We start from the raw sequence: 72,089 nt of genomic DNA on the forward strand, positions 1-72,089 counted from the left end.
GCAATACCCTGCCAATACTCTTCAATACTCTGCCAATACTCTGCCAATACTCTTCAAAACTCTGCCAATACTCTTCAATACTCTGCCAATACTCTGCCAATACTCTTCAATACCCTGCCAATACTCTGCAATACCCTGCCAATACTCTGCAATACCCCATCAATACTCTGCAATACTGTGCCAATACTCTGCAATACCCTGCCAATACTCTGCCAATACTCTTCAATACCCTGCCAATACTCTTCAATACTCTGCCAATACTCTTCAATACCCTGCCAATACTCTTCAATACCCTGCCAATACTCTGCAATACCCTGCCAATACTCTGCAATACCCCATCAATACTCTGCAATACTGTGCCAATACTCTGCAATACCCTGCCAATACTCTGCCAATACACACCCTGCAATACCCTATCAATACTCTTCAATATCCTGCCAATACTCTTCAATATCCTGCCAATACTCTGCAATACATACCCTGCCAATACTCTGCAACACCCTGCCAATACTCTGCAATACCCTATCAATACTCTGCAATACTGTGCCAATACTCTGCAATACTCTGCCAATACTCTGCAATACCCCGCCAATACTCTGCAATACCCCGCCAATACTCTGCAATACCCGTCAATACTCTGCAATACCCGTCAATACTCTGCAATACATACCCTGCCAATACTCTGCAGTACCCTATCAATACTCTGCAATACCCTGCCAATACTCTGCAATACCCTATCAATACTCTGCAATACCCTGCCAATACTCTGCAATACCCTATCAATACTCTGCAATACCCTATCAGTATCAATACTCTGCAATACCCTGCCAATACTCTGCAATACCCTATCAGTATCAATACTCTGCAATACCCTGCCAATACTCTGCAATACCCTGCCAATACTCTGCAGTACCCTATCAATACTCTGCAATACTCTGTCAATACTCTGCAATACCCTGCCAATACTCTGCAATACTCTGTCAATACATACCCTGCCAATACTCTGCAATACCCTGCCAATACTCTTCAATACTCTGCCAATACTCTTCAATATCCTGCCAATACTCTGCAATACATACCCTGCCAATACTCTGCAACACCCTGCCAATACTCTGCAATACCCTATCAATACTCTGCAATACTGTGCCAATACTCTGCAATACTCTGCAATACCCTGCCAATACTCTGCCAATAAATACCCTGCCAATACTCTGCAATACCCTGTCAATACTCTTCAATACTCTGCCAATACTCTGCCAATACTCTCCAATACCCTGCCAATACTCTGCAATACCCTGCCAATACTCTGCAATACCCCATCAATACTCTGCAATACTGTGCCAATACTCTGCAATATCCTGCCAATACTCTGCCAATACACACCCTGCAATACCCTATCAATACTCTGCAATACCCTGCCAATACTCTGCCAATAAATACCCTGCCAATACTCTGCAATACCCTGTCAATACTCCGCAATACTCTGCCAATACTCTGCCAATGCATACCCTGCCAATACTCTGCAATACCCTGCCAATACTCTTCAATACTCTGCCAATACTCTGCCAATACTCTGCCAATACTCTTCAAAACTCTGCCAATACTCTTCAATACTCTGCCAATACTCTGCCAATACTCTTCAATACCCTGCCAATACTCTGCAATACCCTGCCAATACTCTGCAATACCCCATCAATACTCTGCAATACTGTGCCAATACTCTGCAATACCCTGCCAATACTCTGCCAATACTCTTCAATACCCTGCCAATACTCTTCAATACTCTGCCAATACTCTTCAATACCCTGCCAATACTCTTCAATACCCTGCCAATACTCTGCAATACCCTGCCAATACTCTGCAATACCCCATCAATACTCTGCAATACTGTGCCAATACTCTGCAATACCCTGCCAATACTCTGCCAATACACACCCTGCAATACCCTATCAATACTCTTCAATATCCTGCCAATACTCTTCAATATCCTGCCAATACTCTGCAATACATACCCTGCCAATACTCTGCAACACCCTGCCAATACTCTGCAATACCCTATCAATACTCTGCAATACTGTGCCAATACTCTGCAATACTCTGCCAATACTCTGCAATACCCTGCCAATACTCTGCCAATAAATACCCTGCCAATACTGTGCAATACCCTGCCAATACTCTGCCAATAAATACCCTGCCAATACTCTGCAATACTCTGCCAATACTCTGCAATACATACCCTGCCAATACTCTGCAATACCCTGCCAATACTCTGCCAATACACACCCTGCAATACCCTATCAATGCTCTTCAATATTCTTCCAATACTCTTCAATATCCTGCCAATACTCTGCAATACATACCCCGCCAATACTCTGCAATACCCTGCCAATACTCTGCGATACCCTGCCAATACTCTGCAATACCCTATCAATACTCTACAATACATACCCTATCAATACTCTGCAATACCCTGCCAATACTCTGCAATAGTGATGGACGAACTTCCGACGGGACGTTTCGCGAACGCGAAACGCGAACGGGCACAAACGTTCGCGAAAACGACCGTTCGCCGCGGGCTCCATTGACTTCAATGGGAGGCGAATTTCGCAAACCTTTAGGTCGAATTTGCGGCCACGGGGTAATTATTAGGGGGTAGCACGTAGTCCCACCACCTGGACAATAGCATAATACATGTATGAGGTGAATTTGGGATCGATAACTACAAGCATTTTTTTTTTATTTGGGAAATTGTTCTGACAATTCAGGACTATGGAGCTAATGAAGGCAATGGAGGAGAGGGAAGGTCAGGGACCAGGGTAGGCAAACAAGAGGGTGCAGGAGATACAGAGCACTGACAGCAGCACCGTAATACAGAGCACTGACATCAGCACCGTGACATACAGCGCTGACAGCAGCTCCGTGACATACAGCGCTGACAGCAGCTCCGTGACATACAGCGCTGACAGCAGCTCCGTGACATACAGCGCTGACAGCAGCTCCGTGACATACAGCGCTGACAGCAGCTCCGTGACATACAGCGCTGACAGCAGCACCGTGACATACAGCGCTGACAGCAGCTCCGTGACATACAGCGCTGACAGCAGCTCCGTGACATACAGCGCTGACAGCAGCTCCGTGACATACAGCACTGACAGCAGCTCCGTGACATACAGCGCTGACAGCAGCTCCGTGACATACAGCGCTGACAGCAGCACCGTGACATACAGCGCTGACAGCAGCTCCGTGACATACAGCGCTGACAGCAGCTCCGTGACATACAGCGCTGACAGCAGCTCCGTGACATACAGCACTGACAGCAGCTCCGTGACATACAGCGCTGACAGCAGCTCCGTGACATACAGCGCTGACAGCAGCACCGTGACATACAGCGCTGACAGCAGCTCCGTGACATACAGCGCTGACAGCAGCTCCGTGACATACAGCGCTGACAGCAGCTCCGTGACATACAGCGCTGACAGCAGCTCCGTGACATACAGCGCTGACAGCAGCTCCGTGACATACAGCGCTGACAGCAGCACCGTGACATACAGCGCTGACAGCAGCTCCGTGACATACAGCGCTGACAGCAGCTCCGTGACATACAGCGCTGACAGCAGCTCCGTGACATACAGCACTGACAGCAGCTCCGTGACATACAGCGCTGACAGCAGCTCCGTGACATACAGCGCTGACAGCAGCACCGTGACATACAGCGCTGACAGCAGCTCCGTGACATACAGCGCTGACAGCAGCTCCGTGACATACAGCACTGACAGCAGCTCCGTGACATACAGCGCTGACAGCAGCTCCGTGACATACAGCGCTGACAGCAGCACCGTGACATACAGCGCTGACAGCAGCTCCGTGACATACAGCGCTGACAGCAGCTCCGTGACATACAGCGCTGACAGCAGCTCCGTGACATACAGCGCTGACAGCAGCACCGTAAGCAGCCCCAGGAGGAAGTCAGCACAGCACAGGGATGGTGTGATCCCCTCATAATAAGAACCCCCAGGAGGAAGTCAGCACAGCACAGGGATGGTGGGAGCCCCTCATAATAAGAACCCCCAGGAGGAAGTCAGCACAGCACAGGGATGGTGGGAGCCCCTCATAATAAGAACACCCAGGAGGAAGTCAGCACAGCACAGGGATGGTGGGAACCCCTCATAATAAGCAGCCCCAGTAGAAATATGACACCGCTCAACCTCTTCAAAGAGGAGGGTAGGGGCATATAGTACGGTGTGCTTTTTTGGGTCAGGGAAGTGAGCCAAATGAATTAAGAAGGTCTGTGTGCTTGATTCCAAAAATTGTTTATAGACATATACATGGTCTACTGATCACATGTGTTGAATTCCTCCGAGATCCATGCCTCATTCATTTTTAGAAATGTGAGGTAGTTAACACTGTCGTGAGCTAGGCGAGTACGCTTATCGGTCACAATCCCCCCTGCTGCGCTGAACGTCCTTTCGGACAGGACACTGGATGAGGGGCAAGCCAACAGTTCGATTGCAAATTGGGCAAGCTCTGGCCAGAGGTCAAGCCTGCCCACCCAGTAGTCTAGGGGTTCATCACTCCTCAGAGCGTCCACATCGGCCGTTAACCCAATGTAGTCGGACACCTGACGGTCTAGGCGTTCCCTGATGCTGGATCCGGATGACACCTGTCGATGGGTCGGCTGAAAGAATGACCTCATATCCGAAGTCACCAACACATCTTCAAACCGGCCTCTTCTTGCAGGCGCTGTTGGATTGGTACCCGCAAATCCTTCTCTGGGAGTGGGAATTGCTCCTCTGCCAGCGCACGCAAAAGCAGAATGCAGCATTTCTCGAAGCAAGGCCTGGAAGTGCTGCATTCTGACAGCCCTCTGCGACGGCGGTAACATTTCCGCCATTTTGTGTTTGTACCGGGGATCTAAGTACGTTGCCACCCAGTACTGGTCCTTGACCCTCATGCTTTTTATACGGGGGTCCCTATTAAAACACTGGAGCATGAAGGCCCCCATTTGCACTCAAGCGGAAGGTATGTGGTGGTGGTGGTGTTGTTGGTGGTAGTGTCTTTGGGGGTGCACATAGCAGAGAGTGAAGAAGAGGGTGCAGATCGAGAGGATGAGGAGGGTGCAGAAGAATAAGGCTGAGTGAGCCACTCAACCAAGTCTGGTGCGTCCTTTAAAGTAATTGAACGCACCTTCTGCAACTTCCCACTTTGGCTCAAGGCTGTTGCTCCTGCCCTACCCCTACCACCCCTGCGGAAGGGCCTGCCTCTTCCTCTGCCTGTCATTTTTTAAATCACCCTGTGACAAAACTCTTAGTCCCTATACCGCTGAAGGACTGCTGCAGTATAGGGCAGCGGTCAGCAGTAGTGCACGTCAACCCTATGTATTGTGGACCGATAGCGGTCCTTACAGAACAGCAGACTGTACTGCACTCAGGCCTATGTACCGTAGCACCCTATACCAAGTTACCAGTCCTTATAAGAACTTTTGTGGACCAAGCAGGTTGTGTGTTAGTGATTAGCAGACTGTACGTCAGTCCCTATACCAATGAAGGACTGCTGCAGTATAGGGCAGCGGTCAGCAGTAGTGCACGTCAACCCTATGTATTGTGGACCGATAGCGGTCCTTACAGAACAGCAGACTGTAACGCACTCAGGCCTATGTACCGTAGCACCCTATACCAAGTTACCAGTCCTTATAAGAACTTTTGTGGACCAAGCAGGTTGTGTGTTAGTGATTAGCAGACTGTACGTCAGTCCCTATACCAATGAAGGACTGCTGCAGTATAGGGCAGCGGTCAGCAGTAGTGCACGGCAACCCTATGTATTGTGGACCGATAGCGGTCCTTACAGAACAGCAGACTGTAACGCACTCAGGCCTATGTACCGTAGCACCCTATACCAAGTTACCAGTCCTTATAAGAACTTTTGTGGACCAAGCAGGTTGTGTATTAGTGTTTAGCAGACTGTGCGTCAGTCCCTATACCGCTGAAGGACTGCTGCAGTATAGGGCAGCGGTCAGCAGTAGTGCACGGCAACCCTATGTATTGTGGACCGATAGCAGTCCTTACAGAACAGCAGACTGTACTGCACTCAGGCCTATGTACCGTAGCACCCTATACCAAGTTACCAGTCCTTATAAGAACTTTTGTGGACCAAGCAGGTTGTGTGTTAGTGTTTAGCAGACTGTGCGTCAGTCCCTATACCGCTGAAGGACTGCTGCAGTATAGGGCAGCGGTCAGCAGTAGTGCACGTCAACCCTATGTATTGTGGACCGATAGCGGTCCTTACAGAACAGCAGACTGTAACGCACTCAGGCCTATGTACCGTAGCACCCTATACCAAGTTACCAGTCCTTATAAGAACTTTTGTGGACCAAGCAGGTTGTGTATTAGTGTTTAGCAGACTGTGCGTCAGTCCCTATACCGCTGAAGGACTGCTGCAGTATAGGGCAGCGGTCAGCAGTAGTGCACGGCAACCCTATCTATTGTGGACCGATAGCGGTCCTTACAGAACAGCAGACTGTACCGCACCCAAGCCTATGTACCGTAGCACCCTAGACAGACCAAGTTACCAGTCCTTATAAGAACTTTTGTGGAACAAGTGAGTTGTGAATGATTAGCAGACTGCAGCAGAAGGGCAGCAGTCAAGTATAATATTCTTTCTATATTTGGAAGAAAGAATATTATACGTGTACAAGCCTATTACCGTACCACTGATACCAGTCCTGAAAAGAACCTTTGTGGAACTAATAGTAACAGCAAGTCTTTAAAATTATCCTCACTGCCTGACACACTGCTTCCTGCCTGTCCCTATACAAATTGGCAAAAAAGAGTAGGCTGGAACGATTAGCTGGAACAGCTCTTTTGTGGACCTGATAGTAACAGCTAATGATGATGATGATGATGATGATGAAGAAAGACTAATCTGGCTGAGCTGTCCCTAAAATAGCAGCATACAGCGCTCTGTCCCTTTATCTAAACTGACAAAAGAAACTCAGGCTGCTGACCTAACACCTATACCAGTCCTGAAAAGAACTTTTGTGTACCAAATAGCTAGCGTTTTCTCTGTCCCTACTCCACACAGGATCCTTTCCCTACAGTGACAGAAGAAAGAATGTAAAATGGCCACCGGATCGGGTGTATTTATAGGTTAGGGGGAATGTCCAAGTGTCCATGAGCTGTCATGTCTCAATTGGTTGTCCTGTAACACATGATAAACGTGTCACGAAAGGTTAAAGTTCTTGTATACATTAAACACGTAAGTCCGCCGGGGCGAACGACGGAAAAAGGCGTTCGAACCCGCGGACGGCGAAAGTCGGAAATTCGCCGCGAAACGACCGCCGGGCGAACCGTTCGGCCATCACTACTCTGCAATACCCTATCAATACTCTGCAATACCCTGCCAATACATACCCTGCCGATGCTCTGCAATACCCTGCCAATACTCTTCAATACATACCCTGCCAATACTCTGCAATACCCTATCAATACTCTGCAATACCCTGCCAATACTCTTCAATACTCTGCCAATACTTATTCCTGTTTGTGGGATATTTTCTAATGGGCTGTGTAACAGAATTTGGAACAGGGTGCATTTGTGGTAGAAATTCCCTGCGAGGGAAAGATCATCACCCATTGTGTTGATTGTTTTGTTTGACACGTTATTTTGTTTTTGTAAACTGGCACTTTACAATAAATGTTGTACTGTATTTTCTGTGAAGTATATATGCATATGAGCGTACCTTTTTTTTTTTTTTTTTTTTGGTGGGGGAATGGATCTTGGGTGGGAGTTCCCACACTTTTTTTCCCAGGACTTGACCCCTGCCCATAACCAAACAGAAGGTGGGAAGAAATCCCTGCAAATTAAGGGAATTCATTAGGGACCCCCATCTCACCAGAACTAGTGTTACCATTAAAAGATTTCCCCTCTATTACTTTTCTGGGGACAACCCAAAATATGTGTTTTTCTTTTACTTTCACTTTCAATGATAATGGTAAACAGGACAAATTAGAAAGGGTGAATCTCCCTAATGGAGACACAGACAGGAATAAAAATGTACACATTTTTGTAATCCCTCTCCACTCTATCCAAAACTAAAAAAAAAAGTTTTGCCTTAAAGTGGAGTTCCACCTCTCCATCCCTCGTTTTTGGATATTTAAACATTTTTTTTTTACTTTCTAACTTACCTTTTTTGGAAGTACTAAGAGTACTTCCCATACAGCCGGGCCGCAGCCGAGGAAGTCACATCCTCTTCTGCGGTGAGACCCCCGGTTTCTTCTGGGACTGGTGCGTGTCCCAGAAGACAAGACTCGCGCATGCATCCTCTAGTTGGAATGGGGCACCTGCACCCGATCCGATGGACAGATCGGCCGGGGGGGGGGGGGGGGGGGGCGACATTGCGGTCTCCCTGGACAGGTAAGTTAACCACTTCAGCCCCGGAGGAAGTCCTGCCGAAAAAGCTAATGCTAACGCTTTTCATGCGAGAATGGGAAACTGACCTACAACAACAATGGACCTTAGTAGAATGACATAAGGCATTGGTTACTGCCTAAAAAGGCTTACTTAATGCAACGTTAGTTGAGGCTAACTTAAAAATTCTAATGCAGTGGTATATGGTGCCATTGCGACTAGCAAAAATCTATCCGAATGCTTCTCCCCTATGTTTCCGCAACTGTGGTCATATTGGTTCTATGTTACATATTTGGTGGGACTGCCCAAAAATTAGGAACTTGTGGAATAAGGTGTTCCAAATCATTAGGAAGATTACCACCTTACCCATCCACAAAACGCCTCAAATCGCTTTACTCAATTTCTCCCAACCAGGAGTTCCAAAATTAACACAAAACCTCATCAGTTTTATCCTTGTTGGAACCAAACTAACAATTGCTCGAGCCTGAAAGCAGCCCACGGTGTCACTGAGACTAGTTAAAAGAAAGATATCTTGGATTATGGCTCAGGAAAAAATGGCGAGCATCTTCTTGGACACGGTAGAAAGGCACACAGCGATGTGGGACCCCTGGATCAAATACACCTCTGGGTGTTTACGTACACCAGGGACACTGAACTGATTTTGGGTGTGAGAGTACCACTTCATAGGTAGCTACTTCCTAACTCGTCTTCGCTCCTTTCTCTTTCTCTATTACTTTCTTTCCTCCTACTCTGCTCTCTGTTCACTCCTGAACTCCTTCATTTCTCTCAAAATTGCTCCGTTTAGGTACAGCATTGTGCTTCACCAAACTATAGGGATAAAAGACCGCAAGCCTCTATACCAAGTGCTGCATTGTCATTGAATCTCCTCTCCTCCTGAGTGTCTTACTTCCTTAATTTTTCTTACGTTGTGGTTATCGGATGCAAGTTCGCACGGGAGCACTGCTCACTGTAGTTTGTATCGGAAGGTAGCTTAATAGTTGTATTAAGAGCTTCGGGAGAGCGGAGCCTTCTAGGGACCGGCACAGTTAGTTCCCATTAGGGGTGCCGGGGCTGGGAGGCTTACCCCTTGAACAAAGCAATGTTAATGGGGAAGGGGATCTTATCAGACTCATTTCACTAATGTTTTTAATATGGTATACCCTTTCGATAACTCTCATTCCAGATTTCACCCATCAGCACTGCTATGTTTGCATTAGTGACAAGGTCTCCTTGTCTGTCAACTGTTCATGTTGAGCACTATGTTGCAATATGTACCATTGAGCATTGTTCATGTTTTGTATTACTACTTTGAATACCCAATAAAAATGTATTGAAAGAGAAAAAACAGAGTTAGTGGAACTGGTCTAAGTGGTGAGTTAAAAACAGGAGGTTATAACAGGGGTCATAGTACCTGTGTAGTTTGAGTACCTGAGTGTTGTCTGAGTAGTGTGTGTGGATCGTTAGTACTTGTGTCTTGTGTGTTGTGTATTGTGAGTGCACATAGTTCTGCGAGTGCACATAGGTCTGCGAGTGCACGTAGTTCTGCGAGTGGTCTACGAGTGCAAGTAGGTCTACGAGTGCACGTAGGTCTACGAGTGCACGTAGGTCTGTGAGTGGTCTTCGAATGCACGTAGGTCTGTGAATGTACGTAGTTCTGCGAGTGGTCGGCCAGTGCATGTAGTTCTGTGAGTGGTCTACGAGTGCACGTAGATCTGCGAATGCACATAGTTCTGCGAGTGGTCTGCGGGTGGACGTAGGTCTCCAAGTGCATGTAGTTCTGCGAGTGGTCTGCGAGTGCATGTAGGTCTGCGAGTGCGCGTAGTTCTGCGAGTAGTCTGTGAGTGCATGCAGTTCTGTGAGTGGTCTGCGAGTGCACGTTGTTCTGCGAGTGCACATAGGCCTGTGAGTGCAGATAGGTCTGCGAGTGGTCTGCGAGTGCACGTAGTTCTGCTAGTGCACGTAAGTCTGCGAGTGCATGTAGTTCTGCGAGTGGTCTGTGAGTGCATGCAGTTCTGTGAGTGGTCTGCGAGTGCACGTTGTTCTGCGAGTGCACATAGGTCTGTGAGTGCAGATAGGTCTGCGAGTGGTCTGCGAGTGCACGTAGTTCTGCTAGTGCACATAAGTCTGCGAGTACATGTAGTTCTGCGAGTGGTCTGCGAGTGCATGTAGTTCTGCAAGTGGTCTGCGAGTGCATGTAGGTCTGCGAGTGCGCGTAGTTCTGCGAGTAGTTCTGCCGTTCATTACGTGCTCTACTGAGGGGGCTGTTTACCTGCTTCAGTGTCCTTGTGGGCTTTAATATGTGGGCAGGACTAAGCGCCCCATGTTGGTTAGGCTCAGTGAGCACATAACGAACATAAAAAAATGTTTTTCTGAAACGCTCAGTCTCAAGCCATTATTTAGAAGCCCACAATAAGAATCCTGCCAAAACCATTTTTCAGGGGATTGATAAGTATACCTCACAATAGAGAGAAGGCTCATTGGTTCGCAGTATATCCAGACTCGAAATGTCATGGATGTATAGGATCAAGAGCTATTCCCCTTTGGGTTGAACGTAGATGTTGACCTAAATGCATTTATTGACAATTCCTAGTTCATTTTTATTTTTATTTTTAATATTATGTGAACTCTATGTGAATCCTTAGTAGCAATACCTTTTGCATAATTATTTAATAATATTGGAAGTTCTGACTTGATTTGAGTGATCCTTTCAAGTCAAGCAATGTCCCTTAATAGGATAACTTTGCTGGTTTCCTTTTTTCCTTTCTTTTTTCTTCTTTTTTTCCTCTCCCTTTTTTTTACAATTCTTGTTAATTTTAGTCACTAGGAACTTTTTTAGGTTTATATCCTATCATTGAGGATATTGAATCTCCCTTGTTCGTATAATAATATTGCAGAAGGTATATCTCACCAATAGAGACACAATTCAGTATCACCCCTGTGTCATTTGTGGGTGTTTAATCAAACTTCTAATTAATGGAGACCTAGCTAATAGTATAATCCTGCGTCTCCGTTCGGGGCTATATTCATTTTTCACCACTGGAGGCACAGTGGAGGCAGTATATACTTGCTCACTTTTTGCCTTCCGGTGATAGCTCTAGGTTTTCTGCATATATTGATTTGTTCCATACATGCAATTTATATAATGTTCCTGCTCCTCTTAAAGTGATTGTATTGGTTTGTTTCTTATTTTTTTAAATAACAAACATGTTATACTTACCTCCACCGTGGCAGTTCGTTTTGCACAGAGTGGCCCCGATCCTGCTGTTCTGGGGTCCCTCGGCAGCTGTCACGGCTCCTCCCCGCAATAGATAACCCCCTCTCTCTCCCGAGGGGGTTGCATTGCGGGCCCGCTCCCGTCTCATACACTCTGCATCCATAGACACAGAGTGTATGTGTTGGTCCCGCCCCCCGGTGGCCATTTCATTTGGATTTGATTGACAGCAGCGCGAACCAATGGCCAATGAAGAGCAGAGAAGACTGGGCAGAGGAACGCAAGGTCTATAACATCCATCATCTCCGTGATGTCGTCATGGAGGAGTGGAAGAGGACTCCAGTGGCAACCTGTGAAGCTCTGGTGAACTCCATGCCCAAGAGGGTTAAGGCAGTGCTGGAAAATGATGGTGGGCACAAAAAATATTGACACATTGGGCCCAGATTGGACATTTTCACTTAGGGGTGTACTCACTTTTTTTGCCAGCGGTTTAGATATTAATTGCTGTGCGTTGAGTTATTTTGAGGGGACAGGAAATGTACACTGTTATACAAGCTGTACACTCACTACTTTACATTGTAGCAAAGTGTCATTTCTTCAGTGTTGTCACATGAAAAGATAGAATAAAATATTTACAAAAAATGTGAGGGGTGTACTCACTTTTATGAGATATTGTGTGTGTGTATATATATATATATATATATATATATATATAATTGTACTTTTGATTCTGATAAATACTGTGTTTATGCGCACATATTATTTTTTATATATTCTTTATTTTTCCATTTTTAAATAGCATATACAAATACAAATACCGGTTATACAAATAGTACATTGCCCCCAACTTGGGCATTCAATTATATTTGTCAGACCATAAACAAACCCCCCAAAAGAGAAAAAAAAAATATTATAACCCCCTCCCCTTCCTCTCCTCTATTCCTCCCCTTCTCCATCCCCATTACCCTCCATCCTTTCAGGATATTCCTTATTCAGAAATGTTCCCCATTGTTGCCATTTCCTTTGGTATTTTTGCCCTGATTCCTCTAATTTCTGTATAGACTCCTCTATTACCCTTATGTATTCAACTTTCCGCACCCACTCTGATATTGTCGGAACCTGCACAGATTTCCAGTAACGTGGGATCAGAGCTTTAGCTGCGTTCAACAGGTCTGGAGTCATTGTGCTTCTATATTGTGTAATCCCTTTCTCTCTATGCGCACATATTAGTTCAAAATCAGGAGCATCGCCCAGATCGCATCCCGATTGGCATGTCAACAGAAAAGGCTATGCAGAGTTAACGCTGCTTGGTGACCAACAGGAAGCTCAGCTATCTACAACCAACAGGGCCGGCCCTCCCGCATATGCGCCCATCAACCCTATAATGTAACCAGTAATGGATCCTAATGTGCGGCTGCCATAGAGACAGAGATGCTGGATCGACACTCACAGCAGGGGCAGGACAACAAGAGGAACCACCGTGGTGGGCCCCCATGGCCACCATGGTGGGCCCAAGATGACAGGAAGGGGACCCACTGCATGACCATAATAAAGGGACTCGGGATCAGTGAGAAGCACCCCTGGTCCAGAGGGAAGGGCCCTGGAACTGATGGAAATGGCAACAGGTCCGATGTGGGGGTGGAGTCATGTGAGCCCTTCATGGTTTCTTGCACCGGGGCCCTGAAGGTACTAGTTATGCCTCTGCTGGGAGACATTTGGTGAAGTGACTGTGTGATCCTCAGCAACCATTTTCGAGGGCTAGGTAACTATAACACTGAGGGGGCTGTTGTTGTTGTTGGGGGTCATGTAGCGAACAGCTATGCTAAACATATAATTATCCCGTAATACATCTGTTACCTTTCACTTTCCAAACCAAGTTGCGTCTGTTTAATTAAACAAAAATCTGCGAGGTGGATGGATAAATCAATTCACCCGTAGAAAAAACAGCGCATAATATTCAATAGAAGAAAAGAAATTATATACAAATTGCGCTAGTGCAACCTATTGTTCTATGGAAAGAATATTTCTATCTTCCCAAATGTAACCATACAAACACAATATTGTCCATGAATACTGTCCATATATCTAAATTGTACTGAGTACTTGGGATAGTTTCAGGAAACAAGTTGAACCAGGATATCTATTACAGTCCATCCACAGAAAATAAAATTAAGAGCAAAAACTAAAACAAAATGTCCTGGTATAAATCAAGAGGAGTGTACGATGCAATCCTCCCTTAACATGAATAAACAGAGATCCCGAATTTGCTGGGGTACAATCTCAAGACTGGGGTAACCCCCCCTTAGTAATGCTCTTACCAGATATGCCTGGTTACAAAGGCTCTTCGAAAGTGCTCCTCATCCGCTCGATTTCATCCGGTTCGTTTGCGCTAGGTAATACACGGTCGGATGTGCTTGGTTACGCGGGCTCTCAGATGTTACTCATCGGCTGGATCCCATCCACTGCATACACGATCGGATGTGCTTGGTTGCACGGGCTCTCAGATGTTACTCATCGGCTGGATCCCATCCACTGCATAAGTGCCGGGTGATTCAAGATCTGTAATAAAAACCAGACGACCCCACATGGTGTCCTGGACACCATGTGGGGTCGTCTGGTTTTTATTACAGATCTTGAATCACCCGGCACTTATGCAGTGGATGGGATCCAGCCGATGAGTAACATCTGAGAGCCCGTGCAACCAAGCACATCCGATCGTGTATGCAGTGGATGGGATCCAGCCGATGAGTAACATCTGAGAGCCCGCGTAACCAAGCACATCCGACCGTGTATTACCTAGCGCAAACGAACCGGATGAAATCGAGCGGATGAGGAGCACTTTCGAAGAGCCTTTGTAACCAGGCATATCTGGTAAGAGCATTACTAAGGGGGGGTTACCCCAGTCTTGAGATTGTACCCCAGCAAATTCGGGATCTCTGTTTATTCATGTTAAGGGAGGATTGCATCGTACACTCCTCTTGATTTATACCAGGACATTTTGTTTTAGTTTTTGCTCTTAATTTTATTTTCTGTGGATGGACTGTAATAGATATCCTGGTTCAACTTGTTTCCTGAAACTATCCCAAGTACTCAGTACAATTTAGATATATGGACAGTATTCATGGACAATATTGTGTTTGTATGGTTACATTTGGGAAGATAGAAATATTCTTTCCATAGAACAATAGGTTGCACTAGCGCAATTTGTATATAATTTCTTTTCTTCTATTGAATATTATGCGCTGTTTTTTCTACGGGTGAATTGATTTATCCATCCACCTCGCAGATTTTTGTTTAATGTTTTTTAGTGGTTTTATTGATTTAATACCTTTTAGAACAGCTGCTTAAATTCCACAACTCCCAGGTAGAAAGCATACTCTTTAATGCTAAGCGCCTTTTATTTGCGTGGTTAACGGGCGGAGGTTATCCTAAGCAAAGGCACGCGTCTGTTTAATTGTTGAGTGAAACCTTTTTTTTTTTTGTTTGATTGTAAAAATTTATGACTAGACTTTCCAGAACTCGTTCAGATTTCATATTGATCCTGTCACACATGACATGACAAATGAAGGGAAGAAAAATCTTGCTATCCAAACAACTTCAAAAGAAACAACGTACGTGCACATAACTCTTTATGAACTGTGTTTATTTAAATACTATATAATACCACTCTCAATCACTGAGCAAAATGCCAAGTCTATTTATAAAGCTGCTTTATGGGTCTTTATGGCGGCTGAATCTTGCTTGTTAAAGTGGAATTGCAGGTTTCTGGTCACCAGGACAAGCTGTCCTAAACAAAGTTGTTCCATTACTAAATGGTGTGTGATATCCAAGACAATGTGCTGCCTGGGTTCAAGAATTAAATGCTGCCCCCCCCCCCCCCCCCAAAACAAAAAAGAAAGAGACATCCCCAAATAATAAAATGGCAACCCAATACACCAGAGACATCCCCATACAGTATATTCAGCCAAGAGACATCTCCGTAAAGCAAAAATACTTTTTCATAAAGCAAAGAGACATCCCCATATAGTAAAGAGACAGCCTAATCCAGCAAAGAGACAGCCCAATCCAGCAAAGAGACATGACCAGTCCAGCAAAGAGTGAGACATGCCGCCTCCAGCAAAGAGTGAGACATGCCGCCTCCAGCAAAGAGTGAGACATGCCCCCTCCAGCAAAGAGTGAGACATGCCCCCTCCAACAAAGAGACATGCCCCCTCCAGCAAAGAGACATGCCCCCTCCAGCAAAGAGACTTGCCCCCTCCAGCAAAGAGATGTGCCCCCTCCAGCAAAGAGATGTGTCCCCTCCAGCAAAGAGATATGGCCCCTCCATAAAAGAGATATGCCCTCCTCCAACAACAGAGACATACAGTACCACTTACAGCAAAAGAGAAAAGCAGAAGAGAAAAGAGCAGAAGAGCCAAAAAAAAATCAGCTCAGCTCACAGTTATATGAATTCTGCAGCACCATGAAAGCTCCCCACTTCCTCTTCACTGCCACCGACCAACTAAGCTCTGATCCTGGCTCAGTGATGCAACATGCGGAAACATCAGCACTGTGGCTGCGGGAGTTCCTGCTATTGAAGCTGGGAGCGGGAGAGCTGATCCACCCCCCACTCCACTTCGCTCCCCATCCCTGCTCTGCTCTGTTCCCCAACCTTAAAAGTTGTACTGCTGGGAAGGGTAGTGGGGCGGGACTGGGCCTGGGGAATAGAGCGGAGCATGATGCAAGGTTGAAACTGCCTGCACGCTAGAGGGAGGGTACCTCAGGTCTTCATGCAGTGCACCTCTGTTGCCGCCCCTCTTATAGTGCCGCCTGGGTCCCATGGAGCATTGGCTCCTTACAGTAATGATCACAATGTTCCGGCAGCAGTACCGGAGACTTCCTGTCCACTGCCAGAGTCAAACATTTCAGGTCCCTTCGCAATTTATAAATGGTGGTGGATTGAAGTAGTTATACTGGGATGAAACCTGCAGCTTGCAGGCATGATACCTGTATCCAAAATGTTCAGCCGGCGATTCTCATAATGTAGAAGTGATAAGAGTGATTATAAAGCCACTTTATCACTTCTACGGGGAGTGGAATGGGGTCCACCCCTCCCGCCATCTCCACCTTTACGATGCTCTTCTGTCCTATTGGGGGGCCCAGTAAGGATGCGACAGGTTCCAGGGCTGCTTTTAGAAACCACGGGGCCCCATACAGATAACCTGGCACATGGCCCCATACAGCCAACCTGGCATGTGGCCCTATACAGCCAACCTGGCACGTGGCCCCATACAGCCAACCTGGCACATAGCCCCATACAGCCAATGTTTCAGTTATGAATAAACACAGCGAGTGATTGGTACAGATCACTCATTGTATTCACTCAGGAAAGGAAGGGGCTGGTAAATATCACATATTTACCAGACCCTTCCCTAACTCTCACTCGTGAAGGATCCTATTGTGTGCTTGCAGCTGCCGGCAGGAAGTAAAGGAGGGATGCTGGTAGCTCTGCAGGGGTGGGGGGGGGGGGGGCACACGTGGGGTCAGGGCAGCAGGGAAAAACGTTATGTTTTACAGAAGAGGGGCAATTACTGAAACCAATCATTTGTATGGTTCTGCAGCAGCTGAAAGCCAATGGGGGGGAGAGGAGAAGAAGCCAGCTTTCTGCTGCTTCAGAGTCATACAGGGGATCGGTTCCAGTAATTGCTCCGCTGCCGCAGCACTCACCCTCCCTGCCCACATTCAATTCACCCTTCTGCCTTGGCTCCCCTGCTTGTGCGGGTCCCGTACAGGAGGACTGGTGGTACCCCCTTATCTACGGCCCTGCCTGGGACACATCGAGAGGAGGTTCCTCCCACTGTGTTACGTTAGAAACCCAGAAGCAACAAGGGTTTCTTCACTCATTGTTTTGGTCTGAGGTAAACCATCCATTACTGGCTTGTGAAAGCATCAGATCAAACCAATCTTGGTTTGATAATGTGCTTTGGAGGCCTGTGGAGAGATCTAGGGTCTAATAGACCGCAGACCTTTCCATAAACAGGAGCTGTCATGGCCCATGCTATTACAAGGGATGTTGTTCATCCCTTGTGATAGCAATAAAGTTAAATAAAAAAAAGAAAGGTAGAGTGTTAAAAAATCTGTAAATAAAATACATCCCAAAAAAGAATATTAAAGCGTCCCTGTTCCCCTGTGCTAACTTGCAAAGGGGTTCACTCGCGTGGCTCAAGCACGCATATGAAAACAACAATCGCCACAAAGATCAGAGTAAGAGCAATCATTTTAGTGCCAGACTTCCTGCGTAACTCTAAACCTGTAACCTGTCAAGTAAAGCTGCACAATTAATCGTTAAGAATCGAGATCACGTTTTCCCTACCTCGCGATCTTAACAAAGCATTTTCCCAGTTCTATGCAGAGTTCTCTGCTCAAGCCGACAGCTGTCAAAAAAAAAAAAAAACAGGCAGTCTGCCAAGTTTCACAACATTTCTCAGTGCTAACTATAAACATTGTAACGTTTTGTTCTTTAGATCAAAGGAATGATTTTCGGTTTGTAAATGAGGGCAGTTTAACCACTTAAAGACGAAACTTTTTTCTGACACTTTTTGGTTTCAAGTTAAAATCAGTATTTTTTTGCTAGAAAATTACTTAGAAACCCCAAACATTATATATTTTTCTTTAGCAGTGGTGTCCAAACCAGTAGGCAGCAGCATATCATTTCTAAATGTCTAATAATTACAACATTCTCCTAACGGAGGATAAAAAAAAGGCGTTTGAGAGTTCAGTTTTTTTTAAATTGTGAATGGATGGGAGAGGACTAAGGGAGATTTAGGGAAGGGTGCTACAACTACCCAGAGATGGGCTTTAACCACTTGCCAACAGGGCACCCCCTTCCTGCCCGGGCCAATTTTCAGCTTTCAGCGCTGCCACACTTTTTTTTTTTAATTCACACAAATAGAGCTTTCTCTTGGTGGTATTTAATCACTGCTGGTATTTTTAATTTTTTTTATTAAACAGGTGTTGTTTATTGAACATTATTGCAGAGATTACAATCATAGTAGAAAGCACCGAAAATTCCAAAAGTGCTTCACCATAGTCATAACAGTACATAAAGAAATATTTCTTCATCGCAATAGACAATAGGTATCATAGCCGAGCAAAGTTACATCATAGACATTTCATCCATTTCAACAGTACTCCAAAGTTCCTAATTACATGTGCCAGCCTCTTGCAACCACCTATCCCAGATTTTATTGTATTTAGCTGGGCATCCCCTATTTTTATATATGAATTTTTTATATGGGAGCGTTAGATTAACTTCCCGTTTCCAATCTTCTACCTTGGGTGGAAGGGATCTCCTCCACTGTCTAGCTATCACTTTTCTAGTGGAAAACAAGGTTTCTTGTAAGAAAGTTTTGGTAAATGTATCCAGTACTTCGGGAAATATCCCTAGGAGACAGGGTTTGGGGTCAAGAGCCAAGGGTGAACCCATGACGTCATGTAGAAAGGACACTATTTGTTTCCAAAGTTCCTGAAGTTTAGGGCAAGACCAGATAAGGTGGAAAAAAGTCCCCGTCTCAAGGGTACATACCGGGCATAGCACAGATTGGTTTGTATTATACTTGGCGGTCCTGAGGGGGGTAAGGTATGCCCTATGAACTATGTAAATTTGAGATAGCCTATCTTAGAGTCTGGGGGACACCATCTTGCACGTTTCCAGAGCCTCCTCCCATTCCTCATCTGTCAGCTCTCCTACATCGCCCTCCCAACGAGACTTTAAAGCATACGCCAGCCTCGCCGAGACGGGAGCCGTGAGCATACCATAGAAGCATGAAATAAGCTTTTTGGAGTCTGTATCCTTCACTATTGCAATAATAGGGTTGGGAGCAGGCTGTGGCGGTGAGTACGGAAACTGTGCTCTAAGTGCGTGCTGAACCTGAAGGCACTGGAATAGCATATTGCCGGGAACACCAAATTCCTCCTGCAGTGTTTGGAACGTTTTGACAGTTCCACCGCGAATCAGGTAATGCATGTAGTATATTCCCCTTGAGACCCATAGCATAACACTCTGAATTTTTTGAAGTTCTGGTAATTGTTTGTTATGCCAAAGTGGGGTATAGTCATTTGGTGACATTACATTCAATTTAGTTAACGCTAGTTCCCATATTCTTCTGTAGTGAAAAAGCATGGAGTGTTTACTTGGTCCTAGTGTCGAGCCTCCGACTCCTATCAATATAGCAGCTATCGGATCATCAGCAATTTGCGCCCAATGGGGCAGAGAAGGGTAAGAAAGTGTTGTTTATACTGCTGGGATTTTTACTTTAAATTTAAAAGACCAACAATTTTGAAAAAAAAAGTTTTCATAGTTTCTTATAAACATTTTGCAAACAGGTCATTTTTCTCCTTCACTGATGTGCACTGATAGGCTACACTGATGTGCACTGATAGGCTACACTGATGGGCACTGATAGGCGGCACTGATGGGCACTGAGAGGTGGCACTGATAGGCAGCACTGAGAGGTGGCACTGATAGTGCCCATCAATGCTGCCTATCAGTGCCACCTCTCAGTGCCCATCAGTGCTGCCTATCGGTGCCACCTCTCAGTGCCCATCGGTGCCTCCCAGTGTAGCCTATCAGTGCCCATCAGTGCTGCCTGAGAGGTAGCACTGATAGGCAGCACTGATAGGTAACACTGATGAGGAGGCACTGATGGGCACTGATTTGGGCAATGGTGGGACGTCACAGATAATCAAGACACTGATAATCGGTACCCTGATTATCAGTGGCGATGTCCCTTAACATAAGCTGGTTAATGCCTTTCTTCTTCGCTGCTCACACTGTCAGCACGAGGAAAAAAAAGTTAATAAGCAGCTTATGTTGATATCCTGTGATCAGCTGTCAGTGGATGAAAGCTTATCACGTGGTAAAGGGCCACACGGGGGTGCACGGTTTGCTGCCTCTGAATGCACAGCCAGCACGGTGCACATCTAACAGTCCAGATTCATGTGCCAAAGGCACCCTCCAACAGGGCCCTTCCACAATCATTTCTACTAGCAGCCCTGATGAAGGGGGAGTATTTAGTCCCCCGAAACACAATAGCATTTTTGTATTGCTGAAACTCCAAATAGAATACAAATATACTTACCTCATTGGATACCGAGCGCTCCTTTACTCTTTTTTCTTCTACTAAATATGCAGGGGGCGCGTGGGCAGCGTGATCACGGGAAGATGTCAATGGATACCCTTCCAGCAAACTATAGCTGTCTTTCAGCTATAGCCCAGGTAGGAAGTAGTTAAAATATATTCTAAACCCCAACTATCTGAACTACAAAGCCAGACCCCTGTATGTAGTGAGGAGAGTGGGAGATGTATGTAGTAGAGATCAGGTGAGCAGTCTTGCGTGACAATGTTCCTCCTCTACATACACAGTGCAGTAACTGAGTGTTATCACCCTAGAATGGGAAATGAGCCATTGGCAAGGTCACAAGCTAAAAAATAAAGGAGAAAAAAGCTATAAAAAAACAGGAAACTAATGCGGCCAGTACATATAAGGACTGGTAAGCTGCACTATATTACATTTTATTTGTTAGTTTTAGGTACGTTTTAACAAATATTTTCTCTACATCCCCTCTCCTCTGTGCCCCTTTAAACAATTACGTTCCTCTTCCTTCTTCCTCATCATAAACGCATTTACCTTGAACACTTTCAGGTTGGTTTCTCTCGTCCCACTATAAATGTTCACAGAGAACTTCCCTTTACATCACTTCAATTCTCATATCACGGCCGGATCCTTTCTGTTACAGCTCCAAGTTACATTATTCACAGGTAATCCAATGTATTTTAATTTAATGTAACTTAATTTATTGTTATTCCTGGTTACAATGTCAATAATTTGATATTTTATTTCATTTTTTTTTATCAGTTTCTAGCCTAATCTGATCTTAGTATTTAATTATGATTTTGTCATTTTGATTTTAAAAGGCTCTTTTATAATATATAAATATTTTTATAGTATACAGTATATTTACATGCCATTTTTTTAATCACTGCTATGTTATTTTAACCACTTCAGTTCTGGAAGATTACCCCCCCCCCCCTTCATGACCAGGCCATTTTTTGCAATACGGCACTGCGTTTGTCTAACTGACAATTGCGTGGTCGAGCAACGCTGTACCCAAATAAAATTGATGTCCCCTTTTCCAACAAATAGAGCTTTATTTTGGTGGTATTTTTTTTTTTTTTAATACAAACGTTTTTTATTAGGTGAGAAACAAAATACACAGTAATGCACATATATACGACTTGCAGTAGCGTTGTACAACGTTACAATAAAGCTCAGACGTAGTAAAGCAAGACAGTATCAAGAGAAAACAAAAAAAAGCACTATAAATTTTGGTCTATCATACATTTCCAGCAGTGAGACTGTGCTTAACAGCTCTAGAAGTACTGTACCAAGGCATCCAAGGTAACTGTGTAGGTTGACATAATAACAAACTAAATTTTAAAATAATAACAACTGACCGTAGCAAAGAAAAAAAAATCCAACATTCTTATACTTCAGCCCTGTAGCGGCTAGTATTCGCCCAATTTCGAATGATGGAGGATGTGTAGAGATTTGGTGGACTAGATAACCAGGTCAGGGTCCGGGAGACTGTCATGCCCCGGGAACGGGGTTCAGGACCAGCTTACATTTAGAGATCCTCCCGAGGAAGGAGGGGAGGAAGTACCATCCCCTCAGACCCCGAGCCGATCGGCCATTTGGCCCACTTGGCGGTGTGTATGTGCATAGAGTCCAGGAGTGTATGGATCCGTTCCATAAGACGGATAGATAGATAGATAGACTCCATCCTCCGAAGAACCTGAGACCAGGGAATCGAGGGTGAGCGCCAATGCAGCGCCACCGCCCATTGAATGGCACTGAACAATGTATTAATTAACCTCTGGGAGGATCGGGTAGTCCCCGGGAGTGAGGCAAATAGTAGACAGTGTGTAGCTGTCAATTCAACGTTAGCCCCTATGATGGTGGCAACCAAGGTCGAGGCTTGATCCCAGACAGGTTGAAGTAGGGGACAGCTCCAAAATGTATGGAGCAATGTGCCAGACTCAGGACAGCCCCTAAAGCACCTGTCGGGGACCGAAGGATAAAACTTATGGACCCTCACCGGGGTGAGGTACCATCGTGTGTGTAATTTCACTACGGTGTCCTTGATCGCCATGGAACGGGAACATCTATGCATATTCAGGAGCATGTCCTGCCACTCCTCCAGGGAGAATTCGGTGGACAGATCCGCTTCCCACAATCCCATGGCTCTAGATTTCTCAGGTAACTGAGCTTCTATTAGGTGTTTGTATATGGTAGAAATAGTGCCTCTGTCTCTAGAGTGTCGATAGCATAGAGATTCAAATTGCATATTAGAGTGGTCTCTAGCTACGCTATAGTGTGTTTGAAAGAAATGGCGAATTTGTAGATATTTAAAGAACTCCCCCCTCAGAATCTCGTGACTCCTTTGGAGCTGCGAGAAGGAGGTAAAGCGTAAGCTATCATTGCAGAGAGCTCGCAGGGTGACCAACGATTTTTGAACCCACCAGCTAAAAGAGCTGGGGGACTCAAATGCCAGGGGAAACCTCTTATCCCCTAGTAAGGAGGCCAACCGGGGTCTGCTTGGGCGTAATCTAAATTTAGAGTGATATAGTGACCACAGAAAAAGGGAGCGGCTGACAATAGTGTTTAGGGGGGCTAGGACCCCCGGTCTCATCTCCCCCTGCCACAAGATACCCGGGAGAAAATACGGGCGTATGGACTGGGTTTCAAAGATCAACCATGGCACCCCAAGATTAGGGGCGTGCCATTGAGCCGTTTGGGCCAACCTCGCTGCCAGGTAATATAACCAAATATCCGGTAAACCCAGTCCACCCTGGGGCAGGGGTCGATGCAACAGGAGCTTCCCAAACCTGGGTCTCTTATTCTGCCATATAAAGGCATTAATGTCTCGTTGCAACAACGTAAGGGCTCGGCGTGGGACATACAAGGGAAGGGCTCTAAAAAAATTAAGTAATTTGGGCAAAATAGACATTTTAACAGCGACCACCCTACCCATCAAGGGGATATGATATGTGGACCACAGTTTCAGCCATCTCCTAACTGCAGAAAAGGCCACCGGAAAATTAGCATTATAGGTGTCTGATAGAGTAGTGGCAAGGTGAATCCCGAGATAATTCAATGTATGCTTAGATACTAGGAGACCAAATGTGTTTTGGAGATGTAAGATTTCGGGGGTGGGGGGGGTGAAATTAATAGGGAGGGCCGAACATTTAGCTAGGTTCACTGCCAATCCTGAAAGCTTCTGAAAGGAATTGAGGTTTTCAATAAGGTTGGGTAATGAAATTAAAGGATTGGGTAAGAACAGGAGGACATCGTCCGCATAGAGACTAAGCTTGTATTCCCCTTCTCCCTTCAAGTACCCACCTATATTCGGGTTAGCAATAAGTGCCCTGGCTAGGGGTTCTAAGGCCAGGGCAAAAACTAATGGGGACAGGGGACAACCCTGCCTGGTGCCCCTGCCCAACGGGAAGAGATCAGAGGAACAGCCCGGGATTTTTACTCTAGTTTGAGGGTTCTGATATAGAGCTTTAAATCCGTGCACAAAAGCACCCGTAAACCCAAATTTGGATAAAACTTTGTCAAGGTAAGGCCATAAAACGCTATCAAACGCTTTATGTATATCCAATCCCAGGATCAAGACTTTCTGGGAATAAAGGTTGGCGTCCTGTATAACATTCAAGGCCAATCTAATGTTGTCCGTGATTTGCCTGTTGGGGATAAATCCCGTTTGTTCCGGGCCGACCAGGGTACAAATGATAGGGGCTAGTCTATTTGCTAACAATTTTCCTAAAATTTTGATATCGTTATTTAATACTGAAATGGGCCTATAATTTTGGGGCATGGTGTGATCCTTATTCGGTTTGGGGATCAACGTCATATTGGCGTGTAGAATTTCATCCGGGAGAGTATGACCTTGCAAAATCTGGTTAAAAATTTTCGTCAATTTAGGGGCCAGGATCTGGGAAAATTTTTTGTAATATAATGAGGTGTAACCGTCCGGGCCTGGGGCCGTGGAGGATTTAAGGGTTTTCATAGTGGTTATAACCTCTTGTTCGGAGAAGGGGGCATTCAGGGCCTGAAGTTGTGAATCCGATAGGGATGGAAGGCTCACAGAATCCAACCACTGGTCAATATCTGGGGTGACAGGTTGGGAAGGAGGGGATAACAACTTCTGGTAAAATGTTTTGAAAATTTGAAGTACTTCTGTGGGGTGAGTGACTATGTGACCTGAATCATTTCTTAATTTATAAACATGGGAAGGTTGTAAGGACTGATGAAGTTTGCGAGAGAACATACTAGAGGCCGTATTACTATGCAAAAGGAATTTAGCTTTAGACCAACGCAATGCCTTCTCAGTATGATCCGATAGAATCGTGTCTAACTCGGCCCTCTTTTGGTTGATTAACTGCATGGTGTCTAGCGAATGTGAAACTGAGTGGGATTGATATAATTTTTGTAATTCACGGGTAAGGGAACGGATCTACTCACCTCTCTGCCTTTTTTTGGTGACTGCGATTTCAATCAGGTGGCCCCGAAGGACTGCTTTATGAGCCGTCCAAAGTATTTGAGGGGAGATATCCTCTGTGTCATTAATGTGGAAGTAATCCTCTAGGATGCCCACAACGCGAGTGTAAATCTCTGGGTCCGTCAATAATGAGTCATTCAGCCTCCAGGAGGCCGTAGTAGGGGAAAGGCCAATGTGGGAGGTGTGAAATGAAACCACCTGGTGATCAGACCAGGGACATGGATGTATAGATGCGAGAGCCGAGTTAGCCAGTAATATGGGGGAAGTGTATATGTAATCTAATCTAGCGTAGCTATCGTGGGGGTGGGAATAATGAGTATATTCCCTGGTACCAATATTCAGTGCCCTCCATGTATCGATAAGTTGCAATCTATCTAACGATCGACTAAGTAACTTCGGGAAGGCTTTAGCACAGTGAGTTGGTTTACTGCGGTCTAACGAAGGGTTGGCCACTAAATTAAAATCTCCCCCTACAATCAAATGGGGGGAGATATATCTGTCTAAGATTCGTAGAAATTGTTGATAAAAAGTACCTTGCGCAGAGTTTGGAGCATACAAATTAGCTACAGTCACCGCCTTACCCTGTATCAACCCTTGTAGCACAATGAACCTACTATGTGGGTCTTTATATACATGGGAAGGTTCAAACTGTAAAGTATTATGAATAAAGATCGCAACTCCCCTGGCTCTGGACTCAAAGGTGGTATAGTAGTGTAATTTATACGACTTGTCAAAAAATTTAGGACAAGACGTAGAGGAGAAGTGGGTCTCCTGTAAAAGTATAATATCTGCGCCCATACGCTTATATTGGCGGAAAGCCTTCCTTCTCTTTTGAGGTGAGTTGAAGCCCCTCACATTATGGGAGATAATCTGGAGACCCATGTTATCCGGTGCATAGGCACGCTATTCTATAGACCCTACCAATGAGGCTTTGTACCCCATGCCAGAGTCCAGTGCCCAGGGAGCCACTCCTACACACATTAAGATAGAGCATTATCAGAAGGTGGTCAAAGCCAACTTTCCACCAATTAGAGAAGTCAAAAACAGAAAACGAAGCTATCCATATATCAGGGCAAGCATTACGGTCAGCATAACCTAAAAACATATAAACAGAAACAAAAACAAAATAACTGTGGAGTCTGGGTGGAAAATCCACCCAGACCAATAGAGTATACACCTGGGGCCCTATGGCCCCTACATCCACCTGCTCCATTCACTCCCGTCAACTATTTTGGTGGTATTTTATCACTTCTGCGGTTTCCATTTTTTGCGCTATAACAAAAAATCTATATTTATATTTTTATACTTTCTGCTATAAAACATATCCAAGAAAACAATTTAAGAAATATAATAATAACGGTAAAAAAAAAAAATCCTAATAAGTGCATATTGATTGGTTAATTTCTATTTATTTATACGTTTTTTACTAGTAATGGTGGGGATCAGTGACTAAGGCTTGATTCACACCTATGGCATTTTTTGTGCTTTTTGCATTTTGCAGATTTGCTCTACAGAACATGTTCCATAGGAAACCATGGTAAATGGGTTGTAGTGCAAATCTGCAAAATGCAAAAAGCACTAAAAATGCACAGGTGTGAATTAAGCCTTATAGAGGGACTGCGATATTGCGGCGGCCATTTGGACACTAACTGACACTTTTGACACTTTTTGGGGACCAGTGACACCAATACAGTGATCATTGCTAACAATATGCACTGTTACTCTACTAATGGCACTGGCTGGGAAGGAGTTAACATCAGGGGGTGATCAAAGGGTTAACTGTGTGCCTAGCCAGTGTTTTACTGCAGACTGGGAGGTGCCTTTACTAGGAGAAGGCAAAGACCCATGTCCCTGGTATTTTTTTATTTTATTTAAATTTTATTAACTTTACATTATACAAAATATAAAATACTTTGTTTTAAAATTCTCATTCATAAAAATGCAGCAAAACACCTGATCCCAAAACATTGGCAAGCAGCGGAAAGCACAACGCTAAGAGAATGGGTTCAAATTGTAGGATTTACATATATATATAATATGGAAGAATTGTGTGATTATGAAGAAGATAGAATAGAAAATGTTTGAAATACTTGGAAAGGATGGAAAGAGTTTAAAAATACAAAGAAATACTCTGGGATAATGGGTATAAAGTTGTGTATAAAACAATGTAACAATCATAAAGTGATAAGTGCTGATAAAATAGAACGGAATGAAAACAATAATAATAGTCCAAAATATTGAGGAAAGTATGCACCATTTCATAAATCCACATAAGTAAGTCTCTTAGTAGCATAAACCACACAAAGGGCACTGAAACTCGTTCCCATAAGCAAAAAAGAACAATGAATGGAATCCCAATCTGGGCTCTCAGAACTCCCACCTCCACTCCTTAGTTATAATAATAAAGTATAAGTAAATGGCCCCCTGGTGGTCTAATAATTAGACCACCAGGGGGCCATTTACTTATACTTGATTATTATTATAACTAAGGAGTGGAGGTGAGAGTTCTAATTCAAATTTTTCCCATTAGACATCAATGTAAAGAGTATTCTTCCCACTGACCCCAATGTAAAGAGTATTCTTTCCACTGACCCCAATGTAAAGAGTATTCTTTCCACTGACAACCAATGTCAGGAGCATTGATCCCACTAGACATCAACATGAGGGACATTCTTCCCATTAGGCACCAATGTAAGGAGCATTCTAGAGGCGATTCAGTTCGCATTGTGCGCTATACAAAATATTTCATTCATTCATTCTATCCACTGACCACCAAAGTAAAGGACATTCTTCCCACTGATCACCAATGTAAAGGACATTCTTCCCACTGATCACCAATGTAAAGGGCATTCTTCCCACTGATCACAAAAGTAAAGGGCATTCTTCCTACTGATTATCAATGGAAAGGGCATTCTTCCCACTGATCACCAAAGTAAAGGGCATTCTTCCCACTGATCACCAATGTAAAGGGCATTCTTCCCACTAATCACCAATGTAAAGGGCATTCTTCCTACTGATCATCAATGTAAAGGGCATTCTTCCCACTGATCACAAAAGTAAAGGGCATTCTTCCTACTGATTATCAATGGAAAGGGCATTCTTCTCACTGATCACCAATGTAAAGGGCATTCTTCCTACTGATCACCAATGTAAAGGGCATTCTTCTCACTGATCACCAATGTAAAGGGCATTCTTCCTACTGATCACCAATGTAAAGGGCATTCTTCTCACTGATCACCAATGTAAAGGGCATTCTTCCTACTGGTCACCAATGTAAAGGGCATTCTTCCTACTGACCCCCAATTAATTGGTTTTAGAAAGGATCTCCTGAGATCTGAAAATTATTTCAAGGGATCTTCTGGGAAACTATTGAGGAAAGCTGGTCTAATATCTACTTTACTCTCAGATGACATTCCAGTACTGTTCTAGGGATCGGGGTCACTATTTCCCAAAATTTTAAAGAGAACCTTTCCCTTATTTTACTAAAATTCACATTAGCATGGATCTGCACTGCACATGCGCTAGATGGAACCCTTTTTCTAAAAACAGATGAATTTAATGCCAAACGGCGCATGAGATGAACCTCATGATGTCATGGGATCATCTTGCGCGTGTGCCTTAGGACTACAGTACATTGGGAGCTGGCCCAGGAAAGAATTTTCAAAATGGTGGCAGGGGCAAGGGGACTGGTAGCAGAGAGGCACCATGAATTGGTCAAAAAAAGAACAATAGGCATCATGGAGGTAGGTGTATTTTCTATAAAAGCAGAGGAGGGGGGTCCCCTTTAATATTCTCTATATTACACTTGTGGATCAGTTATTGTTTTTGAACATTCCTTTCTTCTGATAGAAATAATTGGATCTCCGTGTCCTGGTATCACCATGATTCTTTTTGCTGCCCTGTTGTTGGTGCTCTGTGCCGCTGTGAATGCTCAGGGTAAGTGCTCAATATTTTTTTTTCTTATATAGTAATCTGTTCTGAGAGTCTTGCTTCCTGAAACCCTGTTGTTGCTTGGTAATTTTTTTTTTACCTAAATAGGAAAAACATAGAATAGAACCTACCGGACTTTGTAGAACTCCCGCTGATGTCCCAACTCCCACCAAACGATCTTTGAAGTCTTTCAAAAGCCAAAACTATGTTTTATTCTTTGACATTTTCAATAGAGGGATGGGAAGTTAGTACCCTTGATAGGTTTTTATTGCTGTTTGTGCACCTATTGGAAAATCTTATGGTCATCCATTACTTCCCTTATAGTTTCATAGTTAGTTAGGTTGAATAAAGACACCAGTCCATCCAGTTCAACCTGAGTGAGTGTCTACAATTATCCCTATACATTATAAAAAAGGTAGTGCTAAAAACACAAATTCTCGCCGACCCCTATAGCACACTGCTCTGCGCTCCTGGGTGTTTAATTACAATATTAACTTAATGTGTCATCTTTCAAACAGCTGCTGCTTTAAAAGACAAGAATATATCATAAATACATAAAGCATGAAACAAAAAACTAGAAAGTCCACCGTTTCCCACAAAGGAGATAACTGGTGGTAAAAGGAGAGAGCTGCAATGGCATTCTGAAGGCTTATTGGTTTCATACGTTTGGTGAGTGCATTCCCATAGGGGGTCGGCCTTGGTACCACAAGTGGTGATTTGTATGGTGGAAGCTGGGTTTCAATCACAAACGCAGGTCGACTGAATAAAGCACCCTATCTTCTGAACACCGAACTGAACTCTTACGCATATTCTGAAAAAAAGTGTGCATGCGCTGCTATACATAAAAAGTGGACTTTCTAGTTTTTTGTTTCATGCTTTATGTATTTATGATATATCCCTATACATTGCACACTCATGTCGATCCCTATCCTCAAGGAGCCCACAATCCAAGGTCCCCATTCATATACTAGGGCCAATTTTGGCCAGAAGCCAATTAACCTACCTGCATGTCTTTGGATTTTGGGAGGAAACCGGAGTAAACTCACGCAGGCACAGGGAGAACATGCAAACTCCAGGCAGGTAGTCTCGTGGTTGGGATTTGAACCAGTGACCCTTCTTGCTGCTAGGTGAGAGTGCTAACCACTACACCACTGTGCTGCCCCATGATTATGATCACCATGATCCGATATATGGAGAATCTCTCCAAAAGGGACATGGAGAACAACAAGAAAAAAAAACTCACTACTTGTATTAGAATTGGGAAGGGTTAGAACTTTTGTGGGGTTTCTATGTTTGTCTCCGCTGAACAGATTTCCCATGTGCTCACTAGGATGAGAAATTAGAGAGGTTCATAAAGACATGGATGAGCAAGTTTGGGGTGGGGAAACTTAACTGGCCTGCACAGAGTCCTGACCTCAACTCGATAGAACACCTTTGGGTGATGAATTAGAGCGGAGACTGTGAGCCAGACCTTCTCATCTAAAATCAGTGCCTGACCTCACAAATGCGCTTCTGGAAGAATAGTCAAACATTTCCATAGACACACTCCTAAACCTTGTGGACGGCCTTCCCAGAAGAGTTGAAGCTGTTATAGCTGCAAACGGTGGGCCAACTCAATATTGAACCCTATGGACTAAGACTGGGATGCCATTAAATTTCATGTGTGTGTAAAGACAGGTGTTGCAATACTTTTGACAATATAGTGTATATTATATGGATCTAAAACATTAACACATAATGATAATTTTATTGAATGTAAGCTGCATTTTTTATGTATATGATTAATAAATTACTGAAAAGTAGGGATGAGCCCGATGTTCAAATCGAATGTAAGTTGGATGTTCGCCTGTTCATCGGATAGCAAACAATTTGGGGTGTTTGTGGCAAATTCAAAAGCCGCAGAACACCCTTTAAAAGTCTATTGGAGAAATAAACTAAGGCTTATATGCATGGTATTGTCATAAAAAGTGTTTGGGGACCCGGGTCCTGCCCCAGGGAACATGTATCAATGCAAAAAAGTTTTAAAAACTGTTGTTTTTTCGGGAGCAGTGATTTTAATAATTCCAATAAGTGAAATAATACTGAAATATTCCTTTAAATTTTGTACCTGGGGGGTGTCTATAGTATCCCACGTTTTTTTTTTCCCCTTCTTTTTCGGTCCATCAGCGGAGCAAGAGAAGAAAAAGAAGACTTTGTGGGACTTTTTATTTTTTAATAAAGGACTTGTCCCAAGCTGTGTCATGTCATTTTTACCATTTTCACAGTTTTTTTGTGAAATGGTAGGGGTACATTTGTACCCCGTTATCATTTCACACAGGGGAGAGGTCAAGATCTGGGGGTTCCTTTGTTAAAGGGGGCTTCCAGATTCCGATAAGGCCCCCCACCCACAGACCCCCACAACCACCGGGCAAGGGTTGTGGGGATGAGGCCCTTGTCCCCATCAACATGAGGACATGGTGTTTTGGGGGGGCTACCCCAAAGCACCTCCCCATGTTGAAGGCATGTGGCCTGATACGGTTCAGGGGGGGGGGGCGCTTCCTCCCCCCTCTTTTCCTGCAGCCTGCCATGTTGCGTGCTCAAAAAAGGGTCTGGTATGGATTTTTGGGGGACCCCTGCACCATTTAAAAAAAAAAAAGGCGCGGGGTTCTCATTAAAATCCATACCAGACCTGAAGGCTCTGGTATGTATTTTGAGGGGGACCCCCATGCTATTTTTTTTACATTTTGGTTTGGGGTTTTCTCTTAATATTCATACCCGACCCAAAGGGCCTAGTAAAGGACTGTGGGGGAATCCCATGCCGCTTTTTTTCAATGACTTTTATGTGTATTAGGACCGACAATTGATTTTAGCCCCGAGTACTTTTAAATTACTTTTTTTCCTTTATTATTTTGTGCAGGGACTGTTTACAGGCATACTATAGACACCTCCCAGGTATGAAATTTAAAGGAATATTACACTTTTATTTTTTCATCATTAAGCATTATTAAAATCACTGCTCCTGAAGAAACGGACGTTTTTAAAAAAAATTTTTTGCATTGATCCATGTCCCCTGAGGCAGGACCCAGGTCCCCAAATACTTTTTATGCCAATAACTTGCATATTAGCCTTTAAAATTAGCACTTTTGATTATTCATGTTCGTATCCCATAGACTTTAATGGTGTTCGTGTGTGCAAATTTTTTGCATGTTCGCTGCAAACCGAATCGGGGGGGGGGGGGGGGAATCGGGGTGTTTGGCTCATCCCTACTGAAAAACAACATTCCCTTTAAGAAATGATAAAAGCACAAAAACATGTGCATCGTGTTTGCCTCTTTTTTTTTTTTTTTTTTGGTAAAAAAGGCAGTAAAAGAAAAACTAAATTCTCAATGATTTGTCCTTCCTTTGCAAACTTCTTAAAGATCAGATTTCTAATAGCCATATCATTGTTCACAGTTTGTCCAACTGTTATAAGCCGGGCACAATGGGGAGGCAAGACCCCGACATGCAAAAAATTGTCTACTCCAGTCCCGGAAGTCATCATCCACCACACTGAAGCGCCCTTCTGCAACACCAGAGCTACGTGCAGCGCCCAAGCCAGGAACATACAGAACTATCACATTAATACCCAGAAATGGTGTGACATCGGATACAAGTGAGGAAGAAAATAAACATGCATTTGCCTTGTCAAGTAAAGCAGAATTAGACAATAGAAAAAAAAATGCAACTATGTTCACCTTGGCTCCAGAGATGCAACGTCCCGGAGCTCCCCGCCTGGCTGCTGATATCTTCAAAAGGCTGGTTTTCGGGTCTTGACCGTTTTCATTGGCTGGGCAGGGGTGGCGTCACTCCCACACGTGTGTGGGAGTTCAGTTAGATTCCATACTGTCTAATCTGTACAGTGAGTTGCGCGTGCGTTGCTTACTGTCCAAGGGCGGTCAGGAAGGTAAGCTTTAATGCAGAAGAGATCAAGCATGTCTCTTCTGCATTAAAATCCCTGCCATTTTTAATTTTTTGCCTAAAGTTCTTCTTTAAGTTTGAATGTTGTCTATTAGTAGGAAAGGGGAAAAGAAAATGTCTAGTTCTACATAATTTATTAAAGGAGAGCCTCTGTGTCACCAGGAGACATCAGAAGGCTCTCATTGGAGGAAAAGGATATGGTCTTCAGAACCCCTCATAGAACAGATGTTCCTCTACAGACAGCTTATAGGCAAGTACACTCCACTTGCTCCACTGAAGGTGGCACTTTTCCACAGCAGCACTGTAGTTGGAGATCAAGTCAGGAACATGGAACCTCTATGGTTTCCTGGGTCACAGGGAATCTTTCCAATGGGATACCGCCCCATGCGACTCTAGCAGCCATCTTGCTTCAGGCAGAGCTTATTTACCAAGTTTGGCTCTTTGGACACACTACGTGCGTCCAAAGAGTGACCCTTCAATCACAAGCTGATGGATGCAGTAGCAGCTGTCAGCTTGTGTGGGTATTTGTTTAGCCAACTCCCAGCTTGAAAGTAAAAGTGATGTGGTAGCTCAATAGCTGCTAATTACTTTTACAGAGCCAGCAGTGCGGTGTTTCCATCTCCTCCTGCCAGTGACCCCCTCTCCTCCCGTGGTTCTCAGGCTCTACTGCTCTTACCGGAGCCCATAGCTACCAACTATCCAATTTCGAGGCACTGTCCCTGATTAGGAGCAATGTCCCTCTGTCGCTCATTCCTCCTCATTTTGGTCTGATCTATATAGTTTTATATAAAATACACTTTATCTATCAAAAGTGCTAAACCTTTCATCTGATTTATAAATTGCTACATTTTTAAATTCCAAAAGCCAATATAAATGAATAGTAGTGGTAAAAAAAAAGCACTTGTGGGTTTAACCAATCTTGTTTTTTTGCACAATTCTCTTTTAAAGGGGCGTGGCAAGGGGTGTGTCCTATGCCTGCATACTTTTGCTGATAGGTGTCCCTCATTACCATCTCAAAAAAGGTTGGGAGTTATGCCGGAGCCCGGGAACACAACCACCGGCTAGGGGAGGGAGATCATTGTGAGACCGAGGCAAAACCAATCCCTGTAAAGCCACAGAAGGCGGTGGGTCCCACTGCTTGTAAAAGCAATCCAGTGGCTAAATAGCCTCAGTGCTAACTACCTTCCAGCAGATGGTGTAACGGTACACCAATACATCAGCACTTTCGGGAAGAGAAGTTAAAGGGAATACAGGACAATGTACCTGTTATCAGCAGAAGCAGATGGTAAATTGTTACCCTACTAGGGAAAAAAAGGACACGTTCTTTTAGCTCAAAAAAGTCTAAGCAACTTGAATATACTTTAATTTTGTTAGATTTTGTTGCACAGAAGCACAATATTCAGATTCTGGCATTCATCTTCCAATATTGCATTCACAGCTTCCTTATTGGTGAAGATGGCGTTGTGTATGAAGGTCGTGGTTGGACAACTATTGGTGCTCATGCTACACCTGCTAACCCCTTCTCTATCGGTATCGCCTTCTTTGGGTCCTTCACTAGTAAGTGGGTCAAACCCTCTAGGTGAATAGACTAAGGGGTCTATGTATAAAAAATATTTGCTGTGCAGATGTCTTCAACATTCGCACATGCACAATTAATTATTACTGTATCGTTTGATTATCTCCTGTGCTCATTAGCTCCATCCAACACCAGTTTGTTTATAGAAATCATCTTATTTTCCTTTTGCTACAAAAGTTGTTAATTTATTCATTAACGACTTCCCGCTCAGCCTATTGTCAAATGAAGGCTGGGTGGGACATTCGTTGTTCAGGGTGGACGTCAAATGATTTCCTCCCAGAATGCACCTCGCACTTAAAGGGGTGTTGCCACCAAAAAATAAAAAAGTGTTTAAAATTCTTAAAAAAAAAAAAAAAAAATTGGAAAAAAAATAATTGTTTACTCACCTCTAAATACCTGTTGCTAGGGGGTGCCTTGTAGTCTGCCTTCTTCCTTGCCCGGGCTGGTGACATCACTTCCCCTTGCGCTGCACAGTCATCTGGGACCTCTCACGTGTCCCAGATGACTGTGCGGCGTATGACGACGCCCTGCGCCACTCGGGCGTATTCGCAGTGGGTGCCCGGCTGTGTTCACAGCCGGGTGCCCACAGTACGAATGACGGCGCCGCGAGCGGAGCGGGGGAACGAGGGGGGGCTTCGTTCCCCCGCATTGCTGGACCCTGGGACAGGTAAGTGTCCGATTATTAAAAGTCAGCAGCTGCAGTATTTATAGCTGCTGACTTTTATTTTTTAAAAAAAATTTTTATTTTTTTAGGGGCACCCCACTTTAACATCTCCGGCTGTGTACCAGCCCGCTGCAGGTACCAGTCACAGCAGATCACATGACACTTGTAAACAATAGATGGCTTCTTTCATGCCATCCATTGTGTAGAATTTAGTTGCTAGCTGTGATCGGTCAAAGTGATCACATGGTACAGAGAGGGCCAATCACAGCCCATCTGTAGATGTGATTAGCTGTGGCCAGTCACAGCTAATCACAACAATACACACGGAATGAATCAGTTTCATTCAGTAAAAATGGTTGCTTATACCGGTGACATTCACTGCTATAAGCAATCATTATGCATAAAAATAAATAAAAATCCTGATTACTTCCCCAGAGTAGTACAGCATTGCCATGGTAATGCTGTATTACTCTAGTCACAGTGTGTTAAAAAAAAAATGTAAACAAAGTAAGAAAACAATTTTTTTAAGTTTTTTTATAAATTTTTTTTTTTTTACATACTGTCACCAGTTAGTGCCCCGATCACCATCACTGGTGACAGTATGCAAAACATTAAAAAAATGTGGAAAAAAAATTTTTTTTTTCCAAAAAATTGTGACAAAAAATTACAACTTCAAAAAACTCTCCATAACTCGTACTAAATACCTCGGAAAGTCTACTTTGCAAAAAAGGGGTAATTTGGGGGGTATTTGTACTGTCCTGGCATTTTATGGACCTCAAGAAATGAGTACATCAGAATTTATCAATTTATGATATACCGTATATTCCATAGTTTGTGGACTCTATAACTTTTCTACAGACTAAATAATATACACTGATTTGGGTTATTTTCACAAAACAAATGTAGCAGGATACATTTTGGCCTAAATCTATGAAGAAATAAAACTTTCCAAATAAATAATCTAACAGAAACAAAGAAAAACTTGGTTTTTTTTTCTATGTTTTTTTTATTTATCTAGCAAAAAATAAAAACCCAGTGGAGGTTTATGCTATGTTTCCACTATTGCGTAATTTTGCCATGATTTTTTTGCCGCGACTTGAAGCAATGCCTGTCTATGGACCTCAAGTCGCATCAAAGTGGGACCAAAGTAGTGCAGGGACTACTTTGAAGTCTCTGCTTCTTGAAGTCACACAGATATAAACGGTACTCATTGGAAATCATGGGGTACGACTTGTCATGTGACTTTATAGTCCCAAATCACATGAAAAGTTGCACTAGTGGAAACCTAGCCTAAATATCACCAAAAGAAACCTCTATTTGTGTGAAAAAATGATAAAAATTCCATATGGGTACGGTGTTGCATGTCTGCGCAATTGTCATTCAAATTGTAACAGCGCTGAAAGCTGAAAATTAGGCCTGGGCAGGAAGGGGGTGAAAGTGCCCGGTATTGAAGTGGTTAAACACCGATTACTTTCTTTGTCTACCCAATACAGATCGTGTTCCCAACAATGCAGCCCTGAATGCAGCCAAACAGCTTATTGCTTGTGGGGTGGCCAAGAACTTCATCAAAAGCAATTATGTCTTGAAGGGACACCGAAACGTGATGAGCACAAGCTGTCCCGGAAATCAACTCTACAACCTCATTACTGGATGGCCCCACTTTAAAGCTTGAGGTGGATCGATAATATTTCCTTTCACTCGGGGAGGGGGGGTTCAATATCTTCTTAGTTCTTTCCATAGAGGCAATGAGGAAAACAAGAGTTGAAATTTTGATGTATTTATCAAAAAATATCCTATACAGTCCATGATTACCATGATTACCATTCCATAATCTTAAATGAATCAACATTAAAAATATGCCTTAAAATCATTTCCATACCTGTAAGCCATTATCCTGCAACTGATGCCTGCCCCAAAACCTCCTAAGGCCCCTTTCACACGAGAGGTCCGACTGGGTCCGACTTTCCGTTTCTCAGCCCGACCCGATTGGACCCTCCATTCTCCTTTATAGGCAGTTGGATGTAAATGGACCTGTGCCCATTTACACCCGGCTAGGCTACCTCCGAGTCTGATCTGAGATGGCAAAAAAAAAGGGGAGATCCGTTCCCCTCCATCTGGCCGAAATGGATTGGAGGGCAGTCGGGTGTAAATGGACAGCCGGCCTGTTTACATCCAGTTGCCCATACAGCAGAGCAGGCTGTGTCCATGTCCTCTTTGCATAAGCGAGAGTGGACATGGACCTGTCCGTTCAGCTCAACAGGGGATCTCCTGCTGAGCAAAACCGGATCTGGCCTGTGTGAATGGGGCCTAACAGTTTTCCGAGCTCCCGCCTGTGTTCTTTCTTATGCCACGTACACACGATCAGACTTTCTGACAACAAAACCGTGAAATTTTGTTCAAAGGTTTTGGCTCAAACTTGTCTTGCATACACACGGTCACACAAATGTTGGGCAACAATTACAAACATATTGACGTACCAGACGTATGTGATATCTCCATTACGAACGCTAGTTTTACAAGACTGATCGCTTCTGGCTCGTCCTTGATTCCGAGCATGCGTGTTTGTACGTTGGACTTTTGTCTGACGAACTTGTGTACACACAATCGGAAAGTCCGACAACACACATTTGTTGACGGAAAATTTTATAACATGCTAGCCAACATTTGTCCGACAACAATTGTCCAATAGAGCATACACACGGTCGGACTTACCGCCAACAAGCTCACATCCAACATTTCCTGTCGGAAAATCCAATCGTGTGTACGGGGCTTAAGACAGATAAGCCAGTAGGACAAGCGGCCTCTATCAGTACATGAGTAAGTGCCATGCTTCTCACATGGGCAGTGCGCTGTCTCTCCTGACTCATCTACAGCAAAAGGAGAGCGCACTGCACATGTGCGGGGCACGGGAGAGGGATGATGTTTGCTCCTGTACCAGTAGGGGCTGCTGATCTGAAGACAGAACAGAGCTGAGAAATCTATAAAGCTGGTTATACACTATTAAAATTTCATGTAGCACCCTCCAGTGTGCTGCTAGTGTTAGTGTAGGCAAATTTAAGCTTATGACTAATGCAAGTTATGTGAGTCTGAAATTGGGTCGGGTCACTGCAGGTCAGGCTGGATGGCTTCACAGATGCAGGTCTCTGGTACCTCCCCCCCCCCCCCCCCGCATCTGTAAGCTTGTAGAAGTTTCTGGAAGTTAGTGGGAGGAGGACAGGAGGTCCTAATCTACATACTTGAGGGAGTCTGACCAATCCTCAGGCAAAATGTCCTGGCAGGGTGGATGGACCAGCCCTTAACCACTTGCCGATGATGCTATATCAAAATTACTGCTACAGCGCAGTCAGCCAGTTCTGGGATGGCATCATATGATGCCCTCATGTGATTGCATCCTCTGCGCGCCTCCTGCGGCAAGCACCCGTGTCCTTCAGAGACAACTGATCACAGATCGGGGTAAAGAGCCAATCACAGCTCTTTAGAACGTGATCAGCTATGTTAAATTACAGCTGATCACGATGTAAACACACTTGCCGGTAATCGGCATTCCTTTCCTCACACACTGTCACAGCAGGAGGAGAAGACAGGGCTGGCAACCGGCTAGTGGTGAAGGGGACATCTGCACTGATAATTAGGGCACTGATCATCACTGTCCTGATTATCAGTGCAGCCCCAACAGTGCCCATCAATGCTGTCTATCAGTGCCAATCAATGATGCTAATCAGTGCCTGCTCGACTATTAGTGTCCTTCAGTGTTGCCTATTAGTGCCCATCAGTGCCACATATCAGTGCAGTCTCTTCAGTGACCACCAGTGCTGCCTCATCAGTGCCCATTAGTGCAACATATCAGTGCCCATCAGTGCTGTAAATCAGTGCCACATATCAGTGCCAATCAACGATGCCTACCAGCATCTCCTTATCAGTGCCCATCAGTTCCGCCTATCAGTGGACCCTATCAGTGCCCATCTGTGCAGCCTATTAGTGCCCATCAACGCACATCAGTGAAGGAGAAAAATTACCTGTTTGCAAAATTATATTAAATAAAAACCTTTTTTCTATCAAAATGTATGGTCTTTTTTCATTTGCTTAACAAAAAATAAAAAAAGTGGTGATGATGAAAAAAAAAATTGTAAAAATGTCATATGGGTACAGTGTTGCATGACCGCACAATTGTCATTCAAAGTGCGACAGTAGGCAAGTGGTTAAATATGGTGGGGCCATTCTAGAAAGAGAGTCAGGTGGAAGATGGAGTGCCTAGGAGTCTGTCGGTGGCCTTGGAGGGAACCCTGGGTCTGGGGGGGGGACTCTGTTTTCAGGCTAGGCTTAGGCTGGCTTCCGATGATCCTTTCCGAAGAATGGTTTGAGAAAGAATCTTGCCTAAAGAGCAGCAGGAAGCACAGAGGACAGCGTGAGTACATCAGCACACCCAAAGATTCACAATGGGAGAGACTTCCACATGTGGCAAGTAGCTTTCAGAAGGACAGCGCTGTGCCTAACCCTTCTATCCCTTGCCCAGGGAGATCTTCAGAGCAGTTCTGAGGTCTGGTAGACAAGCATCCAGAAGCGTTGGTGGTCCCTGCAAGCAGTGGAGCTGAAAGCAGTTCTACAGAGGAGAGGCGATATCCCTGCATGTGGTTTTGCAATATTTTGTGATATCTTCCAAAGGGGACTTTTGCTTCTGATCCTTAAAGTGGTTGTAAACCCTTACAAACCACTTTGACCTACAGGTAAGCCTAGATTAAGGCTTACCTGTAGGTCCAAGAAATATCTCCTAAACCTGCACGGTTTAGGAGATATTTGCCGAAAGACGCGCACCGCTGTCTACGGCGCGGGAGTGATGTCATCGTGGCTTTGTCGAATGACAGCGGCGGAGCAGCGAGACCCACCGAGAAGATGGATGCGCCGGACTAAAGGGGACAGAGGTGACTTCGCTGGCTCCTGTGTCAGGTAAGTGACACATAATGGACTACTATGCGATGCATAGTAGTCCATTATGCTTTACCTTTGCAGGGAATCAAAGAGGAAGTAAACCCATCAGGGTTCACTTCCTCTTTAAAGACTGATTATGTCTAGAAAGGAGAACAGTCCAGGACCTTTTCTCTGTACATAGGAAGGAAGTTGTCCCTATCTGTTTGAGTCAAGTTGGGCATCCCATAACCTCCCCCTGCCCCGTACAAGTCGCTATTCCTAATAAAAACAACCAAAACAAGCCAGGGACTGATTTCTTGTGTCCAGTTGTATGTACAAAATGCGTGTTGCCTGGCTATGCAGAAATAGGGGAGCCAGTTACCAGCAGCCCTTGCAGGGGTAGTGCTACATTCATTCCAAATTTTTTGTTTAAAGCGGAGGTCCACCCTAAAGTGGACCTTCCGCTCATCGGAACCCTCCCCCCCTCCGGCGCCACAATTGGCACCTTTCAGGGGGGAGGGGGGTGCAGATACCTGTTCAGTACAGGTATCTGCACCCACTTCCGGGATAGCTCTCTGCGGAAAGGGGCGTAGATTACGCCCCTTTCCGAAAGTCCCCCGCTGCTTGCTGGGAAACACACAGATCCCAGAGGCAGCGGGTCCATCCTTATTGAGCAGCGCGACTCGCGCACGCGCAGTAGGGAACCGGGAAATGAAGCCGAAAGGCTCCACTTCCTGATTCCCATACCCAAGATGGCGGCGGCAGCACCCGAGAGACGATCGAGAGATCGGCTTCGGGTGCCGACATCGCGGGCGCGCTGGACAGGTAAGTGTCACTATTTTAAAAGTCAGCAGCTGCAGTATTTTTAGCTGCTGGCTTTTAAAAGTGTCCTGTGTCCCGGCGGACTCCCGCTTTAAGGAACTTTTGTTCCGTTTCCTAACTATTAGCGGGTTCAATTTGACATTCATTTTCAATTCAAGTTATGAGAAAATACGAAGTAGGATGAATTTTTTTTTTTCAAAAGAACACATTTTTATCAGCGATTGTTGATTTTAATCGGGGCATTACATCCAAATGGTTAATGAAGCACCCTCCCTGATAGGCTGCTACGTTTGGTTAGGAAAATTTAGTTCTGTGGCTCTCGAGTACAGGCATACCCCACTTTTAAGTACCTAATAGAGTTTATTTACTAAAGCTGTAAAGTGCAAAATCAGGCTCATTTCTGCATAGAAACCAATGAGCTTCTAACCCCAGCTTGTTCAATTAAGCTTTTGTAATAAAACCTGGAATCTCATTGGTTTCTATGCAGAAGTGAGCCTGATTTTGCATTTTACATGTTATACTTATACTTATAGTATACTTATGTTACTGTTATAGGGAAAGACGATCAGTGATGTCACATGCCAAGCCACGCCCCCAACAGTAAAAAAAACACACACGTCACACATAACCCCTCTTCACCCCCTAGTGGTTAACTCCTTCACTGCCAGTGTCATTTACACAGGAATCAGTGCATTTAAATAGCTGTGACAAGGGTCCCAAAAATGTGTAAAAAATGTCCGATGTGTCCGCCGTAATGTCGCAGTCATAATAAAAATCGCTGATCGCCGCCATTACTAGTAAAAAAAAAATAATAATAATAAAAATGTTATAAAACTATCCCCTATATTGTAAACGCTATAACATTTGCACAAACCAATCAATAATCGCTAATTGGGATTTTTTTTACCAAAAATATGTAGAAGAATACGTATCGGCCTAAACTGTGAAAAAATATGTTTTTTTAAATATTTTTTGGGGATATTTATTATAGCAAAAAGTAAAAAATATTGCATTCTTTTTCAAAATTGTCGCTCTATTTTTTGTTTATAGCGCAAAAAATAAAAACCGCACGGGTGATAAAATACCACCAAAGTAAAGCTCTATTTGTGGGAAAAAAAGGACGCCAATTTTGTTTGGGAGCCACGTCGCAATTGTCAGTTAAAGCCTGGTCCTTTGGCTGCAAATTGGTCCGGGGCTTAAGTGGTTAAATAACAAATAGTGGCCAAATATATATATATATATATAAAATGCGTGCAAAACAATCTGAGTTCAGCTGTCCTTTTTCAAGTGAATATATCACCTTATAAATAAATTTCAGAAAATAAAAAAGTTTGGCACTAACTCCAAAACCGTATATCAATGACAACTCAATGGGGTTGATTTACTTAAGTCACTTTAGTAAAGTGCAGTTGCACTGTGCAAGTGCAAAATATGTATAGGTAAATAACTCCCACGCTGTCAAAAAAGAACTATGGTACACTGCAGCAAACACCTTGTAAACTGATCCTAGGCAGAAAATGGGTGAATAAATAAATGATAGTGTTGCACTGTGTAAGTGCAAATGTGTGCCAGAGAACTAATTAAAATAATAAGTGGAAATTAACATAGGCAAAACTTGCTCAGAACAAATGACTGAATAAAGTGATTAAAATAATGACTGATTATAAAACATATATTATAAATCAAGTCAATATAAAACAGGTGAAACAAAGTGATAAAAGTCCAGTGTGCACAACCAAATAAACACTGAAAAGGCTGCAATCGACATAAAGTGGGTGGTAGAATCAAATTAGCAGCCTGAATATTTATGTAGCCCCCACCCAATCCCTGAGGAGGCGGGCCCAGATGATGGTTGGGAAGTGAATAAATAATTTGAAGCCTCAAAGAGCAGTATTCTTTCCCAGAAGGAGAGGTTCCACCCAGAAGGGCTGCTGCCCATCCTGGCAGTCCAGCTGAAGATCCTGCTAGTCTCATTGAGCCCCTGCCATCAGAAGTTAAGAGTCTCAAGAGTCCCCCACCCTCCCTTACATCACAGTGCACTGCCCTTGGTTTGTGCTGCTGCCAGAAAGAAGTTGGGGTGGAGATGAAAAGCAGAAAGTGAAGGGTCTAGAGGAGGACCAGAGGAGGGGTGGAGTCAGCTGCCAGAGTCTTCTGAATGCTGACACCGGAGGGAGGCAGAGACGAGGGGGCGCTGCAGCAGCACAAAGAAATGCAGGATCTGTAGGAGGAGTTTTGTCCTCCTATTTGCTGAGATGGGGAGGTGGAAAAGACAAGCCTCTCCATGGCTGCACAGAGAAGCACATGATTTGACAGGGGAGTTGTGTCCTCTTCTCTGCTGCTGACTGCTGGGGCAAGGTGGGGGGAGAGACGAGGGGGTGCCGCAGCTGCAAAAGAGATATGAGGTCCACATGAAACAGCCTGGTGGGTCGAATTCGGCCTATGGGCCTTGTGCTTGACACATGTGCCCTAGACTGTTTACTGAGCCAGAAGAGCGAATGTTGCTGTTTGCATGGCTGCTGCTACTCTAGTGTGAGAAGACAAAATATTTAAAGACTAATGTAGCTTGGCATGCAAATTGCCGTCATCCCTGTATATATAAAAAATTGTAAATACCTCAAAATTTTGATTTTTAAGGCAATTTAAAACGAAAAAACTGTATATTATTTAACTGCTTGTCGACCAGCCGCCGCAGTTTTACTGCGGGAGAATGGCACGGCTGGGCGAAACGACGTTACCTTACGTTGGTTCGCCTTTTTGGCCACTAGGGACGCGCCCGCAGGGTGTGCCCAGAGCTGATGCGAGTGCCCACTGGGCACGATGACCTCCAGGAACTCGTGATGGCTGGTGACAGAGCGAGAACTGGGATCTGTGTGTATAAACACACAAATCCCGGTTCTTGCAGGGGAGTAGAGACAGATCGTGTGTTCATACTAAGTATGAACACCAATCTCTCTCTCCTCCTAGACAGTCCCACCCCCCCTACAGTAAGAACACACCTAGGGAACACAGTTAACCCCTTGATCGCCCCCTAGTGTTTACCCCTTCCCTGCCAGTGACATTTATATATTTTTATAGCACTGATCGCTGTACAATTGTCAATGGCCCCACAAATGTGTCAAAAGTGTCCAATTTGTCTGCCACAATATCGAAGTCCCGATAAAAAAATAGTAGATCGTCTCCATTACTAGTAGAACATTTTTAAAAATAATAAAAAAAAATAATAGAAATGCCATAAATCTATCCCCTATTTTGTAGGCACTATAACTTTTGCGCAACCCAATCAATATACGATTATTGTGATTTTTTATTACCAAAAAATATGTAGAAGAATACATATTGGCCTAAACTGAGGGAAAAAAATTGAAAAAGTGCAAAATATTGTGTTTTTTTTTCAAAATTGTCACTCTTTTTTTGTTCTTAAATATAAAAACCACAGAGATGATTAAATACCACCAATTTGTGGAAAAAAAAAGGACATCAAATTTGTTTGGGTACAACGTCACATGACCGCGCAATTGTCAGTTAAAACGACGCAGTGCCATATTGCAAAAAATGGCCTGGTCATTGAAAAGCCAAATCTTCCAGGGCTGAAGTGGTTAAAAAAGTTTATTTGCACATAAATTCAACGTAATTTAAAAATTCCAAAATTTGGAAGCAATACAAAAACATATGAATGTATTATAACATTGCACAAATAATCGTCCTGAAGTGGTTTGGTAGGTTTCCCAACCACTTGCGAATACATAATTCATGCATGTTACAGATGGTGATGGGTAGTGGGGACATCCAACGCGTTTTGAAATGTGTATAAACAATATTCTTCTTCAGGGACTAATGCCACTTCTGAAAATACAGAATATAAATGCAATTTAGAATCCAAATAAACAAATCTCGTACAAGGCATTTTCAAAGTATCAAGTAACAAACCTATATCTCTTATTATATTACTGGAAAAGGCACTCCTTCAATAAGAATGGGGATCATGAATGTCTGCATATGTAATTGTAGCACTGACCCCCGAAGGAGCTGCTGGTTTGATTTGGGCCGGAACTCTGCTAATAAACCCCACTAACTTGCCTCAATCCCCTTGACACAGCTGTGGTGGAATACAATACAGTACAAAATAATATAACACAATATACCTGTATTGTCCTCTCAGGATCCACTGGCTGCACCTGCTGGGAGAAAACAATACTCCACACAACGGGGTACTTAACCAAAGTATATTTTACTGTATATATTGGTAAACAGGTGATTACAGCAATTCTTCTGTCATCCCAACATAGAATGACAGGACAATGAATTTTGATAAAACAGTTATAAGCAATATATATATATATATATATATATATATATATATATATATATATATATATATATATATATAGATTGTAATGTTCGGGGGACCAGGTAGATCGCAGGACACAGGCTTTGCTCACAACAAAGGGTTTATTAAACTAAAATCGTTTTACAGCAGCCAAAAACACAAAGGAAAAAGTTTTTAGTCTCACCGACTTGCACAGTTCAGAATAGCTGTCTCTATCCAAACAGAGCTTGATCTTGCTGGCAGGTAGCTTCCCCTGCCAGGAGCCTTCCAAACAGGACACTGCTGTCCACTTCAGTTGCTGTAACCCAGAACAAACACCAAACACCATCCACCATGTGTTCTCCACTCCTCCACCACCCGTCTACAACTTCCTGTCTTGCTTTTTAAAGACACTGCCTTAACAGGTGGGTTAATCAATTGTATTCCCTTAAAGAGAGCACAACCCAAACAGAGGGGAAATATAGCGTCCTTCCAGGACCCAGCCACGGCGTCCATTACAAGATATATATATATATAGATATAGATATATATCTATATATATATATATATATATATATATATATATATATGAGCTCCCCCTACTTGTATAGCTATACGTTAGATCTCACTTAACCTCCCTGGCGGTATGATTCAGTCTGGAATAAGGTGCTGAAAGCGGTACAATTATTTTGCATGGAAATCTGGCTTTTATTTTGTAGTCCTGTAATTCTTAGGAATAACGCTCTTAAATCTGTTGAAACCAGAGTCTAGCAGACATCCCGGGTATGATAACGTTTATAATATAATAAAGAATAATAAAAATTATTCAATAATGTAATCAAATCCTAAAACACTGAAAAAGGGACACGTTTTGGTTGCTATGGACAATCTCCAAATTTCAGCCATAAAAAACAGTATTTATAATATAAAAGTGCATGCAGGGCACTGCACAGACCACTAGGGACAAAGGGGGTGTGTATTTTTTAATGCAGCACTGTAACCTGTAAGATTACAGTGCTGTGTGTGTTTTGTGTGTTTTTACTTTTTTGAATTTGCCGCCGTTCTCCGCTCCCGTGCGCCGTAACGCCGCAGGGAACGGAGCTCGGCGGCATTCGGCACTGTGAATCGAGCGGAGGACAGCTCGATCACACAGTGCGGGGGACATCGCTGGATCCAGGGGACAAGGTAAATAAGTCTCACTGCGTCCTCCCCTGCATCGAGCGAAGCCATCCCGAGTCTGGCCGCTAGGGAGGTTAAAGTACTCAGTCTTTACTCTTCTTGTCTTCGCTAGCAACGATAATTCCTTATAATTTGAAATCCAAGGGTTAAAGTAATTAAAGTTGAGTTAAGGATGATCCTGGTGTTGCTTCCGTATTTATAATACAATACTTGAGATGCGATAGTAAGTAGGCCTTATTGCCTACCTAGTGTCAGTTGCTATACTCCTCCTCCGTAGGGCTATGGATCCCAGCGAGGCCTGTATATAAGTCTGACTAGGTGCAAAGTTTAGTAAACTGTGGGCTGCAACCCGCTCACCAACTGGATCAGAAGCTCTGTATGGTAGCTCTGGTCCAGTGTTTTCAGCTTGCTTCTACATCAGCTGACTCTGTCACTCCGTTCAATTCTGACAGATGGACCTGGTCTTCCGATGCTCAAACGAGTGTCTCTGGATCCTCTCAATCCGATCACTGCGTCTCTGGCACTTCAGGTCACTCACACAACCGAGCAGGGTTGCACTCTGCAAAGGCAATAGGCCGCTTCCTCTGGGAGGCCTCCTCACCAGTCCTCACAGGCAGGCCATGAGTTCCCAAGAGACCTAAGATGGCTGCTCGGGGTCCTTTTATGTCCTACCCAGCATGCAATGCAAGAGAGGGTGTCCACTTTCAGGGTTTGGCCGCTAAATGGCGCCAAACACTAAGCCATAGAAACGTCCATAGACTTTCATTGTAAATGCTAATACACATTAGTAGACAAGGATACCAGCGCTACATAATGTTATAATACATTTATGTGTTTTTGTATTGCTTCTAAATTTTGGAATTTTTAAATTACGTTGAATTTATGTGTAAATAAACTTTAATATACAGTTTTTTTCTTTTTAAATTGCCTTTAAAATCCCGATTTAGAGGTATTTACAATTTTTCTCTACTGGGAGAAGAACCTGGAACCAACTTAGTGGCCCTTGCTGGAGTTAGTGCTACATTAAAATCAAACACAATTAAATGTACAAAGAATATTCATGCCTATTTTAAATTTGTTAGAACATTCGTCTACTCATTTATGAGCAGCTTTAGGAGGTTTTTGGCAGGTTTTACTTACTGAATAATGAATGGCCCACAGGTATGGAACATTAAAGTACATTAATTGATTTGTTTAGGCTTATGTAATGGTATTTAGAAAATGCATGTGGTTACTTTTTTGATCAAAGTGAACTAACCCTTTAGGTTAAAATTGGCTCCGGTAATGTCTTATTTTATGTCTTATTGTCTTTTTATGTATTATTTTACTAAGCACTGGGGTCTATATGCTTTTTATTGCAAGCAAATAAATATATTACATACCATCTTTGTTTTTTTTTCACAATTTTCTTTCCAAACTTGAAATTATATTTTCTTAATTTTTTCTCATTTTCCATGCTTTTTTTTAACAAAGCTATTGTTTTATCTTTCTATCTGCTGTATAAAAAAGTAATGGTCAGGAAATTCATGTTTACCCTGCCACTGGATAGAATTATACATTCAGTAGAATCTGCCAATAATGTGATACAGTATTTCTTATTGGTGGATGATTTTATAGGCAATATTCATTAAATGACCTGCAAACTCTAAGCCCTTGTACACACGGTCGGAGATTCCGACAGCCAAATCCGTCGGAGTAATTCCAACGGATTAATTCCGGAAGAGGTCCGGAAGTGATGTTGCATACACATGGTCAGACTAAGTTGTCGGAAAATCTGATTGTACATAACGTGATGATGTTATTTCGTTACGACGGGACTACGTTCAGGCTAGTAGCCAATAGCTTTGGTCTAGGAATTTGATCTGAGCATGTGTGGCACTTTGTCCGTCGGAGTAGGCTACACATGATCGGAGTATGTCCGATAGGAGCATTTTGTCTGAAAATTTTACCGGCAAGTTGGAAAAATTGGTCCGTTGGATATTCGGACAGAAACAGTCCGATGGCGACCACACACAGTCGGAATATCCGACAAAACGGTCCGATAGGAAACATTCCGACAGAATCTCCGACCGTGTGTACAAGGGCTAAGAATGAACTTATCTTAATTTGGTCTGTTAATTTGAGTGATGAAGGTTTTGGTCAGGACCAGTCAAGTTCCTTCACCCCAAACTCGCTAATCCATGTCTGTATGGACCTTGCTTTGTGCACTGGTCCAAATCATTTGGGGTAGGGGGGATTATGATGTGGGGTCGTTTTTCAGGGGTTTGGCTTGGCTCCTTAGTTCCAATGAAGGGAACTTCTGAGGCGTCAGCATACCAAGACATTTTGGACAATTTCATGCTCCCAACTTTGTGGGAACAGTTTGGGGATGGCCTCTTCCTGTTCCAACATGACTGTGCACCAGTGCACAATAGACATGTGCAGAGTAAAATATTTCGTTTCGGAATTTCGTTTTCGTCCGAAAACTTAATTTATTTAGTTACTCCCGAAATTCGTTTTTATTTATTTCGTTTTTCGTTCAAAAATTGCATTCGTCCGAAAATCCACATGAATTACGATCGAATCTGTCTTTGAAGGCTTATGGTGTCTGTCGAATGTATAAAGAAGATTCGACGGAGCTAGTATATAGCATACTTTAGAACCCCTGTTAAAGTCTATGGGACTCCAACATTAAAAATCTAAAGTGCTAATTTTAAAGACTAATTTGCAAGTTACTGTCCTAAAAAGTGTTTGGGGACCCGGGTCCTGCCCCAGGGGACATGTATCAATGCAAAAAAAAGTTTTAAAAACTGACGTTTTTTCAGGAGCAGTGATTTTAATAATGATTAAAGTGAAACAATAAAAGTGTAATATTCCTTTAAATTTCGTAGTGGGGGGGTGTCTATAGTATGCCTGTGAAGGGGCGCATGTTTCTGGTGCTTAGAACTGTCCCTGCACAAAGTGTCATTTATGCAGGAAAAAAAGTCCTTTAAAATCACTCGCAGCTATTATGAATTGTCGGCTCCGTAATACAGAGAACACTCATTGAAAGTCAGTATAATATAGTAAGTTAGAGTATCCCCGCGCTGTCGTCAAGGGCCTAAACTATTTGTAAGGGTAGGTTGCAGCAAACCACCGGCAGGGGTATAAACCCTAACCCCCAGATAATATATATAAAAATCAAACAAATGGTGTTACGCTACCTGAACTAAATATAATTAAAGTGCTTATGCTTATAGTGACAGTATTATTAAGTGATAAAAGATAATGGTAGATATTAGTGCACTACCTAAAAACGTATGACTAAACTATACTAAATTAGAATAAAAGTGCTTTGTGCTTATATGAAAAACAATAGTGTTAAATGAGTGACCCACTCCCGGGAGCAGTGTCTCCTTCTTATTAAGTAATAAATTATTCCTTTAAATAAATATGTGATGAATAAAAAATATAAAATTATGCAAAATTATAATATGGAAAAATCCAAGGGTTGTGAAGTTTTTCCAACAAATTAATCCTTGAATAATCAAGTGAAAGGGATATCCTGTCTGTTACAACTCATATGTCAAGAATATCATGTGCTTTACATAAACATGAATATCTCCAAGCAGAGTACATAGAATAATTTCCCTTATATTAAAACGTGCAACACACAATGCATGCTTGCACAAGAAAGCTATGTAAAAAAAGTCTTTAGTGAAATAAAATAAAATACAGTGACCAGTGGTTATTTGTTCAGTGATCTCCTTAATAGGGAAGATGAAATAAAAAAATCTATATGTGAGCTGAAATAAAGTGACCAGTGGCTTATTCAGTGCCTCTCAATGACAGGTGCCAGCAACCGTGTTTTGTGATTCCTGTATCTCCAGTGTACACGGCACACCAGGTAAAGTGGCCTGTGTTACATCAGAGGGGTGCGGGGGTCACCCATACGTCACAGGGAACCCCGGGTTTCCCCTTGTGTCAGAGGGGGGTGGGGTCAGGTGACGGGTGGCCCCGCCCTCCGTATATAAGAAACATCAGGCCGCCGGAATCCTTGCAGTGTCTCCTCTGCGGAGACAGAAGAAGGATGTATTCGCTGCGCTGGATGAGATGAGCTATCACTGGAGAGATGACCGTCCGTCGCTGGATAGCAAGAGTGGATTACCGCCGCTGGAATCTTTTTTTTATTTTTTTTATTTTTAATAAAGGATTTTTCAAAAGTGTGTTTGTTTTATTTAACTATTTTTTACACTTTCTTTGTGAAATGGTAGGGGTACTTTTGTACCCCCTTACCATTTCAAACAGGGGGGGGCCGGCCGGGATCTGGGGGTCCCCTTGTTAAAGGGGGCTTCCAGATTCTGATAAGCCCCCCGTCCGCAGACCTCCACAACCACCGACCAGGGTTGTGGGGATGAGGCCCTTGTCCTCATCAACATGGGGACAAGGTGCTTTGAGGGGTCACAGACCCCCAAAGCATCCTCCCAATGTTGAGGGCATGTGGCCTGGTACGGTTCAGGAGGGAGGGGGGACGCTCTCTCGTCCCCCCCTCTTTTCCTGCGGCCTGCCAGGTTGCGTGCTCGGATAAAGGGTCTGGTATGGATTTTTAGGGGGACCCCCACGTCAATTTTTTTTTAATTTGACGCGGGGCTCATAATTTGACGCGGGACCTGAAGGGTCTGGTTATTGATATTTAGGGGGACCCCCACGTCAAATTTTTTCTTAAATTTGAGGCAGGGTTCCCCTTAATATCCATACCAGACCTGAAGGGCCTGGTAATTGAATTTGGGGGACCCCCACGCTTTTTTTTTTATTTTTTTTTTTTTTTTTTTATCAATGACTTTCAATGAGTGTTCTCTGTATTACGGGAGCCGACAATTCATAATAGCTGCGAGTGATTTTAAAGGACTTTTTTTTCCTGCATAAATGACACTTTGTGCAGGGACAGTTCTAAGCACCAGAAACATGAGCCCCTTCACAGGCATACTATAGACACCCCCCCCCCCCACGAAATTTAAAGGAAAATTACACTTTTATTGTTTCACTTTAATCATTATTAAAATCACTGTTCCCGAAAAAACGGCCGTTTTTAAAACTTTTTTTTGCATTGATCCATGTCCCCTGGGGCAGGACCCGGGTCCCCAAACACTTTTTAGGACAGTAACTTGCAGAATCTTTTCTCTCTGTCTAATATTTTCTCTATATAATCTTGGACTAATAGAGGTAAGGTTAGGCACATTCGACCACAGGTTCTATAGACAGATTGTTATTGTCAGAGTCACGTCGAATCTCCTATTCTATATGGAACTGTTGTAACAATGAAAACGAAAATTAAGCATTTATTTATGTCGGATCTTTCGTTTTTTGGATTTTGTGCTTTCGTTATCATTTTTTCAAAACGAAAATGAAAATAGCTGAAATTCGGACGAAAACGAATGGGGTGGAGGAACTTCACTTGACACCCACATAACTGTCTTTTATTGGAGAGAAAAACAGATATGTGGGTGCTATATCCAAGAAGAATTCGGGCAGGACTTCCATATCTTGGTGCCAACATCTGCCCAATTCAGGTGCACTAAACTCTCAACAGTAGGTTCAATGTTCCACCAACAGCTACTTCTAATTGACTGAGTACAATCACCTTAGTGGCATGGGAAGTTGGGTGAAGAAGACTTCCCTGGGGCTGCTGGCCACTGCACTGATCAGAGGTCTGAATGGACAAGGGGGACAGCCCAGTGAGGATATCTTCATTTTATCATCTTGACCTTGCTTTCAATTCCTGGGTTCCAGCCATGCTAATCAGAGTTTTGAATGGAGAGGGGGACAGCCTGGAGAGCACATGTTTACTGCGCCATTTTAAACTTGGTATTTAAATCTGGGCTACCAGCCCGGTAGCATGTATAGTTTGATCAGGGTGACAGGGAAACAAATTGTAGAAAATGTTGCCTTCTTGAAATTGCCTTCTTCTGCTGTTATCATAGGGGAAAAGGGGTTTATACAAATGTATCTATATATCCATTCATCCATACTTCTATCTATCTATCTATCTATCTATCTATCTATCTATCTATCTATCTATCTATCTATCTATCTATACAAAGCCCTGTGTTGATTGCCAACACCAGACTCTGGGCTGTGATTGGACACAGCTGATCAGCAGGTCCCAGCCACGAATCATTGGCTGGGACTTATTTATTTATTACAGGTACTTAAATAACACTATTAATTTTATGCAGCGCTTTACATATAATGTACATTGTACATTCACATCAGTCCCTGCCCTCAAGGAGCTTACAATCTAAGGTACTTGCCGACAGACTCCTGCTGTGAACAATCACAGCGGGTGTTGGAGGAGGGGGGACACGCGTGCACGGCCTAAACCCAGAGGCGGGTAGCGGCATACCAGTATGTCACTTTGCCCGCACGGACCGCCCACCTGCAGTACATTGCGAGTGGACGGTCCTTAAGTAGTTAATCTGTACAAAGCTAAAGTGAGAAATGTTCTGTTTTGCAACTTTGCAACTGCAGCTTAATCACTTACCAGTCGCCGCACGCTGATATACGTCCTAACTTTGAAGAGGAATATCGTTGTTTTGGCAGCAGCTAGCTACCATAACCCCGCTATCCTCTTCTTTGGCCGGCCGTCTGCCTTCAGATAAAAGTGGTTTCTGCAGCGGATTCGCCACAATATCACTTTTATCAGCCGTGGAATGGGCCCCATCCCCCCCTGCCATTTACCGTAGTCGTCGGTAGTGGCAGAAGCAATCAGATGTTGCTCCTTCCGTGGCATGGAGATGAGTGAGGGGAAGATGGCCCACACCCATCTCCATACCATTGCAGGGCGGAAGCGACGTCAAAACATAACTTCCGCCCAGAGCTCTTAAAGGGACATTTTTTTTTATTGTATTTTAGTGTAAATATGAGATCTGAGGTCTTTTTGACCCCAGATTTCATATTTAGGAGGTCATGTCATGCTTTTTTTTCTATTACAAGGGGTGTTTACATTCCTTGTAATAGGAATACAAGTGACAGATTTTTTTTAAAAAGAACAGTGTAAAAATAAAAAATAAAAGGTAAAATGAATAAAGAAAAAAAATTAAACGCGCCCGTCCCGCCGAGGTCGCGTGCAGAAGCCAATGCATACGTGATTAGCGCCCGCATATAAAAACGGTCTTGAAACCACACATGTGAGGTATCACCGCGATCGGTAGAGCGAGAGCAATAATTCTAGAACTCCTCTGTAACTCAAAACATGCAACCTGTAGAATTTTTTAAATGTTGATTTTTAAGGGTAAAAGTTTGTCCCCATTCAATGAGCGGGAGCAATTTTGAAGTGTGATATGTTGGGTATCAATTTACTCGGCTAACTTTACTGTTGTCTTATCTTTTAATTTAAAAAGTTTTATTTTTTCCAAAAAAAAGTGCGCTTGTAAGGCCGCTACGTAAATACAGTGTGACAGAAAGTATTGCAACGACCACCATTTTATTCTCTAGGGTGTTAGAAAAAAATGTATAATGTTTGGGGGTTCTAAGTAATTTTCTAGCAAAAAAAAATTGTTTTTAACTTGTAAACACCAAATCTCAAAAAGAGGCTCGGTCCTTAAATGGTTAAACACACTGTAAATGTCATAGGTGCGTTTACATTGTGTTTACAGCACGCTTGTGGTGCGTTTTGATAGAAGTAGATGGAGGCGGCTGTGAATCATCATTACCTGCTGAACTGTGCAGGCAGTGTTAATTTTGCCTCAAAGCAACATGTGAGCACCTCCATCCCATCCCTATTTTACCAATTTTGAGTGGCGTTGACAGGCGCTCAGGAAGAAGTAAAAAATGCATTTGGACTGCGTATTTTCAACACCTGTGTGAAAGAGACCTAAGAGAGCATTTCCTCCCACCTGCTGTTCTCTCTATACAACAGGAAGTAAAGGGAAATTTCCCCAATGGGGCACAAATGGCATATAAATTGACAGGGGTTTTATCCATTCCCTACTCTATCCAAAATCCTTTTATTTATGATGAGTCCAAAAGTTCCAACAGCGTTAAAAAATGTATCTCCTTATCCTGACCCAATGGTGGCGATCTCCACCTAATTAGCTGGGAACTTGTATGATCCTGAAGTAGAGTTGTTGGAAGACATTCAGAGAAATTAAATTCCTGGCAATGGAGCCACTTTTCAGGGAGCTCTTATCTGATGTGTGATTCTATGCTAAGAAAAACCGCGCCATGCTTCACTTCACCAATATAAAAGGGAAGCGCCTTAATTAGACAATTCTTTGTTTTCACTCAATAAACAGCTGTTAAAATTTAACAAGCCAACAATGGAGCTGCTTGGATGATGTCAAAATGAGCCACAAGATTTTTTAAAGTCACAACAAGGTCACCAATTTACGATGGAAATATGTATCACTATCGGTGGGACTTTGGTAACCCCAAAGGGTGTCCAAGGAACAGGGGCGGACTGACAACTCATGGGGCCCTGGGCAATAGGAGATTATGGGGCCCCCAGGCAATCAGAGATTATGGGGCCACACAATATACACACACACAGTATACAATCACACAGTATACACCAGGGGTCTCAAACTGGTGGCCCTCCAGATTTTGCAAAACTACAAGTCCCATCATGCCTCTGCCTCTGGGAGCCATGCTTGTAACATTCAGCCTTGCAATGCCTCCTGGAACTTGTAGTTTTCGAAACAGCTGGAGGGCCGCCAGTTTGAGACCCCTGGTATACACAGACATGTTTTTATTGGCTGAGAAGGTACTGGAGAGGTGGGGCAGCTATAATCCCGGGATTTTTAGACCAAAAGGATGTCGGTAAGGGACATTTCAAAGACAGAAAAAAACACAGATTTTTTTCATACTGTCCCTGGTTTTACTGAGGCTGGCAACCCTGATGGGGTCCCCTAGGGGCCCGGGGCCCTTGGGCAGTGCCCGAGTGGCCGAATGGTCAGTCTGCCCCTGCCAAGGAATACTAAGTCATCACCAGCATTGGGTGAACAACAGTCTCAGGTGTCTGGTCTACTGTATTCCTGTTGTATAAGTTAAAAACAAGGAGAGGGGCGCCTCTGAGTATATATTAACAAATATTTATTACAAAAACAATATCCACTCACATGGGAGACTGTAGTGTAGAATTCAGATACATCTCGGGGGCTGAAGATAAGATAGAGGACTACAGGTCACAGCGAGTCCATGGAATGCTGGCACCACATCAGATCCAACAAGGATAGGGTGGGTGGGATGGCTGAGCACAGCAAGTTCTCCTTCAGCTGTCCAGATGGCCCACCAACGATTTAATAGGGTCAATGATGAGACCGTCAAGCCAGGTGTGGGTTCCGGGAATAGGACTGTGAGAATGCCAAAGCCAGTCACTGGCCGTGCTGCAGTGTCCACAAGGCTCGTACGGCGTCCATAGTATGGAGGTGACACATCCGTGTGGTCAGAGCCAAAACGAGGCTTAGGGAGTAAAACACAGCGAGGCGCCAGGCTGTGATGTCACAACTATGCAACGCGTTTCCGAGTTTGCTCGCTATTGGTGGAAAGAATAGCTGCACTCAGCATCTTGGGATCCCTCCTGAGGGAGCGACAGAGAAAGAGAGAGAAAAAAAACGTGCCACCATTTGTAAAGTTTGAAGATTGTGCCTCTTTCACCACATGGGGGATTGTAGCCCCCTCTGCCTGGTGAACCTTTTGTAAAGATAGTTGTATAGATAGGTTGTGTGTTGTTTATGTCTTCTTTTAGGAATGCCAGGAATGTGACGGCTGTCCATCTCCATCGCGGGAACAGATGAAGACCTGTGGTAGGCAGAGTATTCCTCCTAAGGGGGCAGTGCTCAGCCTCCACTTGTATGTAATTAGCTGCAGGGATCTGTAGTTAGGATGTGTATAAAATGTGCCATGTAAATATATGATCAGATTGTATATATTAAATTTTTTACTTTTAAACAAAAACCCTGTCCAAGTTGTCACCCTTTCCCTCATCCAACCTAATAATATGGGATGCCCTTACTCCTGGGCCCAGGAGGTATTTTTGGAAATGTAATTTCCACAGCTGAGGACAGATGTGATTTTGGTGGGGGGTGAATGTAGCACCCTCTACCAATAGGTAGGTGCTAGTGTGGATTCTTTCTAGGGAGACTGTCAACACAGATAAATTTAGGCAGGCCTGTGCTTTGAGCTAGGCCTGTCTGTTTTGATCTGGGGGCTGGGAGTGGTTAGTGTAGCAGTGAGTGTGACCACCTGTGCTCTAGTTCTGAGTTCTGAGTTCTCTTCCAGGGAGAATGTTCTGGAAGAGGGACAGGGCCTAGAACTGGAGTGGCAGGCAGCTCATGTGGGAGCCCTGACCAATCCCCGACTGGTATTGGCAGGGGGCGTGCCTCCTATATAATCTGAGGTAACATTCCACTGGAAGGAGTTGTCAGCCGGGTGAAGTGGAGAATGGAGTACCAGACAGCAGCAGGAGGGCACCCCCATCTGGGGGGGGGGGGGTGTGCCAATCGCAGGAGGAGTCGTGGGGACAACTGTGAGAGAACATCACTTTTACACGGATGGTCAATAGTGATGTCCTCATCATTACAAGGTCATTGATGAGGAACTCCTGGAGCAGAGGGGCAGGTGAAGCTGTCGGATCATATGGTACGATTAAGTTCTCCATCAAGGACTCGGGCAGAGAAAGGTCTGTGAGTGTACCACAGTGGAGGGCTGGATGTGCCAGGAAGTCCATGAGGGAACTTCACTTCTACACGGTCATTAGTGAAGTCCACATCATTACATTGTCATTGACGAGGAGTCCTGGTTTAGAGGAGAGACTGTGGGGAGTAGTGTCAAATTGATGTGGCCTGAGGGCACAGGATTTGCAAGCTGGGCTAGCTGGGAACAGTAGTCCACCGTCCAGAACATGCTTTTAAACTACTAGGCCTCCGGGGAGAGGCACTGCAGGCCCCTGGCCTAATAGCAGCGAGCAACCAGAGCCAGCCTGAGGAACTATTCAGAGTGGGTCCTTTGTGCTTACAGAAAATGTGACAGGAAATGAATAACTACAGTATAAGTTTGTGCAGGAGGAAGAGGATTTCTGTGACCATCACCCTTACACAGTCAAGGGTGATGTCCTCATCTTTACACAGTCATAGATGATGAAATTCTGGAAGCAATAGTCTGCAGGAGTTAAGCAGAGGAGGAGCAATAGTCAGCATGGTGATGCAGGGAAAAGACTGTAGCTATTACATAGGCGCATAATTTCTTCAGTCTCAAACTATGTGCTAATCTACAAAAAGCTCTAAGTATAAAGGCAAAGTTATCTATTCTATGGGCATCCCATATACCCCTTTCCCCAACCAAGTTGTACCCCTTAATAAACAAAAACAAAACACAGCAAATTACTTTTCATTGTCTCTGCAAGTGATGTATGGGAGTTTGGCAGTGGGGTGATGTGGTAGATGTCTGTTACTAGTGGCAACGACACCGCTACATACAGAAAAACCTAGACTCACTTTAGGTAACTATGAGTAGAACAGCACACACATTTCCTATCCAAGACAACATTGTGGGGGTTATTTACTAAAAGCAAATTCACTTTGCACTACAAGTGCAATGCAAGTGCACTTGAAAGTGCAGTCGCTGTAGATCTGAGGGGAAGCTCTAAAATTAGGTGAAGCTCTGCTGATTTTATCATCCAATCATGTGCAAGCTAAAATGCTGTTTTTTATTGATGTAACACAGGCAGGTTTCCGTTACATCAGAGGGGGGCGGGGTCACCCATACGTCATGGGGAGCCCGGGTTTCCCCTTGCGTTGGAGGGGGGCGGGGTCAGGTGACGGGTGGCCCGCCCTCCGCATATAACAAACGTCAGGCTGCCGGAATCCCTGCAGTGTCTCCTCCGTGGTGACAGAAGATGGATGGATTCGCTGTGCTGATTCAGATGAGCCATCGCTGGACCCCGGAGAGATTATCGTCCGTCGCTGGATAGCAAGAGTGGATTACCACCGCTGGAATCTTTTTTTAATTTTTTTTATTTTTAATAAAGGAATTTTTCAAAAGTGTGTTTGTCTTATTTAACAATTTTTTACACTTTCTTTGTGAAATGGTAGGGGTACTTTTGTACCCCCTTACCATTTCAAACAGGGGGGGGCGGGATCTGGAGGTCCCCTTGTTAAAGGGGGCTTCCAGATTCTGATAAGCCCCCCGCCCGCAGACCCCCACAACCACCGGCCAGGGTTGTGGGGATGAGGCCCTTCTCCGCATCAACATGGGGACAAGGTGCTTTGAGGGGTCACAGACCCCCAAAGCATCCTCCCAATGTTGAGGGCATGTGGCCTGGTACGGTTCAGGAGGGAGGGGGGTCGCTCTCTCGTCCCCCCTCTTTTCCTGCGGCCTGCCAGGTTGCATGCTCGGATAAAGGGTCTCGTATGGATTTTTAGGGGGACCCCCACGTCAATTTTTTTTTTAAATTTGACGCAGGGTTCCCCTTAATATCCATACCAGACCTGAAGGGCCTGGTAATTGAATTTGGGGGACCCCCACGCTTTTTTAAAAAATTTTTTTTTTTTTTTTTTATCAATGACTTTCAATGAGTGTTCTCTGTATTACGGAGCCGACAATTCATAATAGCTGCGAGTGATTTTAAAGGACTTTTTTTCCTGCATAAATGACACTTTGTGCAGGGACAGTTCTAAGCACCAGAAACATGCGCCCCTTCACAGGCATACTATAGACACCCCCCCCCCCCCTCTACGAAATTTAAAGGAATATTACACTTTTATTGTTTCACTTTAAGCATTATTAAAATCACTGTTCCCGAAAAAAAACGGCCGTTTTTAAAACTTTTTTTTGCATTGATACATGTCCCCTGGGGCAGGACCCGGGTCCCCAAACACTTTTTAGAACAGTAACTTGCATATTAGCCTTTAAAATTAGCACTTTAGATTTTGAACGTTGGAGTCCCATAGACTTTAATAGGGTTCTAAAGTTCACACGAAGTATGCTATATACTAGCTCCGTCTAATCTTCTTTATACATTCGACAGACACCATAAGCCTTCAAAGACAGATTCGACCATAATTCATATGGATTTTCGGACGAATGCAATTTTTGAACGAAAAACGAAATTAATAAAAACGAATTTCGGGAGTAACTAAATAAAAAAAATTTTCGGACGAAAACGAAATTCCGAAACAAAATATTTTACTCTGCACATGTCTACTATTCAGAAAAGTAGGTGGTGTTGCGCTCCTTATGAGGGATTATTTTTATACAGTTTGGTATTAAAATTAACAAGATTGGTTCATAAGCAATAGATATTCATCAGTTTAACCCTCCAAGTAAAGTGCTGGTGTGCAGAGAGGGTATACTAAAAATTCTAAATATTACCATTCATATTATAAATGAATTAGCATACATGTTTAAAAGGGATTTGAGCATTCACCATAAAAAAGTGCAATCGTGCAATAAGAAATAGTACTATTAAAAAACATACATACAGCATGTGCAATATTGCTCAAAGAAAAAAAAAGGTAAGTAGTACTACTACGTGTAATCTATACATGTGCAAGGTTCGCAGAGTGTGTGGATAATTAGAAACATGACTATCCAACATAGCTAAGGAAAAAATAAATAAATTAAATTAACAGGCTGAGTGTATAGAGTCTCTAGTGCAATATTGGACGCTCTTTAAGGTCCAGTGTGCAACAATAGTGCAAATGTGCAAGTGTTTCACAGGAACACTGTGTGCTGATATACTGATATCCAGTGTCACTGTGCCTTTAAGTGCAAAGATGTGTCTTCAGTGTCACTGACAACCGTGGTTGTAATAAATGGTTACCTTGCTGCTGTAAGGTAAACAGCATGTAGCGAAGTTAGGGGGAGGGGTGCATCCCTTCGGATCAGTCTGTTCCTGGGCGTTCACACTGTGTTTGGGGTAAAGCCAGGGGGGATCCTTTCCTTTCCTTTCCTTCCACTGGGCGATTGTTTTCTGATCGCTTGGATCACTTAGATCGCTTAGATACTCAATATGTCAGGGTATAAAAAGGATAAAAGAGGCCTACCATGGTGCAGTATATTTGAATAAAAAGGTTGAAGTTTATTTAAATAAGACCATAAAAACTCAAATTTCCATGTGTAAGTTGGACAATGTAAAAACGAGCGCCGAGCTCGTACCTGGGCGTCTTTTCCGTTGTCAATTTGCCTCTCGTATCCTACGCGTTACGTCACAACACACGTGACTTCGACTGGGATGAGGCTTATGGGCAATATAGTGTATTTAAATAGGTTCAGGTAATTTAATTGTTAGATGGCCATTTTCTTGTGGACCGTGTATAAACTAATGGGGCGGCCATTTTTTTATAGCTTATATCAAGGACTACGATCGCGGCCATTTTGTTGTAGATTTTCCACTAGTAAAAAGCATTGATACTCATATAATTCAGTTGTGGCCAGACAGTTCCGATTTGGGTGTTCGTTCGTACTTTAGGTGTCAGCATAGTATGTCTAGCTGATAGTGGGAAATATCAATAGTGGCAATCTATGGTGGAGCGATCGTAATTAAGTGTATGACAGCATATTGTTCATTATGAGCCAGCGTGCTGCATATATGAGTACCATTGCAAATTTTGGAATGGAAAACAGCAATCTAATCTTAAAAACATATACTTTTAGGAATGAATTGATCTGAGATTACTTATAATATAATAATTTAAAATCCTTAAAAAAATATATAAAATTTATTTAAAAAATATTATATAATCTAATTAAAGGTGAGTACACATATTCATATACACATATTCATATGTGTATACATATATATATATATATATATATATATATATATATATATATATATATATATATATATACTCAGAGGCACAGGATATACAGATATTATTAGGGGAATGTAAAGATATATTAAAAAAAATATATAAAAAAATAGGCAGACTCCAGAAATGATGTTCAGGTATAAGAGAACATATAAAATTTGTATATGGGTACAAGAGCAGGTATTCAAATCAAATATTAGTGTAGAGAACATTTGGAAGGCACATTAAAAATTATTAATAAAGCAATTAAGGTCAAACTCTATATTTAACCCTCGAGGGGTGAGTGTATCCAGAGTAAAGATCCATTTTGATTCTATTTGGCTAAGGGTCCTGACCTTATGTCCCCCTCGCCAATGTTTTAAAAGGCTTTGATAAGCACAGTGTTTCTAAACATTTTGCCACACACCATAGGAAGGACCCCACACATTTGAAAATTTGGGGTATTGAGCCGTATAAAAAACATTGGCGAGGGGGACATAAGGTCAGGACCCTTAGCCAAATAGAATCAAAATGGATCTTTACTCTGGATACACTCACCCCTCGAGGAAGTGATAACAACAACCCAATCCACATGGGTCATATGAATAACAACCATACACACATTCAAAATCCAACGGGGCAAAAAAGCCCTAATCTGTGAATAAATGTAAATAACCATAAGTATATTGGCCTCACATATATAGAAAAAGTATTCCCCAATAGCCTACCAAAATATTCAAGGCAACCTACCACATATACACTGAGCAGTCAGATGGATTGTTTCCCACAGGAATAGGAGTAAGCATCCCTCCATGTCAGGGGGGTATATATAGTGACCACTACCTAGCTGCACGTGCGCCAAAGAGTCCGCCAGCGGCAAGGCCCGCCCATCACTCGGCCTATTAACAACCGGCGCTACATGGTCGACATAGCGGCAGACCACGTGTGATCCCCCGGCGTTCCGGAAGGACATAAACTGCCAGTAATGACGTCAGCCCCGTCGCACCGGCGTGTCGTCCGCACGTCGCACGCACCCGCGGATTCCGCGAATGCGCTGTGAGGTCCGGCGTCCGGGGATATTCCGGGATGCCGCCGGCAGGGAGAAGTTCCCCAGTCAGGCGAGCGGTACCTGCCCGCTCGCCCATACATGGGGACATAGGGGAGCAGCCCGTGTGCGCAAGGGCTCCCCCCTCCCCCTGCCGGGAAGTCACACCAGAGGAGTCCACCCATCCCGAGACGGCGGCAATGGAGCCCAGGACACCACCTGGGGGGGGAGAGAGAGGGATACATTGTTAACTACAAGAGTGCAAGAATATATAATATTCGCCCAATAAGTACTCATAATATAAAAACAATGCATATACACATAAATACAAAAAACAAGGAATGTTGCCAGTCCATAATACTGTAAAGATGACTAGAACAAATTGTTGTTATAGCTATGGAAAAAAGAGAGTATATGACTAGTAGATATAATTCCAACCATATGTTGGAAATGTTCTCACCAAATCATTCCCACAATGGGGAGGGAAAGGGGGGAGGGTGGGTAGTTTCCTGGTAAAGACAGGAATAACAGAGGGAGGCAAGATAAAAAATAAAAAACTGCTACCCTAGTATTATCTATTGGGTCTTTCCAGAGATAAATCCCTTTAGGAAGGGGGCAAAGGAGATTGCTTCATTCAGTCCAGGGTAAGAGGTGGCATTCAACTTGAATATCTATCTCTGCTCGTGTTGGAACAATACTTTGTTCCAATCACCACCCCGATCTGGGATGTGTACGCAATCGAGTACAGCAAAGGATACAATGGGCATTTTATAGTTGTGTATGGCAACCACATGTCACCCGATGGGTAAATAGTGGTTGCCGATCTCCATACTGTAAATGTGCTTGGCTATCCGTCGGTGAAATTCCAATTTGGTTTTCCCGACGTAGAAAGCCCTGCATTCGCATTCCATAAAATACACAACACCCCCGTGTTTGACAGTTGGCAAAATGTGCAGGTCGAAACGTCGCACCATTGGGTAGACGAAAGACTCAGTTAGACTTACCGGTGACGGTATTTCTAAGAGCCTTTCAGGACAACCCCGGAGAGTGTAGCTCCACCTTGCAATCAGGAAACACATGCCCACTTTAAAAACACCTCCTCCTCCTCCATGGCTTCAGTTATTGTGGCCTTCCGACGCTGGAAAACAAAGCACAGAAAGCACAACACCATGGTAGAACTTAATACATTTACTAAGCATAACCTAGGGAGGGAAGTAACGGTTGTCCTGAAAGGCTCTTAGAAATACCGTCACCGGTAAGTCTAACTGAGTCTTTCTCAAATCGCCTTTCAGGACAACCCCGGAGAGGATAACCGAGAAACTTACCCTAGGGCGGGACTACTGCCTGCAGTACCTTCCTGCCGAAGGCCTGATCTGCTGCAGACAGTAGATCTAACCGGTAATGCCGGAGAAATGTCGAATAACTGGACCAAGTGGCAGCCTTGCAGATTTGTTCAGGCGTGGCACCGGCCCTTTCAGCCCAGGAAACTGCCGTGGATCTAGTAGAGTGGGCAGCAATACCTGAGGGAGGTATTTCTCCTTTTGCTTTATAGGCTTCTGTTATAGCCAACTTAAGCCACCTACCCAGCGTACTTTTAGAAGCTTTCTCCCCCTTGCGTGATCCAGAAAATATCACAAAGAGGGCGTTTGATTTTCTAAATTCTTTAGTAACTTTCAGAAACTGTAAAAGACATCTTCTCACATCCAATGTGTGAAAAACTTCCTCTCCTGCATTTGCTGGGCTTGCAGAGAATGTAGGTAACACTATTTCCTGTGATCGATGGAAAGTTGAGGATACTTTCGGTAGGAATGCTGGATCCGTCCTCAGTACCACCCTGTCCTGATAAATTCTAAGGAAGGGTTCTGTAATAGCTAGAGCTTGGAGCTCGCTGACTCTCCTGGCCGAGGTGATGGCCACCAAAAAGATTGTTTTTAAAACCACCTTCTGCAAAGAAGCTTCCTGTAAGGGTTCAAACGGTGCTCCCGAGAGACCCTGTAAAACTGTAGACAAATCCCAACTGGGAAAGTCTTTAAGGGCTACTGGTCTATTTCGAGCAAGAGCCCTAAAAAATCTAGAAATTAAAGTTTCTTTAGATAAAGTCTTTTCAAAGAAAACTGATAAGGCAGCCACCTGAGTCTTCAGGGTACTGGCTGCGAGACCCTTCTCCATTCCTTCATGGAGAAACTCCAAGACTGACACCGTGCTCTTGACCTTGAGTTCTCTAGAACTGCACCAGGAGTTGAACTTTTTCCAGACCTTCATGTAAATTGCCTGTGTAACTGCCTTCCTACTGGACAGCAGGGTCTTTACTACTTTATCTGAGAGACCTTTAGCCTTTAACAGGTCCTCCTCAGAAACCAGGCGGTTAGCTGCAGGAGTTCCACTTCTGGATGACTTACTGTCCCCTGGGATAACAGATCTTTTCTGAGTGGTAACCTCCATGGGGGCTTCGAGGCTAGGTTTCGAAGACCCGCGAACCAGGGTCTTTTTGGCCAAAAAGGAGTGACTAGTATTAAGTCTGTCCTTTCTTCCCTGAATTTCCTCAGTACTAGTGGAATTAGAGGAAAGGGGGGAAAGGCATAGCACAGCTGGTAATGCCAGGGGTGAGCGAATGCATCCAACCCTATTGCTGCATCTCCTCGGTGAAGAGAAAAGAATCTGTCCACCTTTGAGTTCTGCTGGCTGGCAAAAAGGTCTACCTGAGGAACCCCCCAGGCCTCGGAGATCATCAGGAACACTTCCTGATTCAGACTCCATTCTGCCTCTAGCAATTTGCGCCTGCTTAGGAGGTCCGCAAACAAATTCTGAGAGCCCTTCAGATGCACTGCCGATAGTGAGGCTGTGTTCTGTTCTGCCCAGGCTAACAACAGATTGGCCAGCTCCATCAAGCTCCTGCTTCTGGTTCCCCCTTGCTTCATAATGTAGGTAACCGCTGTTGTGTTGTCTGACAACACCTGAACATGGTGGCCTCTCAAACTCTGCTGAAATGCCACTAAACCCAGAAAGATCGCCTTCAACTCCCTCCAGTTGGATGATCTTTGAGCTTCCTGTTTGGACCAGACCCCCTGAGATGTCTGACCATCCAGATGGGCTCCCCAGCCCCAGGCACTTGCGTCTGTAGTAAGGCGCTTGTCCACAGGAAAGGTCCACACCAGGCCCCTTGAGAGGTTTGCCTGGTCTCTCCACCACCAAAGAGCCCTTTTCGTCTTTGACGAAATTTTTAGCTGTTTTTCCAAAGGATCCTGATGGGACCAGCTTGACAGAACCTCCCTCTGAAGGGGTCTGGAATGGAACCTGGCCCACTGAACAGCCGGGATTGCTGCCGTAAGCAGGCCCAGAACTGCCATAGCCATCCTGACTGAGACTGTCTGGTTGCTCTGTATCCGCTGTACAGCTAGCTGTAACTTTTCCTGTTTTTCCAACGGCAGGAAAACTTTCTGGAGAATCGAATTTAATGTATACCCCAGAAATTTCATTTCCTGTGAGGGGGTCAGGATTGACTTCTCTAGGTTTAGAAGCCATCCCAGGCCCTCGAGGTGAGACTGGGCCCTCTGGAGATTGACTAGGACCTGCTCCCTGGAGTCTGCAAAAAACAAAAGGTCGTCCAGATAAGGAACAACTGGAATCCCCTTCAATTTCAGGGGTTCCAAAGCCTCTGCCATAATCTTCGTAAAGACCCTGGGAGAGGACGAGAGTCCGAACGGCAGAGCCCTGAATTGGAGGTGCCATACCGAACTCCCTACCTTCAATGCCAGGCGCAGGAACTGCTGCGATGCCTGATGAATTGGTATATGAAGGTAGGCATCCCTTAGGTCCAGGGATGCCATGAAGCATTCTGGGGTCAACAGCTTTGTGATGGAGAAAATTGTATCCATCCTGAAATGTTTGTACCGAATGAACCTGTTCAGGAATTTCAGATTCAGGATTAGACGGTACTTCCCTGAGGGTTTTTTCACCAGAAAAATATGTGAATAAAAACCCCCGCCCTGCTGGTTTACTGGGACTTGAATCAGAACCTCTTGCTGTATCAGCTCCTGTAACAACAGCTTCATTGCAGAGGCCTTCTCCTGATCCCTTGGCAATGTTGTCACATAAAACCTGCTCGGGGGTAGTTCTGAAAACTCCAACCTGTACCCCTGATCGACAACGCTCTTCACGAACAGATTTGGAGACAGCCTGTCCCATTGTTCGCGAAAAGCTGACAGTCTCCCCCCCACTGGGGAGATATTGTCACTTGTTCTTAGGGGACTGCTCTGGGGGAGATCTAAAGAGGACTCCACCCCTGCCTTTGCCCTTCTGTGAACCCCATCTGCTCTTGTGCTCCTGGTCTTTTTTATGGGACTGCTGAAAAGCACGAAAATTCTTTTTAGCAATCTGCTTTTTCTTAACTGGAAAAGCCTTCTTTTTATCGGCTGTTCTATCCAGCACAGACTCTAAATCAGGACCAAAGAGCAAGTCACCCGAGAAGGGAAGACCACACAGCTTGACCTTAGAGGCAGTGTCCCCAGACCATGTTTTCAGCCAAACTGCTCTCCTGGCTGAATTTACAAGAGCCGAAGACCTAGCGGCCAGTTTAACTGATTCTGCTGATGCATCCGCCATGTATTTGACTGCATTCAGGATCAGTGGAAAGGACTCTAAGAGATCCTTGCGGGGTGTCCCCGCCTCAATATGGCTCTTCAGCTTCTCTACCCAACATTCCAGATTCCTGGCCACCACCGTAGCTGCCATTGCTGGTTTTAGACTGACTGACGCAGCATCCCAAGCTTTTTTAAGGATGGAGTCAGCTTTTTTGTCCATTGGGTCTTTAAGGATCCCCATATCTTCAAAGGCTAGATCCGTTCGTCTGGATACCTGCGAGAAAGCTGCATCGACTCTGGGTTTCTTGTTCCAAACCTCTGAGTCCTTATCTTCGAAGGGAAACCTTCTTTTGAGAGCTTTAGAGAAGAAAGGGGCTTTTTCTGGGTCCTTCCACTCCTTTCTCACTGAGTCTGAGAGGACCCTGTGGACAGGAAAAACTCGCCGTTTTGTTTCGTCCAACCCCTGGTACATTTTGTCATGAACTGACAGTTGTACTTTTTCTTCCTGAATTTCTAGAGTAGTGTAGATTGCTTTTAAAATATCATCTACTTCCTCTAGTGATAGCTTGAATTTGGAGCCCCTGCTATCTTCTTCCTCTTCCTCCTCCTCAGAATCCCTGAAGGAGATGAGAGTACTACCCCCTTCGTCTCCAGACTCTTCAGTTTCCACCTGTCTGGATGACGACGCCCTGGGGCTGGGCGGTAAGTTCTGAGGCTCGGTCTGTGCGGGAGGGTTTTGTATCAGGATGGACTTGACTGAACTCAAAGAGTTTGTCAGCTCTTTAACCGAAGAAAACAAATCCTTATATTGTTGAGATGTTTCCTCTTCCACCAATTCTCTGATACAATTTCTGCACATTGCCTTCTGCCATGAATCTCTGAGGGGGGTTTTGCAAGAAGGACATTTTCTCTGACCTGGTCTAGCTTTTCCTAGTGATTTTTCCTGAAACGACATACAGGTTTAATTCACTAAAAGCTCTCAACAACCAGTTGCTTAACACCAAGCCAGTGCAGAGACCCACCACCAAACAGACCTACTAGTGAGACCCCAGAACTAGGCTGCAAAAGGTCAGAGCGAAGTCCACCTCTGACCTGCAGCGACAGGCCCCCAAGAGGGGGGAACAAACAAAGACATACCCACAGTAAAGCAGAGGGTGCCAGTGCACCTTACGTACCTGGGCTGGACCGGTGCTGGGGGCGCCTGTCTCCGCCATAGCTGGCTTGCACTCTTCCATCGTTTGAGTGAGGCAGCTATTTTACAAACAGCTCTCATTTTAAATTTTCCCGGCCGCCGCGTCATCAAGGCCGGCCGGAAGCGGAAGCACACGGTCACCTGACCCGCCCCATGACCCCTGCGTTCCAGGCGCTGAACCACGGCGCCACGCCCCCTCAGAGCGCCCGCGCGTCACCGTGAACGACGCCGTCGCCGCCCGGGACCCGGCGCCGAAAACGGAGCCATGCCGCTGACCTGCAGCGGCCTCCGCCAGCAACAGAGCCCTCCCTGCGCTAACAAGCGGACACCGGGCACCCGACGCCGGCACTCCGAGGGTCCTTACTCCCGTGAGATGGCGGGACCAGGAGCTCCAGGAGTCCTCTCCCCGTGGAGATGCTGCTGGGGGTCAAAGAGAAACAACCTGCAACAAAAGGTAAGCCTTACTCCCCTGCAGAGAGTGTAGCTCTCCCTGGTTCAGGCACATGCTTCCTCCAAGGAGGAAACACAATAACTGAAGCCATGGAGGAGGAGGAGGTGTTTTTAAAGTGGGCATGTGTTTCCTGATTGCAAGGTGGAGCTACACTCTCCGGGGTTGTCCTGAAAGGCGATTTGAGAAAGACTTTGTCTAGTCTAATATATTTGCAGTAAGAACAGTGGCTACAGGAAAAGGAGCCAAAAGCCGAACAATGTCTGGATCTCTTTACTACATTTTTATACTCGCTTTGGACCAGCTTGTCATGGAGTGAGGTAGCACGTTTGTAAGTAATTGAAGGACACACTGGAATGAGACTTCCAATCTTTGGGTCGTCCCTTAGGATAGACCAGTGTTTTTGAATGATATTTCGAATGGCGATGTGTTGTTTAGAGAAGCGGAGGACGATCCTGGCTACCTCAGAGCCAGAGCCGTCCTTCGCCCTCTTAGGGAGCAAGAGGTCCCGGCGAGACTGTGCTACCGTCCTATTATAGGCTCTTCATAGGCACGAACGGCTGTATCCGCGTGCTAAAAGTCTCGTTTGTAATTTTCCAGCCTCCTCTCTGAAGAGGAAATCATCTGAGCAGTTTCTACGTAGCCGCAGATACTGCCCATAAGGGATGGAGCGTTTCAGATTCTTGGGATGGAAACTGTCCGCATGGAGCACAGTATTGCCTGCAGTGCTTTTGCGGTAGAGTGTAGTAAGAATGTGATTGGCAGAGGTACGGCCAATTTGAACATCCAAAAATGTGATTTTATGATGATCGTACGTCATAGTGAATTTTAAATTATAATCATTTGCATTTATACAGGATAGAAATTTTAGCAATTGGTTCTCCGTTCCCTCCCATATGACGAGGATGTCATCGATGTACCGCCGCCACGTTGTTTTCTCACTCACATGTTTTTCACCTTGTGGTTTTTTGTGGTGGTTTGGTTGAGGGTTTTTTTTTCTTAATACTTATAGCTATAGGTATATATTTTAGCCGAAGGGCCTGCTCTCTGAATCATGGAGCAGGCAGCGCTGATTATGCATTCGCATTGAATCTTGCTGCAGGTGCGTCTCTCCCATCTCTTGGCTGCTGACGCTTGCACCCCCTCTCGTGGATCACACTGGAGGGGAGTGAATAGTGTGATCTCTCGCAAGCTGCACCATTGGACTCCGCCCTTCTCATTGCCTGGTATACGGCGACAGCTGGCAACGGCGTGACCCCCTGTACACGTATGTAGGGAGAGAGACAAGTGGTTCCCATTGTTTTTACCTTTTGAGGAGGATCTCCATTGTGAAACTTGTTTCTTTACTCATTTGGATGTACATTAATTGGTAATTATGTTATGTTGGAACTCTAAATACTTATATTATATTTAAATATTTACATTATATTGAAATAATTTTCTGTATATACACTCATAATGTTTTCTTTCCATGATAGACAATCCCTCTGAAGAAGACCCCTAACGTGGGTTGAAACGCGTCAGGGTCACATTTCCACTGTCTGTATAGTTGCACAGTGTTCATGTGGAAAAAGGATTTTTTTTTTGTCTAAAATATTTCTTTGTCTATATATGTACATCTAATTTCTATTATTAATATTTTGTTTTATTTTTAATCAATTGTCCAGTGGAGTTCATTCTTTGACTATTGTGTCATTTATATTTTTTATGTATCAATAAACATTCAAAATTTCCCTTTTATTTAATAGTTTCCTACCTTTATTATAGACATTGCTTTGCTGCCAGAAAACCCCACTGCAGGGGATATTGTTCCTTTTTCTTTTTTAATTACACATGGAAATGTGAGTTTTTATGGTCTTATTTAAATAAACTTCAACCTTTTTATTCAAATATACTGCACCATGGTAGGCCTCTTTTATCCTTTTTATACCCTGACATATTGAGTATCTAAGCGATCTAAATGATCCAAGCGATCAGAAAACAATCGCCCAGTGGAAGGAAAGGAAAGGAAAGGATCCCCCCTGGCTTTACCCCAAACACAGTTTGAACGCCCAGGAACAGACTGATCCGAAGGGATGCACCCCTCCCCCTAACTTCGCTACATGCTGTTTACCTTACAGCAGCAAGGTAATCATTTATTGCAACCATGGTTGTCAGTGACACTGAAGACACATCTTTGCACTTAAAGGCACAGTGACACTGGATATCAGTATATCAGCACACAGTGTTCCTGTGTAGGGATGAGCCGAACACCCCCCGGTTCGGTTCGCAAAAGAACTTGCGAACGACCCCCGCGTTCGGTACGAACGTTAGAACCCCATTGAAGTCTATGGGACTCGAACGTTCGAATTGGAAAGTGCTAATTTTAACGGCTAATATGCAAGATAGTGTGCTAAAAAGGGTTTGGCGACCTGCCTCCTGCCTCAGGGGACATGGGTCACTGCAAAAAAAAGTTTTAAAAACTACCGTTTTGGCGGGAGCAGTGATTTTAATGACGATTAAAGTGAAAAAAAAAAAGTGAAATATTCCTTTAAATATGGTGCCTGGGGGGTGTCTATAGTATGCCTGTGAAGTGCCACGTGTTTCCCGTGTTTAGAACAGTCCCTGCACAAAATGACATTAAACGGAAATAACACCATTTAAAACTGCTTGCGGTTTTAATGTTATATCTGGTTCCTGCAATATGGTTGAAAATCATTCAGAAAAATGGCATGGGTAGCCCTCCCTGCCCATTACCAGCCTATTTGGGTCTTGTACACATATTAAGGGGAACCCCGTACCCATATTAAAAAAAGGAAATGTGTGTGGCCCCCAGGCCCTATATACTCAGAACAGCAGTATACAGGCGGTGCAAACAAGACAGGGACTGTGTAGGTTTGTTGTGTTAAGTTGAATCTGTTTGTCATTTTCAACCGGTACATTTTTAAAGTGTAGCTCCAGTCAAAAAAAATATCTTTAAGCTTTTTGGAAAACATAGGGAAGGGTTATCACCCCTGTATAATTTTGTTTTGTCGTCCATCTTTTTTCATCTCACTTGCTGCTGTCTCCTTGCGTTTGCAAGTAGGAGATGTTTGTAAGTTGGATGTTTGAAAGTAGGGGCCTGCCCTATATTATAGCGGTATGTACTGGGTACAGAGCACGCAGACAGCACGCCTAACACTACTGGCTGCAAGCTCTATTATTAACCACTTGTTAGCCCAATGTTTGCATAAAGTGAAAGATGAAGTTATGCTGAGTAAATAGATATCAAACATGTCACTCTTCAAAATTGCACATGCCCGTGGAATGGCGCCAAACGTCGCTACTTAAAAAATCCCCATAGGCGACGCTTTAAATATTTTTTTACTGGTTACATGTTTTGAGTTGCAGAGGAGGTCTAGGACTAGAATTATTGCTCTCGCTCTAACATTCTCGGTGATACCTCACATGTGTGGCACATGCGAGCACATGGGGACATGGGCGCTTTAATTTTTATTTTATTTTTTTATTGTTCATTTTACTTTATTTTAGTTTGACATTTTTTTTCCCAAAAATATATTTTTGA

The 72,089-nt window shown here is 43.9% G+C and overlaps 1 protein-coding gene across 1 annotated transcript; it reads left to right on the plus strand.

Annotated features, from left to right (window-relative positions):
- Positions 1-21,279: 21,279 nt before the first annotated feature.
- Positions 21,280-39,382, plus strand: LOC143985697 (peptidoglycan recognition protein 1-like). Its single transcript, XM_077484740.1, has 5 exons — positions 21,280-21,413; positions 29,066-29,152; positions 32,578-32,776; positions 34,520-34,638; positions 36,815-39,382. The coding sequence occupies exons 1-5, from the start codon at positions 21,323-21,325 to the stop codon at positions 36,991-36,993; spliced, it is 675 nt and encodes a 224-aa protein (XP_077340866.1). The 5' UTR covers positions 21,280-21,322; the 3' UTR covers positions 36,994-39,382.
- Positions 39,383-72,089: the final 32,707 nt, after the last annotated feature.

The sequence above is a fragment of the Lithobates pipiens genome, unplaced genomic scaffold (assembly GCF_037356315.1).
Source record: "Lithobates pipiens isolate NorthernLeopardFrog02 unplaced genomic scaffold, aLitPip1_a1.2 Scaffold_1, whole genome shotgun sequence".
Taxonomy (NCBI): Eukaryota; Metazoa; Chordata; class Amphibia; order Anura; family Ranidae; genus Lithobates; species Lithobates pipiens.

Excerpts from the sequence above, each read along its gene's own strand:
- LOC143985697 (XM_077484740.1), top strand. The coding sequence starts at position 21,323 with ATGTTCACAGAGAACTTCCCTTTACATCACTTCAATTCTCATATCACG. Across the intron at positions 32,777-34,519 it reads TGGTGTGACATCGGATACAA|CTTCCTTATTGGTGAAGATG; the intron begins GTGAGGAAGAAA and ends TTGCATTCACAG. Across the intron at positions 34,639-36,814 it reads CTTCTTTGGGTCCTTCACTA|ATCGTGTTCCCAACAATGCA; the intron begins GTAAGTGGGTCA and ends TACCCAATACAG.